A 69,363-nucleotide genomic window follows, 5' to 3' on the forward strand; every position below is an offset into this window, starting at 1 on the left:
TATTCAAGTTGAAAATAAGGACAAAATCCTTTAAGGATTTTAAGGATGTTATACATCTCAACTTCGGAGCTTATATCACCTACAGCCTGACCATGTTTCCGCTACTACGAGTTTGAAAATGTCGGTTTTTCAATCATTTATTGAAGGGAAGTTATTATCAATCAAAATACTTGGTGAAAACTTACTTGTATTCTGCGGGTCCCTGTACACCACCCACAAGAGTCAATAAAGCGCATATACCCATTAAAAAAATTAACGAGGCTTTGTTGTCGAGAACAATTTAAACGTTATGCTTTCTCGTAATATCAATAAAACTAACTCGCGTTGGAAAAGGGGTCTGGGGCTTTATTTTTAAGTACATAAATTGAGTATATGTAGATATAATAGCTGTATTTGAACATATCTGTGGATATTAAAATTATGTTAAACATACCGATGGGCATCAACAATAATTTTGTTTCACAAAGATAGGCTTAGTAGCCTATGTTCTAGAGCAGTAGTTCTCAAACTGTGGTAAGCGTACCCCTCGGGGGTACGCCACATTTTTTAGGGGCCGCGCGGTCGGCCAACAAAACAAAATAACTCTAGGACTAGCAATTTTATTTATATTTTAGCTATATTTTACTTAGTACCGGTAACTGAGAAAAGGTACCTAAAATGTTTTGCGGGTAAAAAGGGGTACAGTGTCTAAACAAGATTGAGAACCACTGTTCTAGAGGATCCCCTAATACAGGTATATCCAGGATTCGGGCACGAATCTTCCCCCTAAAACTTAAAATTATTAAGTTTCTGAATTAAATTTTTGAGATTTTAAGGTTTTTTAAATTAAGTTTTTAAGTTTAAGTTTATTAAATTAAGTTTTTTTTTCAACGGGGGAATTGTTGTGAAGTTGCTAGGGTGTGACTTTCTTCACAATGGTTGCAAATTTTGCAACATATGCGACTTCATATAACATGCAAATTTTTTTGAATATTCCGGATAGATAGAAAATATTTCAAACTACTAACAATATAATTCAACAAGTAAGATCACCAATCACCAAAATGGCTCTATGGCCTGTAGAGAGGGGAATCATGAAACAATATATTTAAACATTAAACTTCTAAACACATACTATTGAAAACATTCACTCATAAAAAAAGACAGTGGGAGTGGAAGAGAGAGAGAGAGAAAGAGAGTTTATTTAAAATTAACCAGCCTACAACTCTAATCAGGCGGCATGGAACTGAATAGATCCAGCATTTATATATATATATATATATATATATATATATATATATATATATATATATATATATATATATATATATATATATATGTATATATATATATATATATTCGTATATAACACCATCCTTTTTATAAGCGACTCGAAAAAAGAACTTAAATTCCCAGCGAAAACTCATCCGTCGACCCACTGACGTCTTCGTTAGTTCGCTGTAAGGGCCTGTGATATTGGCTCTTGGCTCCAAATTCTTCAGAATTGGTGGAAAGAAGCCGGTGGCGATATATTAGTGCATTCAAAGTATTGTGAGAGGTTTACATTTTCCTCTTTTTTTCAAGAGCCAATGAGGTGAATCATTGATTCGTTATAATAAAGTGTTCATCTCCTTCGTTCTCCTCTCCCTATTTGCTGTGAAGAGTATTTTTCACTCTACAGTTCAAGTTTGTCCGTCCAAAAACCGCTCAAATTCTGGGCTCTCCTAGCTTCCATGCATCTGATTTTTACGACTGGCGACCTGCTTTTGAACATTTTAAGTTCCTGGACAAATTTGTCCTTGACCTCTATAACCTAAAACAAAAACTTTTGACAGTTTCATTAGAAAGTATAGGTACGGTATCAAATTTGGGGTTTGGTAGGCCAGAGCCAGTCCCGAATGACAGTTGGGGCTTAATCTTCACATTAAAAGCTTACAGAGGTTCTACAAAACGCGAACATGTTTGTTTTATAATTTAGTGGAAGGGATCGCAATTTCTAGCCCCAGGGCACTTTAAAAGCGGACAACTTGACATCTATGAGTACAACCTTCATAAAAACCCCAGATCTGAGACGAATCTTAAAAGAGTTGATTCGGGTTATCCAAAAGACTATCAATTCAATGTTAGCGCCGATTTAGGGCTGCGCAGTGCTTTGACGAGAGACAGGCGGTTGCTTTTGAAGATATCACGTTGGCAAAATCTAATTGAAGTTTAAATCATTAGTAATAAATAATTTTCATAAACTCGAAATACTGGTCTATCCCTGAAAACTTTAAGTGTCAAAGACAGTGAAAAGGAATCATATTCTTTTTAATTGGTTGAGTGGAAATTTTGTACACATTTGTCTTTATCTTTAGAAATGACGAGAAAATTGGGAGACTAATTTTCAATGAAAAAGGGCTATGAATGCAGTCATGCATTCATGCAGTTTTGATTCTAAATGACACCAACCAAAAGAAAAAAACGCGGTAAAAGAAAAATCAGCAAAAAAACTGAAAACATATGGTACCAAACAAATTAAGAAGGACTAGCTGTCATTTGAAGATGTAGTTGTCTTTGTGAATCAACAGAATGTCAATTGTTTAATTTTTACCGACAAAACAATTTTCTTTTTAATTTAACTAATTAGTTTCTCTTATTGATTCTCACGATCTAACGTGTCAATACTAATGAAAATGTGGTACTGCTCTAAAAATGTAATCTGGAAGCAACCAACAGAAGAATCCTAGAAAATAACGATTTTTAGTTATGAACAGACCTAGGATGGGCCCAGAGGGGCAGAAAAGTTTATTTTTTAATGTCCTTGGTAATTTAGCAATATTGCAAAGTCAACTTGCAAAAAAATTCCAAATTCGAAAAAAAAAATCTTAACGTTCTAAACAATAATAATAATACTTCTACTAATAACAACTAGGTGTAGCACCAAGCCACCTTAGGCCAACACATCTGCGCACGCTCCTTATCCATCCCAATCTGTTCAAAACATCCATCTTTACACCCTCCCAAGAAGTTGCCATTTGCCTTAAATCTTTACGACATCCCCTCCTCCCCATTTGGGGGTGAACCAAATAATAATAATATATGCTAATATACTTTTTGAGGGTGAATGTTGAATATATACTTTTCCCGAGATCCCAAGCACAGAACTGAAATCCTACGAAATGATCAAATCCCAAAAGGTGAATCAAGCACAACTTTGCTAGTTCTAGATAATCTCTAGGTTGTAAAGCAGAGTAAATAAACCAAAACCTCTACGATTTTTAAGTCTTCTGGCAACTAAGACCTTGTATTACATAAAAAATGTCACTTTCCATTTGTGGTTAGCAACCTAAGCCAAAAACCACAGAGTATATCAGAATCAATCAAATTGCGTGAATAAATAACCCAACGAATGAATGAAACGCAATCCTGTTTAGCTATATCTATATAGAAATAATTTTGACCCGAACTTTTACCTGTACTACTTTTTTGGCCCCTCCCAAGGTGTGGTATTTCGTGAAAGTTGAAGACGCCTATAATTATGGGCTTATTGCTAAGGTTTGAAGAATGGTTGTAAGGTATACAGGGTTCTATTTGACCAACAAAACCCAGCAAAGTTTGGATTCTCAATTAATGGAGTAGAATGACTTTGCTGTTTTGACAAATTGCAAAACAAACTATATTACTATATTGTGAAAGTCGTTATCACTATGTGAAAGTTGCTAAAATGAGAAAATCATAATTTTTTACTTTATTCTCACTTTTCTAGAGAAGGAAGATTCCTCACGCCTTCTCTCTAATAGATTAGAACAAAAAATTATTTCTGATAATTTGTTGTTAATTCCTTTCTTACAATAAATAGCCCTACCCAGTATGCATTATATACGAGGCCATATCCAGGGGGTGGGTACTGGTTTTTTACCTCCCCCACCCGAAATTTTTGTCTGACTCGTAAAATAGCGACAAAAAATATTCACAAACAAATTTTTGATGCGTTTTGTAAAGTTTTTCCTCGTCCCAGAGCAAAAATACCACCCACCCCCCACACCTAACAAAGATCCTGGATAGGGCCTTGGTTATACAAGTAGTTACAAAAATCATATTTTCAGGGCGAGTTTTTCTGGATTGAGGAAGTTTTTCCTTAGCAAGTTTTGTGATATTTGTTTTACGTGACGATATGGTGTTTGTCTTGGCCATTATGTAATTATCATCTCTACGCGTAGTTAGTACATAAAACTGATAAGGATCCGGAGGTAGAATGGCAAGAAAGGCTAGTGGTGTTTAACCTATTATCAGCAAGGGAGATGATATACCTCAAACAGGTATATCATAACTAGAGCCTTGTAGCACCAACCACCTTTAAGCAGTAATTAAACGATTGACAACCCCCTTATATAGCTGATTGAGGCCTAACAAGGGTTCCAAATAGGGGGTTCCCTCTTCCTTGATTTTGAAAATAGGTTTTTTGTATATTATTTTACTTTAAAAAATTAATCATTGTCCCTCTATGTTTCTGGAGATGAGCACCCGTGAATAGAGGAGTGCCTACAAGTTTTTGCTAAAATTGTACGTTCTAATAGATCAATTTTGACTAGATTATAACTACAAACTATAAATATTGTGGATAATCATAAAGGAGTCATTGACAAGCGGGGGTACCCACTTTTAGAAATCACGCAAAAGAGGTGGCGCGCGCCAAGCATGGTGGAATTGAGCTAAATGTTTTGAAAGTGTGCGAAGCGTGGCGTAAGCTGTGTCAAGCGTGGCGGAACCTGTGCCAAGTGTGGCAGAACTGTGCGTTATACGTGACGTTCCGATATGTACACCATGTGGCGGAAAGTGGGTGCACCCTTACTCACTAATTTCGCGGGGGCACTAATTGATTTGGTAGTATAAAACCAAAGCGCATTCTATGAGCAGGGAAAAAGCGCACTCGCACTCGTATGCCGTATAATACCATAGCGTTACGGAGAAAAAGTATTGATTTTCGACGGCTGAGATGTACCCAGATCTGACCCTTTTGGTTGGGGGGGGGTTAAGAGATTCTAGGGGAGATGGGTCCTCTTAACAATCTAGGGAGAAAGTTCTTAAAGATATGGTTTTATTTAAATTTTCAGTTAACCTAATGAAAATGATAATGAAATGTTTAGAAAAATAGTGAGGTTATGATCAATAATATTCATAAATTAAAACTTCAGCAGAAAGTTTGGGATGGGGGTCAGGCCCCCTTATATACAGAATAATTTATGTTAATTTTGATTTGTAACACCGCTCATTAAGCTTGTTTGAAAAACACTTTTTTAAGTTTAATCTCTGTCCGTTTTTAAAAGCAGGTTTTAAAAACTTGAAAAATAGGATTGTGATTAAAAAAAGATGTAGCCTGTTTTTCATGCTGGTTTCAAATATATAATTTTCATGAAAATATATGTCAGACCATCAAACATTGTAAATTAGCGTATAAAACAGGAGGGCATCATTGTTAAGGGGTTTGATATTATTAAGAGATGTGCCGTGAAATTCAACATGATTGAGAATCTTGGAGTAGAAATTTCATTCTTCTATCTACATAATACAAAATTTTGTATCTTTGTCTAGAAAATTATTAGGTCACGGATACATGTTTTTTTTTTTTTTTTGTCTTCTTTTGTTTTTTTCTTATTTGCCAGGGGCAATTTTATAAACTCAGTAGTCGTAGTGTATCGATTGTAGGCTAATTAAAAAGCAATTGTCTGCTCTAATCCCATTTCTAAGTAACAAAGGAGATCCCAAGACATAAAATGGCTGATTTCTTCCATTTTGCGCTCAAAACAACAATTATGCACCATAATACAGTTACGCATAAGCCATTAGGGATTTTTATGGGACAGAAATATTCAAAAGTTGAGAAAGAATGCTTTAAAATTGGCCTGAGGAACTACCGGTGAAGGATTTGACAGGGGTTGGCGTGGCCGGGGTATCTCGCTACCAAAATATTTCTTTTAACTGTATCTGAGTCCCGTTTCGATTACACTTGCGAATACAAGTAAATTAAGCGCACCTTCGTCGTCAATAATGTATCTCATGCATAATTTGGAGAGACGAGCTATGTTCAATTTTCAAACGTAGTCTTTGTAATTGACCAATCAGTGTAAAGACGCGTGGCAGGTTTCTTTGAAATAAGAATTTATCGAGGTTCTGAACAGAATGTTTTATATCTGTACGATAAATCTAGCGGAAAGTACGAACATACACCATTAATAGACGATGCCTGCGAAGAAATTAGGGCTGATATTAGGTTTTCAAATTAATTTCTCGCCATTCTAATGTTCCGCATCTGTAGTACAAACGTGTTGATACAACTGTGGAATTACAAATATTAATCCCGGGCCCAGGGTTGCCACTGTCAATAGGATTTTACTAGATCTAGTTGTCACCCTGCCACCCGGGCAGGGTGGCAACCCTGCCCGGGTCCGTACTCGCTGAATGGTAGAAATTTATGCAAAACTAGATGCCGGAGGGAACTCTCCTCATAGGAAATTTCCTTGGCCGAAAGGTTTTTTTTGTGAATTCTAATTATATTTACAATACTAATTGATTTTCAGTTTCTCTGCTGATAAGAAAAGGGACAGTGACAGTCTCCCTACAAATTCTAGGTTGAGAGCCTGCCCTGGTCATCTTCAAAGATTTCCCTCTATTAAACCAAGCTTCCAATATAGTTGTGAAAGATTAAGTGATTGTGAGTGGTATGCATAGGTGGACAAAGCCACTTAGGGAGGTCATTTTAAGCAGAATTTATCCTTCTACTTAAAAAAAAATAAATAAATAAAATTCAGAACACCCATGTGTCTAAATTTTCGAAAGAAGACAAAGAAACCTAGCCTTTTTACGAGCAAAATCAGAATCATTCTCAATTAATGGTATGGCAGTTCAGGAATGTCTCTGGTAGACATCTGAGAAAAGAGAAGAGAAGAAATGTTCAGAATATCACTGGTAGATATCTAACAGACTTCTAAGAAATTTGCAACATACCATTTAATATTCTGCTTCACAAGGACGAGAGTCAGCTCCATCTCATTTTTTGTTGACTTTTTTCTTATTATTCTAGTTTTATCAACAATATTAGAGAAAGTCTCAAAAACTATTCACATTTTCTGAGCCTAAACGGGAACGGTTTAGTCCGTCATCGAAACATCCATTTTTGTTGCTTTAAGTATTTTTGTTGGCCTTATAAAACCCATTTTCTTTTCTTATCTTTTTTTTCTTAGAAGTCTGTAATAAGGGAAGTCTGTAATGGCGGAGAAAAAAAAAAAAAAATGGGACATCAGAGCTACCCTTGCAAAAAAGTAGTTTTACTTGTTGTTCAAAGCGAGGGACTGTAATTCTCCTGTATTGGGTTTTCAACTATGGCGATTTTAATGGTCGATTTTTTATTTCAATCTAACGCCATTTTGAGTTTTTTCAAAAGTCCCATTAACATGTTTTCACAATAAATTTTTACTGTTAAGATTAACCGAAATAGTAGTTACCATTCCTGAATCAGCTTCAAATTGTAGTTTTTTCCACTAGATATTTTTTTATTCAAAACATATTTTTAAACATTCCGTTTACTAAAGGTCGTGCTTCAGTCTTTACTAGGTTGTAGCTATCGCTGCAACCAGTGTGCTTCAATCTGGCCCACGGTTGGTATAGTCAACGAAATGACAAAAGAGAAACTTACCAGCATATTTTAAGCAGCTTGATATTTTTATTACCAATAAAATAGCATTAAAACAGCAAGAATGACATAATGCCATGGCTAGAATCCACTGATTACGAATAGTTTACCAAAAATGGCAGAGTGTGCTGAAAATAAAAACGGTTAGAAATTGAATAGATAAGTCTGTATTTCATATAGATACCTTGTTTAATTTTGTCTACTTTATTATCCTAAGATGCCTATATATTTGGAAATATTTTTGTTGATATTATGCCCCTGCGCAAGATTTCGTTTAAGGTGGGTGGTGCAGTAGCTAAGGGCAAGGGGTACACTTGTACCCGGGCTCACCATCTGTTGGGGTGGCACTTAGATAGACGTGTGTTCTGTTATTTAGTCCTCACACAAAAGTTGTATAGACTTTTCTTCAAGGAGAGAGGGGTGGAAAAACTGTTGTTGCCGCAGGCCACTTACCTATGCCTCTGAGCGTGGATGTGACATTTCGGGGGAGATCGCAACATTCAAAAGAAAAAAAAATCAATATGTGGATTATGTACAGTATATATTTATTTACTACCCTCTACACAGTGTGGCATAACAAAAGGGTACAAAAAAGAAAAGAAAAACAAAAGCATTGAACAAAATATTACCAAAATGTTGATAAAAACATTTCAAAAGAAGCATGGAAGGATAAAAATTACAGGACACTCAACTAAATACTACAAAATATGAAAGATTACGGGGAGAATTTTCGGACTCCAGGAAAATGTGGGCCTGAAAACACTCCCCGAATGAATCTAGGTTCCAAATGATTGCTTTCAAAAATGGTTAGAAAGCCGTAATAATGTTAGTAGGGTTATATATAATTCAATTCTGGCAAATCAAAAGACTAGGTTTTACATTCTATGTTTTAAAGGACATAGAAATTACGGAGTTTTTTAAAACGAAACAAAAAGTCCTACAAATAATTATTGTTGCACAAGAAATGAACATTTAAAAGCTTCTAAATCTCTCCGAACCCTTTCTTAAATGTGCACTCCGTCAAGATTTATAATATAATTTTGTAAAATTAACACACTTTTATACCAAAATGATCATTCTTTTCACAAAACTAACACATTGTCTGAAATATGTCACATTTTAGAGGTCTATAATGAAACACTCAGGGCCAGAGAGCTTGACACCCTATTCAGCAAGTACAAACCCAGGAATAACATTTTTTTTTTCCTCGAATTTATTATCACGTTTGGACTACAGATACGGAAAACTAGAATGGCAAGATATTAATTCGGAAACCTAATATCAGCACCATTTTTTTTCGCAGGTATCATCTACTAATACTAAATATCCGTATCTTCTGCCAGATTTATCATACAGATACAAAATATTCTGTTCAAAGCCTCTGTATTTTCTAATTTCGAATAATCATGTCATTGATCTTTACACTGATTGGTAAACTGCAAAGACTTTGCTTAAAAATTCAACATAGCTCATCTCTCCAAGTTACGCAGAAGATGGATTTTTGACGACGTTTTTCTCAAAACCGTCTGATCAAAATTTTGAGATAGTCTTTTGTTCAGCATAATTGAAAGACCGAATAACTGTACCTTTGGATGCTGCCCCCCCACAGCCCCTTGGGAAAAGATCTTTAAGTTATAACATTTGCCCATTATTTACGTGTAGTATTTTTTAATGGGAAGAATGCATACATTTTTCGGGTTGGGGGAGGGGTGAATTTCCTGCGGGGAGGATCTTCCACGGGCAGAATTTTCCATGGGGAGGAAGTTTCCAGGGAATGAATTTCAGGGGAAATTTGCCAGAATTTGCATACTAAATTTTTTTTATGTCCTGCTTTCTCTTTGTGGACTCAATTTTACGCGTGGAAATGTTAAGGGTAAATTCCCGGGATATATTCTAGAAAATAAATCCGTGGGGAGGAGGGATTTTTCCGTGGATGTGGAGCCAGATTTCTTGTCATAATTAAGAAAACGATCAGACATTAAATAAAAAAAAGTTTTTTCAACTGAAAGTAAGGAGTAACATTAAAACTTAAAACGAACTGAAATTATTACGTGTTTCATATGCGTAATAATTTCTGTTTGTATTCAGTTTTAATGTTGATCCTTACTTTCAGTTGAAAAAACTTTTTTTATTATTTAATATGAAAAAGAGCGTATACCTTAGATACTGCGAAATCATGCGCATAATAGTGTTTGCATTGGGAAAAATGCAAATAGTCAGATTCTGCACCTTAAAATTTTGTGGTAATTTTGATGGCCACAAAATTTCACGAAAAAAAGTTTAGATTGGCCACAAAAAAAAATATAACTAGTATATCGATTTATACTCTGGTTATTTGTCCCTAAATCCTTAAATCCTACTGAATTCATTTATAAATTAGAAAAAATACTGAATACGTCCAAAAATTCAATGAATTCGTGGAATCTCAGAAATCTGAAAAAAAAAACATTCCAGACAATGTCCCAAATCCCAAATATTAGAAAAAATCTGGCAAAATAGAAACACTGCGCAACATCCACGTAACCAGTCAACGGCAGGCAGAGTCGTGACAAATAATTGCAAATTTCAGATAAAAAGAAATATATAGTACCTTGACAATTAAAAAAGAAATCTGCGAGTGAAGTCTAAATCTCGGAAATACAAGACGCTAATACCGAGATCTTTTGCCGATGCACACAACTTTTTGTTGTTCAATCTTAACCTTATGTGCTCTACCTTAACTAAAATTATCATATTTATTTCTCAGGCTCAGATATTTGCTCCTTGAACCCTTGTCAGTCTGGAGGGGATTCAGGAAGTCAATGCTCTGTTGACGGAGATGGCTATTCTTGCAAGTGCTCCTCTGGATATGTTTTCACAGATGGAACCTGTACAAGTAAGGAGTCTTATCTTTTCGCATTTGATTTTTCCTTTCTTTGTTTTGAGGGATAGCTCTCATACCCCGATTTCACAGAATATTACGATTTTACTAAAAAAAATTGTATAAATTCCAGATAGTTAGTTATTTTATGACTGTTCTGGCTGGATTTGTCAGATGTAGTTTTTACTCTCTAAATTAGTACCCTCAGACTGAAAGAATTGAAAAGTTTAGTCTTGCAATTTTTCGGTTTCTTAGACCACTTCCGAGAAAAAGTTATCATAATCAATATTAAAAATAAATTGAAACTGTGTGCCTCGTGAAACATGTAAAGATTCCAGATGATCATTTATGACCCCCAGACAAAATCCTTGGTTTGCATAGTTTGTGAGGAAATCCCCCTTCTAAGTTCGAAAAATGTTTTAGTTAAAGACGAGTAAATTGTTGTCTTAAAAATTAACTCTTCTAAAAAAAAAACTTTAAAAAAAAACTTTAAAAAAAGTTCTTTAACTCTGTGTTAATAGCAGAGTAGAACGTCAACCTGCATAGAATTCTAAATTGAAAATCCACCTCTAAGTTGAACAAAAGATGGATTTTATCCATCTTTTGTTGTTTTCACGAGGTTTTAGTTGAACTCGAGTTCAAACCGAGTTTTGGTGAAAACAGCATCTAAGATTGAAACTTTTAAAAAAAGTTTGTTCTTCTCTTTAAAAAAAACTTCTTCTAAATGTTGACTCATTATAGCTATGGCTCTTGACTTAAACTCTATCAGTGCTGACTAGTTATTGCAAGCTCTTAAACTACTTAAGGCACCACGTACATTAAAATAAATACATTTTTTGCCCTCTGGCCCTTCTTAGATCCACCCATACCTCAAAAACACAATTTTCTAATATTTTTTTTTTCTGTTTCAAAACTATGAAGATTTTAAGGCGGCGTCGTAATTTTGTCATTGGTGCCACGTCGAACTGTGAGAATAAATTAACAGAACTAATTAGTTAAATTTGACAATACTTTTTGCCCGTAAAAACTCAATAATCAAAAATTCGTTGAATCCCAAATGCAACTATACATCCAAAAGAAAATTACACCTTCTTCAACAATTAGGTACTGTATGTTTGATTCTCCTTTGATTCCCCCCCCCCCATGTTTCTTTTCCTTAAATATTGCGCCTGCTACTACCATAAACTGCATAGCTGCGTACGAATATCTTCTTCGTTTGAAACTAAATTCACGATTTTTACTAATTAGAATCCCAAGAATCCCAAGAATCCTTATTCTTGGGAAAGCCCTATATTTGTGCCCTATATCACAAATTCAAATTGTCACAGTTAGTTTCTGTTTTTCTTCTTTGTTTTGTCATCAGCTTTTTTTCTTTTTATTTTTTCTTTAAGTGTGAGCGTCTGAAATGCACAAATCATTGCAAAGGATAGCGAATTTACATATTTTTTTTATTGTCCTCGCTTATGGGGGCTTATATAAAAATCCTAAAAAGGGTGAAGGGTTAACTCTGAGTGTCTGGAAAGCACCAATCATTGGAAAGGATAGCGAATGTGCATGCCTTTTTATATTATATATAAAAATCATAAAGAGGGCGAAGGGCTTGGCTAAAACATATAAAAAAACAATAAGAAAACGATTGAAATTAACAATCGAATAATCAAAGTTTAAGTATCTTCCGTTAGTTTTAAACTAACACCGAAATGTATATTTCATCTATCGGGTCTATACTGTTCAGTTAGAAGCAATTGAATTAAGAAAACATGGAAGTAAAAGGAGAACAAAAATATAAATTTTGAAACAGGAATATTCTGATTAGCCAAAACTACAATCGTTATAAGATTAATAATTTTACCTTTTTTGTGATGACTAATGTAGTTGTCATGTTTTTTATTTGGCTTATAAAATTGCAATATTTTCTTGTTTCTAGAATCTGAATGTTCTATTGTCGGTTCAATGGGAACCACAAAAAAAAAAATATTCCCAGAATTGCAAAAAAAAAAAAAAAAAAAAAATCTAAATACCAGAGCAATCTTCACTCATGCATGTGCTCAAGTGGTGTTGAGTGTCTTTTGGGCTGTCTCCCTCCACTTCCCAGCACTTTAATTTTTTTCTCCAAATGTTCAGTATTTTTCATGTAAAGCTCCTTTGTTGGCGTTTTTCCCATGTTTTCCATATTTCTCACAGAAACAGGAACCACTTACTAGCAAACTTATCCATACTTGCATGCCTCCACTGCTTGATGGTATCAAAAACGTATCAACAACGATGGTATCAACAACAACTAATAATTAGTTGTTGTTGTTATTCTTATTATTGTTAGAACTGATTAGAAGTAACCAAGTACTTCTCATCATGGTTGCAGCAACATATCCAACCAATTGAAGAACAAACCACAGACCATAGTAACCAAAAATCTAAAGTTTTTTTTTAACAACGTAAAATGAGAAATATTGCTATTGTAATCTGATCTAGGAATGGCAACTATAATTTCCATCAATGATAATGGTAAAAGTGTATTGCGAAAACAATTTTATGGGAATTTCCAGCCTGAAAATCCTCTGGCTCGTAATGTAAACCGCACGAAACATTGGAGTTGCCAGTTGCCATTACCAAAAACCCCACACAGGAAAGTTACAGCCTCCCAACTTTAACAACGAGGGAAATAATTGTTTTTTATGGATAGTACTGATGTCTCTTTTGTTAATCTTTTTATTCTTTCTTTCTTTTTTTCTTCATTGCTAGCAGAAAACTGAAAAATAATCAAGAGCTTTTTAAGGGCTCATTTGGAAGGGATTTTGTGCTCAAAAAGCACAAAATCTTGTGCTTTTTGTAGTTAACAAACTGTAATAAAATTCAGTTTTTACAAAAGAAACTACATCTTCGCATAAAAAATGATGTAACGCCCGTGTCTTTCGACAGGGATTTGATATCAGAATTGATTGATTCTGTTACCTGATTTCCTAAACTGCTGCCAATTATACTTATTAAATGACACCAACACCATATAAGGCCATAATTAACAGAGAAATAGAAATTGCGTTTCTATAATTATATGATAAAAAATCATATTAAAATTTCATTGGTTTCCATCGATGACGCATATTGGTGAGCTAATCGCATAATTCCTTATTTATTTGAGAGACAAAAACCACGTTTTAAGTTCCAGGCTGTTTTGAATATCTCGTTTATGAGCAACAGAATAAAAAAATTAATTCATTAATTGGTTTTCTGTTTGAAAATTTCAGCCAGAAAAAGAAAGAATACTTTTGAATTGCGAGATCCTTTAGAAGTAGTTCCTTTGTTCAAAGAGCATCAAATTAAAGAAACAGTAATGACATAATCTCCTTTAGAAAATTATTAGTTAAATTAATAAAATATTATTAAATAAAAAAATAATTACTAAATTAATTAAAAGAAACTATTTTCAAGAAAAATTAAAAAAAACGGTAAAAAAAACAGTGTATGGACTATAATGAGAGAAAGTGAGATGCGAAAGAGAGTTATTTATGCTTGTAATTGGAGATATGCAGCTTCTCCTTCTTGTATATTCTGCATTTCCAGAGAGACGTCGAGTGACAGCAGCGATTTCCAATGTTGGTACAACCATACGTCGCGTAGCAACTGCTCCATTGCGTTTAGTTGCCCGTGGGTTTGCTCAGATTGCGGCATTTGTGACATTTCCATACAGATATTATAGTACCCAAGGTATAACTCAGGTAGATGGTTCTTCCAGGAAGGCGGATGGATTCTTCCCTTTATTTATGGAGTTTATTCATCATTTGTCAAATGATATTGCAGAGGCATTGAAGGACGATTAATTCTTATTACATTTTTTTTAATTCTGAGAAAAAGATATTCTGGTAAAACCGTTCTCCATTTTGTTGATAATGTAATGTAAAAACAGGGTAATGTTAATTGCATAGTAGCTTTAGAGAGTAAAGAGTGGGAAAAACATTACTGGGAGTCCGTTGGTTGGGCTTTGAAGCACGCTATGTAATAAGTTATCTCAGGGTATTTATTGTATCCAGATAGTAGCTCAGCGGAATAGCACCTACCTTGAATTGAGGAGGCATAGAGCACAAGTCCCACTGGCGGAAGATTTTTTTCCATATTTCTATTATAACAACACATTTAAATATAAACCACCAAAAAAGATTGAAAGTAAAACACAGGTGTCCTGGCGAAGAAGTAACCATCCCAGAGTGTATCTTAGAGCCAAGATACTGCTTGAACCGTAGACGTCTAGTATGCCTATTATGTAGTACACTCAAGTTAGAACCCCAGCGACAGCACATTTTTTTAGAATTTCTATTATTTTGAAAAATACCTTCTTTGGGTGTTTTCATTGATAAATGCCTTTTCTTTTGTATTTTCGTCGAAGCAAATAAAAAAAAACGAAATCCCACCCCCTTCCCCTAGATTGCGGAAAGACGTGTTGCCCCCCCCCCCCTACGTTTTCAGGGGTTGACACCAGTATTAGTATCCCCTCCCCCTCCCTCCCAAAGAAACATTTTAAATTATACACATGAGTTGTAGTTCAAAAACAGGCAGTGTGGATTACATCTTAAAGTCAAAATACAGTTGACACCACGGACGCAAACTCCTAGGTACGGGTACTTTCAATTGGAATTTGTCTTGTTTATTTTGCGAAACTTTTTCTTCAAAAAAGAAACAGTCTAAACAAATGGTTCCCAACCGATTTTTCGCGATGCCTCACCTAGGTATTTCTAAAATCTCGATTCCCCCTCGTGATATTTAAATTTTGTTATTAAAAATTTTACAAGTGTTCGCCTGGAGGAAACTCAAAAGACAATTAACTGGATGTTGTTTTTTTCGGATCGTCCTCTGGGTTTATTTTAGACTAGTGAAAAATATTTTCTAAATGCAACACCTTTCATACAATCTATCACGTCATTGCAAAACCATCATGTATCTTTTTTGCTCTTTAAAGGAATATAAATGTGACGTCATTTACATGGAATTTGTTTTTCTTCAGAATTAAGGCTGTAAAGTATAGTCACCCAAAGGGTGCAATTTCTGCCCATGACTCACCAAAATATTTTTATGCCCCACTGAAGAAGCTTGTGCCCCATATTGGGAATCACGGGTTTAAACGAATGTAAAGAGTTTTTATTTATCTTTATTTTTTTTCTTCTAAAAAGAACCTGTGAGCTGGGTTGTTTCTCAAGGATTAGAAACTGTTTTCGCAGACTGAAAAATGGTTTTACCAATATGTCTAAATCCTGATGTTTATAGAAAGTGGCTTTAAATTTTATAGAAATTGACTTGTTTTAATTATTTATAGAAAAATCAAGAGTTGCTATATTTTTTCATTAACAGCTCATGCCTGTTACCAGTGTACTAATATAATATTGCTATTTATTTGTATTTATTTATTTTGAGAATAAAATCTTTCAACCAAAGTGTTTATCCGTATATTCTTTGAAGGCACGCTTGTGAAGTTCTTGAAATTTCTTTGAACGATCTCAAATGCGTTTCTATACCAAATAAGTAGTAATTTTTTCATAAATAGATAATTAGATTGACGATTCTAGAGGCAGAAAAACGAAAAAAAGCCAGAACCCCACTAGTTGGTGTCATTAATTCTATTCTTCCATTGCAAAAATTATATTCTAAGCAAACACTGTGGCACCGTGTTAAGAGCGAAAGTTGACCGCAAATTTTTTATCAGAATCTGGTGTCTATTCTGTTTTTTATCGGTATGTTGTCGATAAATAATTTCTGAGACCACACTGGCTAATCATTATAAACAAAAAATCTCGAAGAAAGGAAACGAGTACAATTAACAGCCAGTGAAAAAATTGAAAAATTATGCAAATATTTTGGTCAAGACCTCCGCTTGACCGTCATCAGTTCAGAATAAAACTTATAAAAATTTAAAAACCAAACCTTGAAATAAAAACACCAAACTAAAATTGGACGACCCTTTCCTAGTAACGGTGAAAGGGTAACAAGAGTTACCCTTTCACCGTTACTAGGAAAGGGTCGTCCAATTTTAGTTTGGTGTTTTTATTTTAAGGTTTGGTTTTTAAATTTTTATCAGTTTTATTCTGCACTGAGGACGGTCAAGCGGAGGTCTTGACCGAAATATTTGCATAATTTTTCAATTTTTTCACTGGCTGTTAATTGTCCTCGTTTCCTTTCTTCGCGATTTATTGTTTATGTTGTCGATGAACAAAAAAATCACACATCCATTTTTCCTGCCATCTTTGGACAAGCTGGCTGCAACTACGGATATAATTCATTGTCACTCAATAAAAATTTACAATATAAATTATTATTCAAACGTCCAGTTTAATAAAAACAAATGAGATGCTCTTGGAACTAGTTGTAAACCACAGAAGCAGAAAATTTTCCTAACGAACTCATAAGAGGCAACAGCTTTTAATAAGCCATTAAACAGAGCTTTAAGCCATTAATCCATTAACTCTGCAACCTTGCGGTAACCTACTATCTTGGCGGGAAAAAAAATATTAAAAATAATTAATTAAATTTATGCTAACCATGCAATAAAGTAAGTCCTTTTCTGAAATGGGAGGGGGGTCTCAAAACCTGCAGTTGAGGATTTTAGACTGTGATGAATCGATTGGTTATCTCAGAATTTGTATTCTTTGGTATTTTAACCCTCTTTGTGCAAAATCAGATGTTTTATGGCCTAAAGTGGCAGAAAACACCACTTTGCTGTAGTATCGTCTCCTTTGTTACTTAAAAAGTTCATCGTCTGATGATGATTGATAAGCAATCTAGGTATTCACCACAGCGCTCCTATCATCACCTCATGATTTACGAATAAAGGTAAAATCCACTGTGGCATTTACGCTATATTATAAGGCTTGATCTGCACAAAATAGAGCCATTTTTCAAGCTGAGGGGAAATCTGGAAACCTCTTATTTAGGGTTTAAACCATGAAAAACTGATTGGCTATCGTAGAATGTGCATTTCCTGGCATTTCGACCTTCTTTGGGAAAATATTGATGTTCAGTGGCACAAAGGGGCAAATAATACAACTTTTCTGTGCACGATTTCAGTTGTTATCTAAAAAGGTGAAGAATCTGTTGAACATTTATCAAAAACTTTATAATCACTGCATTATTCCCGCTATCATTTGCCGACGTTTATAAAGAAGCCCCCAACATCTTTTTCTAGGCTAACTGGAAAAGGCAGCGACTTTGTGTCTCGTGAAGTAACCACAATCACCACGATTCAGTTGATACAGACAAAATTTCCTCCTAAAATATAGTTACCCTGATACTAACGTTTCGAGCCTTGTAAACGAACAAAGTAATGAACAAGTGTACGAGAACAGAACAAGATTGAAGCCAATTGTAGAACAATTATTTTCTTTGGTTGGTAGAGCGTTGCTCTTCGTGTAAATATTAATGAGTGTAGAATTATTGACAGAAAATGACCCGTTGACAAACAACGTACATAGGCCAGCAGAACAAGGCCCGCTTCTTCCCATCCCAATTTGTTTAAAAACGAAGACAACTTTTAAGGTACAAAAAACTGAGAATAAATTAATTAAATGTTGTTCCTAAGAGATTCTGAAACAGATCCTTGCACAGGTTTATTCTGCCAATATCTAGAGTGTAGCTGTTGATAAAACTATGGACGTGCCAGACAAAAAGCGTAATTAGGTATTAATCTGAGTATTGAATATGCAGCAAACTGGTATGCATCAAACTCGCTGGATTGAAAACTAGGTCTCCTTAATGCAGTTCGCGGTAGACCTAAAATTGCATAAGCTCTTGAGATTGTCAGTGGCTGGACAAAATATAGAATTCGACTGAAAGAAAAACCCTTGTTCACCCTTCAAATCTCCCGATGTAATAGTAGTCATTTAATCTCTTAACAAAATATCTAAACTGACTCTACACTCAACCCCCTCCCCCAGGATTTTTGACAGAATTACACCCCTGGTGCTTGCATAAAAATAAACTGGCCCTATGAAGTTTTTCATCTGATTAACCAACCAGGAAGAAGAAATAAAACGCTCTTAGTTAATTTCTTGTATTTGAGAAATTATTCCCTGCTGAAGAAATCTATTGTACTGTTTAAAGTAAAGATTTCCCCCATAGATTTTCCCCCCTCCATAGATTTTGGAAAAATAATATTTTTGGCGTGTTCGTTGAAAAATGTTTTTTTTTTCACTCTTAAGGGCATTTTCGGTGTTATCATTTGTTTATTTCAAATGATTGGAAAATATTAATTACCTTCCTCCTACATTTATAAAAATATATTTCTAAAACAACCCCCCCCCCATCCCTACTTTCCGTGGATTGCCTACTAGCAAGTCTATTTTTCGATCTACATATTTTAATTACGTGCTCAGGACCCATTAATAATTTTCTCACGGTTTTTGACTATTTAAAGAATTTTGTAATGAATTCTGTGTCAGCTTTCAAAAACGTTGCCGTTGTTGAAAATGCTACTAATAAGTTTCTTATAGGAGGGAGAACATAAAACTACAAATTATATTCTGCCTACAAAGACGTGTGGACATGAATATAGCCTAAACAGTGCTGTTTGGCTTAACAGTTCTTATGTATTTTAAATTGACGTAGCTTTATTGTGTAATATACGACAATTTGCCTCTTCGATCATTTCCACCAACATTTCTTTTGATTATATTTTTTTTGAACTGGATCGCAATGCCCGTCAATAAGTCATTGTAGACGGGTAAGGATATTTATAACTTTCACGCTATCTATAAATAGTTTAATATTTAAAATTCAGTTGTTATTCATTGAAGAAACAAAACTTACTTTTTCACGTGTTGCAGTAAAAGAAATAAGGAATTTATTTCGAAGCACTCGCTATGCCTAAATCTAAGCGTTATAAGAAAAGTAAGTGGAATGTTGACATTTTATCCTAAAATCTCCTATCCACATGAAGACTTAAGCCCCTCCTCTGCTGCCAGAGGGATCCAAAAAGAGCTGCCAGTCATCAACCACATAGCCAATGCTGATGCTCTGATGTTGACCCTGTCTGAAAACTGTTTATGGTGTTTTTACTGACATGTATGAACACAGTGAGGGGCCAAAAGAGAGTTATCACAATAAAATTCCAGTTTAGTTACTATTTCCTGCCTTGATAAGAGGTTAGGTTAGGAATCCCTAACCTAACCCCTTTCAGTAGCCTAATGAATCCAGGGCTAAAAATAGGCTATATTCTGAGAACTATTCTGATTTCTAAGTCTTAGAAATTTGTCTACTTGACATGTCTATAGGCCTACCTATTGAAATTTTTATAAAGCAGCATTTTCCCTTAGTTTTCAATTATCAGTTTCTTTTTCTCTGGCTTTAGTTTTGAAAATGCAATTCCTGTCATTTGAGTAGAATTTTAAGCCATATTAATGGGTTACTTTTTAAATTTAGGAGACATATTTACAGATCTTTGAAACCTCATAAATTGGGATTAAACAGAGTTGTGAAGCTGAACACAGTTTTCTTTTACAGCAAAACAATATTTCATCTTAATTTTCTGTTATCAGTTTCCTTTTCTCTTGTTTTAGTCATGAAAGTGCAATTCCTGTTAGCCTACTAAGTAGAATTTTAGACCATATCAATGGGTAGGCCTAATTTCAAAATTTAGGAAATGTAGCCTATCTGCAGATTTTTGAAACCTCATAAATTGGGATTGAGCAAAGTTATTAAGCTGAAAACAATCTTGTTGTACTTTATTTTAGCTAAAGATCTGTTTAGCAAGGTTTCATTTTCATAACACATTTTTAAAGGTCATCAAAGGTCACTGCCCTCTAGAGAGGGAGAGAGTAGAGGTAGGTATTTATGGTAAATTTGTAGCTGGCCTTATAATTTAGCTAAGATGACAGTGAAAATGTCATTTGATGCCTTTTTTATGCTCTTACATAATTTGATAATTGCATCTTGAGCCCTTAAAGGGGCCCTGAAAGTGTTTTATATGAATAATGAAAGAGCATAAAAAAAGCATCAAATGATGTTTTCACTTTCATCCTAGCTAAATTATATGGCCCACTGCAAATTTACTATGGAATTTTCCAACCCCCTAATGTGCAAATATATACCCTGAATTGTTGACAGCAAAGTTTCAAATCACAAAATTCAGCACTATTTTTGTTAATGGCATTCAAAAAATTGAAATTGTAGGAAAAGGGACATGGGCGTAGACAGCATATTGTCTAGGAGGGGGGGTAGTTGATAGTGTGATAGAGGGCCTTTTATCAACTGCTTTTCCAATCTTCTGCTTTTTCAGCCATATCTAATGTAAATTTGAAGGTCTAGGGGGGGGCAGCTGCCCCCCCCTCCCTATGCCCATGAAAAAGGATACCACCAGATGGCAAATTTGACAGTATATATATATATATATATATATATATATATATATATTTGAATTAGCCAACAAACCAACCAGTATTTTAAGCCTAGGAGTCCAGCTGGACATAAGGAAACATATTAAGAAAACAATTCTTACTCTATAGTATTCAGAATAATCCTAGTTAACACATTTTGCAGGGGAAGAGCCTTTTATCTTCACTCCTTTCCTTGTTTTTCCAGTTTTTTTAAAGAATTCATGGATTTCTTAGAACGTATATATTCACAGAATATATACCCCCACCCCCCTAATGTGCAAAAATCTGTCTCTATTTTTCTAGAATTCCAAAGAAAAGTGGTGTTTCCCAAAAAGAGATCTTATACCTGCCCTACTCACCTTAGTTTAAGGTGAACATGCCACTTAATGCATTGCTCTTTCTAAATGTACTAGTAGCTTCCTTTGTAAATTGTATCTTCTCCCTTCCATGGACACTGACCTTTGATGACTTTAACAATCTTTTTGTTTTAAAAGTGAAATTGTACAAAATGGATCTTATGCTCAAATGGGGCACAAGAAAAGTGTTTTGAGCCTTGTATCTTTGCCTATTCCCATTTTCCAAGGTTTTAAAGATTACAAGCAGTATAAGTAGGCTAGGCAACAGCAACAACCCATGTTCTCTGTCAGGAAGGCCACAACCTAGTCAATGGCTTCATCATTTAATTGCTGACATTCTAGTTTAAGCTTCAGTCTATGATGAGGGATCTTCTCAAATGCCTAAGTCTGATCAAGGAGAAAAAGATTGACTAAGTTCCCTTTATCTATAAGCTGAGTAATGTCATCATAGACATTGATCAGTTTTGTGTGTATTGACCTGTTTTTCCTAAGACTGTGTTGGCAGTTGTCCAAGAGGTTGTTGGCCATCAGATGTTGTATGATGGCATCATTTACAATGCCTTCAATAATTTTTTGAGGGGACAGAGGTGAGACTGATAGATCTGCAGTTTTTGACATCCACATACTTCCCTTTTTTTGAATACAGGTGCACATTAGCAGTCCTCTAATATTTGGGGACTTTAGTGGTACTTAAAGATGTCTGAAAGATATTAGCTAATAGAGTGACTGTCTGGTTTGCCATTTCTTTGAGATGCCTCAGATTGATTCCATCCAGGCCTGTTCCTTTAGCTATATCAATCTTGGATAACTGTTTATGGTCTTCCATGGGTGCCCATAAGCTGAATTTTAGGGGAGGAGCTTACCTGGTCTAATTGGCACTTCCAATGCAGTATAATAGAAATCTCAAAACTAAAATATAAAAATATAAGGCAGCATGATTTAGCCAGGGAAGGGCTACCCCCTCCTCCCCTCTTACAGGTGCTCATGTTGACCTCTGCAGTTGTGAATGTTGTCTTAGGCATGGGAGTAGTGATATGCTTAGGCAGTAGGTTTGGAAGTTGCCCATAGGTGTCTTCCTTACAAAAGTTAGTTAAAGATTTGTTAAGTTCATTTGCTATTTAAGTTGGAAGTGTTGTTTTATCTTCACCTGGTAAGCTGGTATAAGGAATCTGGCTGGTTTGCTGGAAGACACTCATCTACAGAAGGCTTTTGGATTTTCTTTGGTACAATTGGGTTACAAGTTTCTCTCTGTACTCAGTGAAGGTAGATCTCACCAACCAACACTGTCACCCAATTTCTGGCTAGTTTATTCTTTGCAAAATCCTCTTCTGTTTGAGTTTTCTATATAGCCCATAGCATATTTCTTTTTATTTCTATCTCTTCTGAGTTTTGGGGGGTATATGGTGGAGTCTTAATCTTTTTTATGAAACTAACCTGGGAGCATTTCTTTTCTAGACCAATCATCAGGTATCTGAAATGTTGCCTTGACAATTCAACATTCAATCACTTCAAGTTCCCTCCTTATATTTTTGTTATCAATATATGTTCTTTTTATGTACTCTCAATTTCAGAGATTTAAGAGCAAAGTTGAGACTACATACATTTTGTTACTGGAAGCCAAGGGTGGGAGAAGCTCATTTCTTAACAGTTTTTAACTGGCATCAATGATAACTAAGTCTAGAAAACAATCATAAATAGGTACTTATCAAACCCCTAGAACTGTATTGCTTCACTTTAAACTCCCTCCCCAACCCCTGATAAGGACTTCTCTGTTAGGCTTCCTTCAAATGTACCCCTGTGGTTAACCTTTGCCATAGCATCCACTTTCATCACATTACTCTTACATAGATAAAAAGAAGCTCAAATAAGAAAAAACCCATCTACATTGTTCACATATTAAAAAAAAGATAGTACAACTAATAATTTACATACAAGCAAAAATAAGTTGCTAGAAAGATGCAATTTAAGCCCAGTTGGGAATGGTGGCCCATGAAGACAATTCCCAGAGGCTAATTACTGACACCACCACACAAGAGAAACTTCAGATAAAGCTTGCAAGATGGTTGGTTATTACAAGCAGCTACAGTGGATAGCTGAATGAGCTACAGTCCTACTCATCCCATTAATTGTCATTCCATTCATGTCATGTCAGGAAAGATGAAGTTGTGGGTGCACTTACTATTTTGACTTTGATGCTATTCTACTCATTGACAATAAGCTTAGGGAAAAAAATATTGCTGCATTTCTGTATTAACAGGATGTTTGACAACTTTTGTGAGTAGCCTCTTCTGTGGTGCTGACTTGAATGTTTGGTAAAGAGGGGGTTTATTTGGGTGTCTATGCTTGTAGGTCAATATCATATTTGCCAGGGCATTGTCTAAAAACAAGTGCTAGTATTTGGAAAAGTTCTAGTCTCTTGCTGTCTATGATATCTTCTAGGTTAGCTATGCACTTCACAGCCTACCTCTGAACTCCTTCAATGGGGCTAGTTTCATTCTTACATGAAAGGGTGTTGAGACATGTAGTGCTATATTGATGGCACTCCTTATGTACAGGAGGATTCAAGTTCAGCCTATTCTGTGGCAATGAATTTCACCATTTGAAATGTAATGCTTAGTTACTATGCTACAATGACTATTCAACTCTCCTCTCAAAAAACAGGATTAGAGTTTGAGTTGCTCTGTAGTAATGAAAAAGGAGGATTAGAGTTCAAGTCAGCAGCAAAGTTCATTTTATAGGAAGGGGAGGTGAGACATGTAGTACAATGTTCATGGCACTCTTTCTGTATTGGAGGAGTCAAGTTCAACCTATTTTTTGGCAACAAAGCTCAACATTTGAAATGAAATTTGTAGTTACTATGCTACAGCAGCTGTTTGACTCTCCTTCCAGAAAGAAGGATTATAATTGAAGTTACTCTGTAGAAACAAATAAGGTGGATTAGAGTTCAAAGTATTCCATTGAAACTCTTTGAATTCCATGTTGGGAGACAATGGAACTGTCCATTCCCAATCAAATGAGTCCCTAAAAAGCTTATATGACCTCCCTTCCCATAAAAAGTGAATTGGCATAAAGTTTGCTGTGCTTTTTTTCTGGATTAGGATCCCCTTAGCTCAAGGACTTAGGGATACAAGTTCCAAGCCAATTGGGAAAAAGGTTTTAGCAAACCATTTTTTGCATGTGGGGGAGTTCCAGAACTTTTTGGGGGTGCATCAGGGTCCTCTTAGCCCAGGAACTTTGGAAGTAAGTATCAAACTGACCAGAGGCAAAAAAGTTTTTGGCCCATTTCCAGGTCCTTTACCCCCCCCCCCCCCCAAAAAAAATGAAACTGAAAGCGTCAAGCTAGTTGCATAATCAGCATCAAACAAACCTCTTTTTCCATTATAAAACCCACATTTATAAACAATTAGCAGTTTGCATCATTTACAGCTCCTGGGACTGTGGGGATCATGCCATCACTGGGTGTATCTCTATCAGACCTTTTGAGTATTTTGAACAGAATCTGCATGTAAAAAACAGCATGGGTAGAGTTTTATTTTCCAATCAATGAGTCTCCTAAAAAAAAAAAAAATCAAAGACATATGGTTCTTTACTTAGGCAGCACTAAAAGGAATTATTATGTGTTCTGCAACTGACATGTCATGTTATGCACAAAATTACATGAAAAAAATTATGTTTGTCCGGAATAAGTAATTAAATTATTAAGGTTAGAAACAGGAAATTGTTGCCCAAGAATTTAGGATAATGATGCTTGTTCTGGTTTTCATTTTAATTTAGGTTGGTTATGATTGTGTGTATGATTATGTATATGATTGTATAGTTTCTGTTTTTTGTTTTGTTTTATATATATATATATATATATATATATATATAGAAATGGTGTCTAGTTCATTGCTTTGATTTAGATTAGACAGTACTTTATGCAAGAAAAGAAATTATTTGGTATTCTGAAATCAATACATCATTTTTCTTCTTATTATTATTTACATGAAATTAATCTTTTTGTCTTAAACTGTTAAAGCTATAAACATGAAATAGTTTTACCAATAACTTAGAATAACCATTGTTTTCCTATTTTCTTATAATTTAGCTATGTCACATGCTGAACTTAGTTTTCACCCTCTCCCTAATCTTGTTAAGTTTTCCTCATTTTTCAAGTTAACTCTTTTTTTTATTTCAGTTTCCCTCACTCAGACAAAGAAGAAGAACTTGGAATGGAAACAAGAAATGGTTGACAATATTAGATCATCTGTTGAATCTTATAAGAATATTTTCATTTTTTCTCTTAGGAATACAAGAAATTCTCAGCTGAAACAGCTTAGAAACAAATGGAAGGATAGTAGGTGGGATGATCTTATTTTCCAATTTTAATAAAGATTTTCTTTCTTGCCATAAATAGTATCTGCTGTAATTTTAATGGGTGTGAGGAGCAAAGAGAGATAGTTTTCTGCTTCTGCAACAGAGGTAGTTGTAGGGGGGGGGGGCGTGAAGGGGCACTTGCCCTGGGCATGTGAATTTTAGGAGGTACAAAATTTCAAATTAATAATCTAATGGTTATAATCATTTTATAGTTTTTGAAATTTTGTTTTATAAAAATAAAGTAGAGGATGTAGTTAACAAATAAAATTAATTAATAAGTTATTAATTAATAAAGAAAAAATATTGAAAATAATAATTATAATAGTTAAATAATTTCAATAATAAGTAAAAAATTAAATGACTAATTAACTAATAAATTGAAAATAATTTATTAATAAATGATTTTGTTTTTTTTAATTTGGCCTGAAAATTTTGTGGGCAAAAGGGGGGGGGGCTAATCAAGCATCACCCTGGGAACAAGAGAGGCCTTTACCACTACTGCTGTGCAGCAAACATTTCAGAATGGATTGCAAAGAACCTCACTTCTTACTGCCAAAGAACTCCAAAATAGAGTAATATACCCAGTATTTATGACACTTCTGTAAGAAAAATCTTCGTCTAACCACATTGAAAACTATGAGTTGATTAAGCATGTTGATACTTGTAAATGACAAATGAAAAGAAAAGGTCCAGGATTTGTTTTTATGTGCCAGGGTCTCTTATCAAAATCTGAAAGCAATAAAGAGAGAATAATCCATTACATTCAGTTATCCATCTAGATGCCCAAAGTTCTTGTTGGAAAAAATGTTAGGATAGTATAATGCTTATATTATCAGATGGATGTTATCATGTTAATCCATATTATCAGATGGATTATATTATCAGATATATTATAGATGGGTATATTTTAACCCAACACAGACACACAAAAACACCTTCTAAGACTTATCATACTATTTGTTCAACCTTATTTAAAATAAGCTTGCCCAGTCTGGTGTTACCCAGTCATCAAAGTACAACTAGAAAAATGAGGTAATACAAAAAAAGGGTTTTATGAATAATGTGCAGGCAAGGCAAGCTCCCTTACCTTCCTCATGTAGAAGTTCAAGTAAAACACATTGGCTGGGAGGAGTATCCTGTGGTGCTACCCATAACAATTTATCCTTGGGTTTCTGGTATTTTTCCCTCACTTTATATTCCCACATGCTCCCAAAATCACTGTAGATGCACAGAGAATAGTGCTATTCTTTATCCTGTGGTGCTACCCACAACAATTTATCCTTGGGTTTCTGGTATTTTCCCCTCATTTTATATTCCCACAAGCTCCCAAAATCACTGTAGATGCACAAAGAATAGTGCTATTCTTTATCCTGTGGTGCTACCCATAACAATTTATCCTTGGGTTTCTGGCATTTTTCCCTCACTTTATATTCCCACATGCTCCCAAAATCACTGTAGATGCTCAGAGAATAGTGCTATTCTTTATCCTGTGGTGCTACCCATAACAATTTATCCTTGGGTTTCTGGTATTTTTTGCTCACTTTATATTCCCACATGCTCCCAAAATCACTGTAGATGCACAGATAAGTGCTTCTCTTTATCCTGTGGTGCTACCCATAACAATTTAACCTTGGGTTTCTGGTATTTTTCCCGCCCTTTTTTATTCCCACATGCTCCCAAAATCACTGTAGATGCACAAAAAACAGTGCTATTCTTTATCCTGTGGTGCTACCAATAACAGATTTAGGAAATCTTTTATACCTATTTTTATTGAGTGGTACAGTACAAGTAGATAGTGAGAAATAACATTGTATCTCTTTATTTTTTTATTTTCTCTTATTTCTTCTAGTTTTACATGCAATAAGCATGTGTAGGTAAGTTATTTTGCCTGAGTATTAAGACTGTACAGTATCACAGTATTTTATGTAGCTATTAACCATGTTGTTTTTAATCTTTATTTGAAGAACAACCTGAGAACAATACATTGAATCCATAATCTTCAAAATAATGTAATTTCAGGGTTTGGTTTCAAAATAAATAATTTTTGGCTACTATTGCTTGAGGTTCGTCCTTTACTAGGTAACATCTACCACTGCAACTACGAATTATATTGATGCTAGTATATTGATACTTATTTTAGATCTAAGTATCTAATAATAAAATTCGAGTTTCATGTGGAGATAATTACGATAATGCACATGTGAAAAGAAAAACAAGGCAATAATTTCCTCTGACATATGTAGACATAGCATTATTGAATTTATATATTCCTGCAAAAGGTAATACACAAAGTTCATTGCAAAAATGCTTTTCTGAAGCATTCCAGCTATTATCACGTCAACTTTTAAAGGCATATTCTGTATTATATAAAGAGGGGTAAGGTGACTTACAAGATCTTTTGACCAAGACAAATGCCAACATTGTCAGCTATTAAAAATTCAGTTATTCAACTACAATCACTCTCAGATATTAAGTATTAACACTGTGTTAATTATTTGGCTCCCAACATATATATGTTTATTTATTTATATTTTAACATTTATTTTACATTTAATATTTTTTTATTTATTTTAACAACATTGTATATATTTATCCTTGGATTATAATTTTTCTTTCTTCCATGTATTATTATGCTTCAGTTTCAATTAGTTAACCTGCAACCCCTTTCCAATACTCTTAATATTTTGGCGCTTGTGCTAACAGTTAAAAATTGATTCAGTCAAATCTTGAAAAAACTTGATATTCACATTTAAAAATTTTTTTAATTGAAACATTAAATTTGAATCAATCAAAGGCTTTATTTATGTCTTGAAACATAGGAGGAGCCCAGATCTTCTTATCCAGAGCTTTTTTAACAAAAGAAGTAAGTAGTAAAGCAGCCTACTCACTTGAACAACCCTCTCTAAGAAGAACTAAAAAATTCTGTCTTCCAGAAACTTGGACAATTCTAATATTTATATGCTTTTCTAATATCCTGGAAATAACTGGTAAACGTGAAACAGGCGTGCAATCAGTCAAAAAGTTCTTGTAATTTCCTTGGAATCATATTTGGATATTTTAAACAAGAAACAGTAAATGCTTAAGAAGTAGTATGTCACAGGTATTTCCTGCCAGTCATCCAATGGAATAATATACAATACCAAAAACATCCAAGGAATTGTGCTCCAAAGAAATACTTTTTGGTTGTATGTGTGCAAAAACATATATAGCCTACTACTAGCGTTGGAACAGGGATTTATGTTCAATACTAAAGCCAACCAGAAACCAGCACATTATCCTATTGCAAAATCTTTTGTGCCATTACTGTTTTTTTATGTTCTATCCAATGAAACAGTGTACAATAAGAGAAAAACCAAAAAAATGACCTTCCCATCATGTTTTTTATTGAACTCAATAAGAAAACTCTCTCTCTCTCTCTCTCTCTCTCTCTCTCTCTCTCTCTATATCTCTCTATCACTCTCTCTCTCTCTCTCTCTCTCTCTCTCTCTCTCTCTCTCTCTCTCTCTCTCTATCTCTCTTTCTCTCTCTATTTTATGCTCAAGGTAGCATAACCAGGTTTGTGAGGTAGTAGAAAAACATAAGCTAATCTGTCTTTGATTTCTTGTGAAAACAAATTCTGTTAAAATTTTTTTTATTTCTAGGTTCTTTCTTGGAAAAAACCGAGTAATGGCTTTAGCTCTAGGCAGACATTCTGAGGATGAAGCGCAAGAAAATCTACATAAAGTGTCCAAATTATTAAAAGGACAGTGTGGATTGCTTTTCACAAATAAAAGTAAAGAAGAAGTATCGAAGTATGTTAACTCTTCTTGATTGGGAAGTTTGTAGTCAGTTCACAGTGAAATTGAAAATATTGATCTTAAAATATCAGTTTGAGATAATCAGTGTAGATTCTATTTGGTACAACTGAAAATCCTGATTGTCAGAGGATCGGTTAGAGCAATCAGCAAAGGTTCATTTCGCTAAATTTTGAATCTTACTTTTGAAAATTAGTTTCAGTATATTTAGTTAAAGATCAATTTGCAGGTAATAAGTGAGGCTTATTTCAGTAAAATGATAATTCTCAATTTTCACAAAATCAATCAGTTTGAGGGTAATAGGGGGAGCTTATTTTTGTGTAAGATTGAAAGTCTTGATCTTCAGAAAATTAGTTAGGGGGTAATTAATAGAAAATTATTGGGAGAGCAGTTAGTCAAGCTTCTTTTTAGTAAACCTGTAAGTTATAATGTTAAAAAAATCAGCTGAAAATGAGTAGAAATTAGTTCCATTTTTTCAGTTTTTTTTTCTGTAAAATTGAATGTCTTGATTTAAATCAGTTTGAGCATAACAAGTGAAGTTTTTTGTCATTAAAATGAAAAGTCTTAATTTTTAGAAAAGTGGTTTGAGAATAATTGGGAAGCTTCTTTTAAGTAGCTTTGGTATATATAGTGAACCTAAAAACAGCAAAAAAAAAAAAAAACAACAACAAATGTCTGAAGGTAGTTTCTCTTGGAGTCGAATTTTGCTTCGTCAAATAGATTTCTCCTTTCTCGATTATCAAAAATTTTCATATGGGTGAACATTCTATTTGCTTCCGTTTTGAATCATACTTGGAAAGGTCGGTTTTCTGGCCAGTCAATTTCTGTTTTAAAACCCCTTCTTTTCTAGGGAAGGGGTTTTCTTCTTTTCTGACATAGTCTTTTCAGGGAAGAAGAAAATAATACTTTAAATCTTTTTGCTTTTTAAGACTTTATAGTTTGGTCTGCTATTTGTATGCTGGAGTAAATTATTTAGCAATCTTTAGCAATATACACCCTTTTAAAAATCTGAACACAAATAGAAGTGTTTAATTTCGTTTCATACCTCCTATAGACGACCTGAAATAGAAATCTTAACATAATTCTGGAAAAAATCTTAGAACTGTCTTTGATGGCTTAGATACAGTAACACTCTTTCGACTTGGTTAAATCTCAAGAGCAGGACTAGCCCCGAAAGTTTGAACATAATACCCTCAGTCGTTCTTGGGATACTGCTGAGATGCCTTATTGGGAATTAGCATTAACACAGTGCATTTCTATTTTCAATCAAATGAGCCCTTTTCGAAGTTCCTACGACAACTCCTTCGATACGAAGTGCCCTGGTCTAAACAACAACAAAAAAAATCATACATTATACCCACATCCATCTTTAAAATAAAAATTTCAAGCCTTCCAATCACTTTCGACTATTAAAAAGGGCAGTAGGCCTTTCGATTTCCAATCGAAAGAGCCCTTTTTGAGTTTCTACGACAACGCTTTCTATAAAAAAAAACCTTATATGCCCCCAGGGCATAAATTACAACCCTTACCCTAAGGGCTGTGCGGGTGGTTGTCATCCTCTAAGACATAATTCCCGGAACTTTCAACTACGTTAAACAAAATGACTATCTCAAAATTTTGATTGGATTGGTTTGGGGAAATGGTGGGCGTGGAAGGGATGTTAGTTGCCTTTCAATTACTTTCGACTATTAAAAAGGGCACTAGCCATTTCAATTTACAATCGAATGAGCCCTTTTTTTAAGTTTCTACGACAACGCGTTCTATAAAAACCTTATATTCCCCCAGGGCATAACTTACAACCCTTGCCCTGAAGTCTGTGGGGGGTTGTCATCCTCAAAGACCTAATATCCAGAGATTAAAACTACGTTGAATAAAATGGCTATTTCAAAATTTTGATTGGATGTTTTTGAGGAAAGGGTGGGCGTAAGAGGGGGGTTTGTTGCCCTCCAATCACTTTCGACTATTAAAAAGGGCACTAGTCCTTTGAATTTCCAATCGAATGAGCTTTTTTTGAAGTTTCTACGACAACGCCTTCTATAAAAAATCTTATATGCACCCAGGGCATAACTTACAACCCTTGCCCTGAAGGCTGCGAGGGAGTGTCCTCCTCAAAAACATAATTTCTATCTGGAAATCAAAAGGGCACACCCTTTTCGAAGAGTCTATGACAACTTCTTCGATACGAAGTGCCCTGCTCTAAAGGAAAAAAATAATAAATAATAAATTGTGCCAACATCGTTCTTATATGCCCTCAGGGCATAACTTAAAACCCTTGCCCTGAGGGTTGTGGGGAGGTGTCCTCCTCAAAAACATATTTTCTATCTGGAAATCGATTACGTTGAACAAAATGGCTATCTCAAAATTTTTAATGGATGTGTTTAGGGGAATTATGGACCTGGGGGGGCCTAGATGCCCTCCAATCACTTTGGACGATTAAAAAGGGCACTAACCACTCCAATTTCCAATCAAATGAGCCCTTTTCGAAGTTTCTACGACAACTCCTTCGACACGAAGTGCCCTGGTATGGAAAAAAAATAATAATACATTGTGCCAACATCGTTCTTTACTTAGGCAGCGCGATTGCGCTGCCTATGGTTTAATAATGGAAAGAATTTTGCTTTCAGTGACAAATTTCAACTAGAGTTCATATGGCAACGTCTCTTGACCGTTTTGCTGAACAATTATTTTCCATTTCTTTTAGAATTTAGCTGACCGTCCTACTGGAAAATATCTTTTTTTACTCCACTCCCCCCACAAAAAACCATTGGCACTGTGCATGAATTAACAATCAAAACCTTGTAGTGTGAGGATATTTTAGCTGTACTAATTTCGTCCCGTGAAATTTCCCTGTTTTTATGGATTAATATACAAAAAGATTACGTTTTGGCATTGTATGTTTTTCTCTTATTCTCTTAGTTGCTTCCAAGTGAAACATATTTATTTTGTGCTTTTGCTATTCTACTTTTTACGTTTTCCCTTTTTAATTATATCACTTTCCAAGTAAACTAATTCATTACATAACTGCCAACTGTATTCTGGGTATCCTTTAAAATATTTAAAGCTTGCCCAGCCCTCCAGGTGCGCCAATGTTGGCAGATCGTTCTTGTGATACTCGTTCATCTTCGTTGTAGCAGTCAGTTGGAAAAGCTGTAATAGGATATTATATGGGGGGTAATAGGACGAAGATTTTAAAATAGTATGGATCCACATAAACCTTTTTTGTTCAATGACCGTTTTTGTTCATATTGAAAGATAGAATATTCGCAACATTGTTGGCTAAAATAAGGGTTTTAGTGACAATATAGTCGGACTTATTTGTGTTCAAATTTCTTTTTTTTTGGGGGGGGGGGATTACTGTTATTGAATTCTGTTCCTCGTGAACGTGAAACATGTTAGAGAAAAAATTATTGATTCTTGTTTGTTTTTTATTTAACAACATAAGGAATATCTTGTTTTTGTTAGATTTTTAATTTGTTTGGGTACTAGCTTTGACTCGCACGATCTTAGAGTAATGGAATCAAGCCATGAGTCATAATAAAATCTATCATACATAGCTATGGGTAATAGATTGCTTCACGTTATGCAATCAAATTGAATTTACATGTATAGTTCGTGATAGAATATATAGTAAGGGAGTTTTATTTTTTCGTCCTTTTTTTCAGATTTTTTGAAGATTACGTGGAGTCAGACTATGCCCGTTCTGGCACCGTAGCACCAATCACAGTACAGTTATCAGAAGGCCCTTTAGAACAGTTTCCATTCAATTTGGAACCACAGCTGCGACAATTAGGACTTCCAACCTCATTAAAGAGAGGTAACTGTATTACTATTTAGCTTTGATAGTTTTGAACATGATAAAAGTTTTCTATACCCCTCCACTCCGCTCTTTTTTCTCTTTGATCAAGCAGACTCTTCTTTAAAATTTTTCCTTGCTCGAACAACAATCCCTGGAAGTTTCGACTTGATCCCTCTAACCATTCCTGAAATATATCAGTTACGGTATTTTGATAGCTTGGTAACACTTAATAACTTTTGAATTGTCTCGCTACTTAACCGTGAATAGATTCCAAGTTGCATAGGGGCTTATTTTACAAAAGTTATTAGGTTGGTTGGAGACAGAAAATATTTAGACCCTCCTCCTCCCCCCTACAGAAAGTCTTACGATTCTTTTCCTAACACAGACTCAAGGCCATATAAGAGCTAAATTCTAGTGAACATATTGACTGATGAATGATTATTCATTTTGATTTTTCTTTTCTCGTTGTCGTTTTGGTATTTCTTGCCATTTTTCGTTTTTCTTTTTTTTTTACTCAAAAATTCGAATTCGGCCCTTCGGGGCTAGTGATACTCCAGATTCAGGTCTGAATCAGTGATTTTCACAAACAGTGATAAAATTTCACAAAAATACTAGATATTTCGGTCACATATGCAGTGACCGTCATCAGCAGTAAATCTGATGATTTTTACCACTGATGACGGTCACTGCATATGTGACCAAAATATCTAGTATTTTATTGAAATTTTATCACTGTTTGTGAAAATCACAAACAGTGATCAAATCCAAATAAATGGATTTGATCCCTATTTGAACTTTTATTTATTTATATCTGGACGCAGATGGATTACCTTCCTGAGGTCGGTTCAAAGCCCCTCACCCACCCAGCCAGGGGGAAACCCCCCGAAAAAAAAATCGAGAAATGATGTTGCAAAATACTCTTCTGAATGTTTTATCCCCCTCCTTTAAAGGAAAAGCTCTGATGATCCCTCCTCGTCACTGACACCATCTTGCAAATGTCGAGAAGATCAAATACAACAGTGTGGGCGTATTAAGTAATGTAAGAGGTAACGTTTATTTGACATTGATTTAATTCAGTGTCTCTTACTTAAAATAAATCATATAACAATTAAGTGTTGTGTTACAAAACACTTTTTTTATATACATATCTAGCTTACTCGTCACGCATTGCTGTGATTTTAAAAGAAAGGAAAGTCTCCCTGGAAAACCTCCCTCCTCGTGGAAAATTCCCCCCCCCCCCCGCGAACAATTCCTTCTTGAAATTTTTTCCCCTGTAAGATAACGGTAGTATTTTTAGATTTAAAAGTATTTGAAAAATTAGATGAGGATAATCAACTTACCCGTTGGGCGTTGTTAGATAATTAATATCCAGAAAATGCAAATAATGCGGACGAAAGCAACTGTTAAGTATTTATATTCAGGGGGTTTCTACTTTCAGTCGACAGGAAATGTATTCGAAAGACTGAGAGGTCCTTGAGGGGTGTGGAATTTCATACCTAGGTGGGACCCAGGATTTTTTGGAATGCAAGACGGGCTCCAAATAATTGCATTTATTTGGTACATACAGTAGTATTTAAGTAAGATCTTGTAGTTTATGCTAAAGGAGGTGCGAGATCTTATCAGATCTATAGGCGTAAAATGGCTGGGAACTTCATTAAAGAGATGGTGTTGTAGTATTCATAGGCTAAATTTTGTCTTGATGAATTGTCTGGGGATAGTTTTAGGCAGTATTTTCACTGATAGTATGGGAACCCATATGATCAAGATATGGATCCCATATTATACTATAATAACATTGAATATAATAATAGATCCTATACTAATATTAATCATAATTGGCCCTATAGTAATAAAGATCCTATAATATAATAATAATAAATGAGCTCAACAATAAGCTCTACAAAAATGTGGTTAGTGGTTATGTTTTATTTAAAAAAAAAAAAAAAAAAAAAAAAAAAAAAAAAAAAAAAAAAAAAAAAAAAAAAGAAAAAATCAATCAGCAGCACACAAAGCGTTGCTTGGCAGGGTGTGCTATTAACAAGAAAATAATAGTAACAACCAATATAAGGTACAAGTAGGTTGGGGGTGAAACCATCTACCGAGAAATAAGAACATGGATAAAACAAACATGAAGAAATTATGTAATATCATGATCCCGAAGCAACAATACCCCCCCCCCCCAAAAAAAAAAATAATAAAGAAGAAATTAATAATAAAAACAAACAACTCAATATATTTTTTTCAGTATATTATTGCAGATTTTGTTCCTAGTCAGTTTCAGTCTGTTTCGAAGAACAGTCCCATCCGCAGCTCAGGTTTAAATTGGTTAACGTGTAATTCCTTAACACCAGGGCTAAGCTTATTCAAAAGCTTAGCCCCACTATATATAACTGAAAAAAATAGTCCTACTTGAAATTAGGTTCGATTCTCAATGTTTGGGGTTACAGTGAAAGAAAGGTTAAAATGACTCGTACTTTTTGGCCAACCATCCTGGGCCAGGCAAATCAGGTCACTCCTGCAGTGCCATCCCAATGGATTGCGAAGAGGTGATAAGGAAGGATTTAAAGGAAATTGGGAGTGCATGGGAAAGAGCAAAGCTTTGAACATGCTTGGGTTGAGGAGGAGCATGCGATGCTGGGTTGACCTCAGGCAGCTTGGTGCTGCAATGAATTGTTAGTAGTATTGTTGTGGTGGTATTTGCAATTGAAATTGTTACAATCACTAAATTTGTCGGTTGTTCATGATCAAAACACATTCCCTGTAAAGAACAAGTTTTGAGCGATTAGACTTCAATTTACTAGATTGCAAGGAAAAGGATAATAATTGTTATTTTGAACCTGGATAAAAAGCAGGGAAATCTAGTGATTTCACTGACAAACAAATCAATAAAGTGGAATAACATTTTCAATGTCGAATATTTTTAACAGTAAAAACATACGATCAGCTTATGGCCTCAACATGATGAATTTCTCATTTACTTATCAAATATATTCAACATTTATTGTTAAATTTTTTATTTTACTTTTAAATCAAAACCATATTTTAATATGTCAAAATTGTATTTAGTATAGTATAGCAATAATAATATTATAAATTACATCTTTTAAATTATATTAATTACATTTAAATTTATGCTTAAAATCTTGTTTAATGATATTTCAAAAGCAGGATGTCTTCAATAGTAAAGAAATGCATAGAAACGAACGCTCGTGTGCGAACCTAGAAATGCAAACCCAGCTCGTAGCCTCAAAACGGTAAATCTTTCATTTAGCTGATTCTGTAGACGTCACCAATCGATACAACTGGGCTGAAAACCATATTCACCGGATCTAACTCGTAAAATATTATATGTTTATTGGGCATAATTTCTGGTTAGAGAGGTGCATTCTGCGACGGCTTTGTGCTTGAACTGTACTGGTGTAATGGGCTATTCCATAAAGTCTCATGTTTTTCTGAAACATAAAGTTTTTCAGAAGGAGGTGTTTTCAGCGCTTTCTTTTAGCATTGAGTAGTTCCAGAAGAAAGGAATATTCCTCCAACAATATAAGACCTCTAAGCTTTCCAACTTTAAACATACCTCCCTGCCCTCATCCCCTTCTCCGAGATCAATTTTATGTATTTGGAATCATCGTAAAAAGCCGATTCTTTTGATGTAGGGCTATTAATTGTGATCAAAATTTCATTTTTTTTTAAGTTTTGGTTACTGTTGGCATCAGGCGCTCCTTACTTACAGTCCGTTACGAGGAAATGTTTGATTTCTGTGAATAAAGCCTAACTCTTCCCCCTCCGGTGTTTTCGGAAATAGGAATAATATTAGAACGCAGATTCCAATGAAATTTCACAAAAAAAAACAAGCATACAATTTCTGTTTATAATTTTTGCACAAGTTTTGTTGAACATAAGAATGCCCTTTAGCATATTTTTCCATCTTGTATTATGGTCCTCACGTAGACACCTTGCGTGAAAAAAACACTGACTTATCGTAAGAAGAAAAGAACTAATTTCAATTGCTAATTTCATGGATGTGTTTTATATTTTGTTTGCTAGTTAATTTATGAACGTTAAATGAAGAAGAAGAAGGTGGCAAACATCTGGAAGATTTGATACTTTAATCCTCAAAATATGATCATTATACTTAGTAACTAACGGTCAGCTTTTCGAAATCAAATTAAAGAAATAAAGAAGAAAACAATAAAAATAGCATGAATCTTCACGAGATTTTGGAGGAATCGTATATCCCAGCCTTAAAACGACTCTGTTCAAGCATACTAGCTCTATTCCGTTGTTCATTGGTAATTGTAGTTTGTTTATTAAATAAATAGATAAAAAATCCAACTGAAAGTAGGAGCAACATTAAAACTTAAAACGGACAGAAATTATTCCGTATATGAGGGGACCGTCCGTTCCTCAACCCTTTTAGGTTGGCGCGCTGAGTTGGGAATCCTTTGTCCGAGGGGCACGGGTTTAATTCCTGGCGTGGCCGGTTATTTGGTTTGGGACGAAGGTCAATGGCGTGACTCTGTGAGCTCAGCCAGAATCAACCCAGCTCGGGTACCTGGATAAATCTGGGGAAGGTAAGCAGGAAGGGTGTGCGAAAGCCCAGGATGACTGGCGCCCAGCTTCCAATTGCACTTCCTGGCTGAAGGGCCACAAAACGGAAATCAACACCGCCGGTTTGGACCATTTGGGTCTAGTGCCGTCATACTTACTTACTTACTTTGCTTATTCAAATTCAAGGGCCCCTGTGTGCGAGCAGTCGTTCTTAAAGAATTGTGACAAGAAGTCAAACTTCAGTTTAAAGAGTGAGGGTTGAGGAAGGGGTAGCTCCCCTCATACGGAATAATTTCTGTTCGTTTAAAATTTTAGTGTGCTTCTTACTTTCAGCTAAGCAAACTTGTTTTATTTTATTTAATTTCTGACCATTTTTCAAATCATGCTATGAAATCCCCTCCCCCTGTGTAAAATTTTCCCTGGAAAATCTCCCCCCCCCCAAAAAAAAATCGTTTATTTTCCAATAACAAATACTATATGTAAATAATTTATAAATTGTGTAACTTACAGCCCTTTCCTCTTGGACTATGGATGTCTTGTCATCCCCAAAAGCATAATTATTGGACCTTTCAACAATGCTGAATTAAATGGATATCTAATTGATCAGATGTTGTTTTTTTGGGGGGGGGGGGAAGGGGCTGGCGATGGGGGTTAGTTGCCCTCCACTCTTTTTCGTCACTTAAAAAGGGCATTAGAGCTTTTGATTGGCGGTCGAATACGCCCCTTTCCAATCTTCTAGTACCATTGGTCGGTTACGATCACCACTGGGAAAAGCAAAAAAAAAAAGAAATAAGAGGCATCCGTCTTGATAACAAGAAATTTGTTGATCCATACCCCACAATTGTCACATTGGGTGCGGATTCATAAAATGTATAAAGAGTAGCTTTAGCTTCCGACAAAGTTTAGTTGAGGTCCAACCATATTTTTTGACTGTTTCCGACCATGTATTGTGTACATGTCCTAATAAGATGAATTTCAGGACCTTCTTCAAATTGTAGTGGATGCACTGTGTCTAGAAACACAAAAAGTGCAACTAGGGCATTTATTCTTACTATCCACCAAGTATGGTCGGAACTCAACATCTTCTCCTGCTAAATGTTTTCCTGACAAAATTTGGGACCCACCGCTCCCCTTCAGCCCCCTAAAGGATTCGGGTTGGCCAGGATCCCCCAAAAGCTTGAAATAGGACATTTCTTAATTCCCACCAAGTTTGATCAAGATCTGACTGTCGCCTCTAGTTAATGTATTGAAGGTAAGAATTTGGGGATTTCTTATAGTTTGTAGCTGGAAAGTTCCTTTGGGGGATTCTTGGGTATCCACGGTGTGATGGTGCAATTTTGATCAAGATCGTATCACTTTCAGGATGCGTTTCTTGCCTTTTTCTGAAATTATACAGATATACTTATGCTAATAACTATTGATGTGTACCTATAAACTGAATAAAAGCTACAAATTCACGTAACTCCACCTATGAATTGAATCACAGCTAGACGTGCTTCAGTATGCTTCTTAATTTGTCCCTTGTATCAATACACAATTTCAGGAAATTCAATAAAAATGGAAAATTTCATTTAAGAATGAAAATTGCAATTTTGGATTTCATATTGCATTTTCTTTAATTATTTTCCTAGAATGCAGAATTTTGCATATCATCGTTGGATGAAATATGCTGTACACGACCGTGCTGTGGGATGGTGTCTAAGGATTTTACTTTCGGAGTTATGACTCTTTGGTTCTGTTTCTTCCGTAGGCTGGAAAAAGAATCATTTCTTTTTTCTGGAAAATGACTAGATATTTTGCAAACTCTAACGGAATTTTTCTTCTCCGTCTTAAAGAGCCCCTGAATTATATTTCGTCAAAAATTGTCACATACGAGTTATATATGCCGGCACCGCGATATCAAATTTCGGTATTAAAATAGTTTCATCATATTTTGCTTCTTCTTGAAGGTTAACGTCTTTTCCAGTTACAGAAAATAATTTGGGAATATCTGTTCGACTTAAAAATTGCTACTTACTCTAGTCACAAAGCCGTAACCAGGGGAGGGGTTATGGGGTTTGAACCCCCCTCCCCCAAAATTTTGGTCCGACCTAAAAAAGGTAAAGAAATACATTAAAACAAATTTTGATGTGTTTAAAATTTTGTCTTGTATCCGCCATCCCGACAAAAAATGCCCCCCCCCCCCCGAACAAAAATCCGGGATACGCCCTTGTCTAGTCATGACAAAATTTATTAATATTAGTAAAGGGATTTATAATAAATAATTATTAATGCTCTCTAAGTAATTTGATATTTTCAAAAAACTATAATCAACACATCAAAAGCATAGTTCAAAAGGATTATGCTGCTAAATAGAATCAACAAACTACTAATACTAACAACTCACAGCAGCACCAAGTCATCTGAGGCCAACACAGCTGTGCATGCTCCTTCTCCATCGCAATTTTCACAGCCCTAGATGGATGGCCAAAGGGTACAATTGGTGGGTCACGTAAAACAAAAGACTTTTTAAAGGGGCTTTGAGTGTTTTTTTTTTCCGAAAACAAAAACATTTGCAGCAACTAAAGCGCAAAGACGGTTGAATTAAAAATGGATTTTCGGGAATGAATCCTACTGTTGCGGGAACTACGCCCAAGCCAGCTCATAATGACATTTATCGGTCAAAAGTTGGGATTTATAAACAGTATGTTTCTTTACTTTAATGCTACGTTTGGGCTACGGAAGTGGAAAGCTGAAATGGCCCCGTAGTCGTGCAAAATTTTGTTTTTATCCATATGCGTAACCAAAGCATGACTTGGGCATTAGTTTCATTTTCTTTCAGAAATCTCCATAATAATTGAGCTATCTTCGATTAATGTAAAATCCAAGGCCATATGCAGGGGGGTTAAATGTTTTGACCCCCCCCCCCCCTAAATGTTTGTTCGGTAAATATCTACCAAATCATATTATTGAGTTAGGAATAAAGTGGATACACCATTCGATGCCTTTTTTTAATGTTGATTACGAATATAGTAATCATTTCTATCAGAAATGAATTTCAGTCCCGCCTCCTCCCCCCCCCCCATATATATACCTAACCTAACCCTGAATTGGCATATGTAGGGGGGGGCTGAAATTCATTTCCGATAGAAATGCTTAATTATATTCGTAATCAGCATAAAAAAGGCATCGAATGGTGTATTCACTTTATTCCTAACTCAATAATATGATTTGGTAGATATTTACCGTTTGTTCAACTCGTAAAAATGTAACAAAATGCACAGTAACAATTTTTTGATGTTTTTTAATCTTTTTTTTTAAGTTTTTTTTTATGTCAACTCTGCGTCCACCGGATTCCTTTTTGCATCTTGTAATGCCATACTTTAAATTTAATACTACATGACAAATTTATTTTGTTTTTGTAGCAAGATAAAGCTTTGTTTTTCTTTTTATTTGTATTTCTTTTTACATTTTTACAAAGAGTATTGTAGGATTTACTGCACTTAAAAAGATTTATGCTTAGATATTTAGGTTGTAACGGTAGAAACATGGCGGCTATGAAGGATTTTACAAAAAAAGATGGCACCAAACAAGGCAAGCCTTAGGGTCCTCTTCTTTTGCGTTGATACCTAACCTGATAACTAACCTGACAAGTATGTGTCCAATAAGAGAGTCATTCATACTCCTGCCATTTACCCGTGCCCCAGCCATTTAAACATTTGCCTCTCAATTACTTGGACTATCTGTCTTGGCTTTTATCTGTCTACAATTACACAGCCCAGTCTTGATGCAACCTATTGCCCAAAATACTTGATAAATTCAATTCAAAATCAACGGATGGCACCAATCAATATAACTTCGGTAACTAGACAGGGTTGTCAACTATACGCATTTTATGTCATAAGGACACATTTACATGTACCGGGAGGCAATGACATAAAAGGGCAAAAAGTGACGTATTGAAGTGAATTGAATTTATCAAGTATTTTGGGCAATCGGTTGCATCAAGACTGGGCTGGGTAATTGTAGACAGAGAAAAGCCAAGACATATAGTCCAAGTAATTGAGAGGCAAATGTTTAAATGGCTGGGGCACGGGTAAATGGCAGGAGTATGAATGACTCTCTTATTGGACACATACTTGTCAGGTTAGTTTTTGGAAAGGCACGCCTGCCTAGAGCCTTGAGCCTAGAAGACCCTGTTGAGGGGGGAACATGTTCGGCACGCTAGGTTGACGTGACATATCTCTAAATTAGAGATTTGTGTCTAAGTTAGAGATTTGTCACGAAATTAGAGATTTGTCTCTAATGTAAAAAAGCGTTAGCTAAGGTGTAGGTACATGCTTGGAACACCTTTATAAGCACTATATCTTTGTTTGAAAAAAAGCACTTTTCACGAAAGTAATTATTATTATTATTATTTATTTATAACCCGTCGTTACAAAAACACAAGACAGAGTACAATAAAGATAAAGAAAAAGTAAAAAAGAAAAAAAAGGGACAAATAATACATCAACGGATACAAACGAGAAAAACACTAAACTGACAAGAAATAAGAAACATTTCTACACTTGACTACTGCTTGAGTAAACTATGTCAGGGGTGGTTACCAATTTTACTGTTAAAACTGGAAATCTGATTTTCAATTATGAGAGTGGGATCTGCCAGTTTATACATATTAATGAGGTATGTGTTACATGTCCAGGGGGGGAGTCTTAAAAGGTACTTAGCATATTTAAAAAATATTGCTCGAAGTTTCTGTTTAGCGGTGCATGGAAATGTTCGCCAAAAAGGGCTCAGGTATAAAAAATGGGGCAATGCTAGTGCAGTATACAGCCGAGCAAGGATAAACCGGTTGAAGCTGAACTTCGTTGCAACCAATCTGCTGTATGCAAAACCAGTACGCTTTTCGAGATGTTGAATTAATAGCTGTCGTGTGTGTCTCAGCGTTTTACCAATCGGTAGTCCAAGATAAATGATGTGATCTGCTGGCTTAATACTTGTCTGTCCAAGGTCTATGGTAGGCGGGACTTGGTTTTCGGGCCAATTAAACAGTAATACCTCTGATTTTGCTGCGTTAAATTCTAGGCCTATCGCAGCATATTGCTTTTGAAAAATAGCAAAATTGCATTCAATACCACCAATATTCCGGCTCGTATTTAAAATATTGTCAGCATAACAAAGAAGAGAAAGGTCAATACCATCCAGAACACACGTTATTTGGTAATTTTCCTGTGCTGGAAGAACACTGTTATTAAAAGCCGGGGCAGAAGTAGGAGCACCTTGCCGGTTGCCTTTTCGTACTGGGACGGTTGGGTAAATTTCCCTTATATTCTTCTCGGGCGAAACAACTTTTATTTGTGCCTGGAGGTTTTCATACATGTCCTTTAATAGCATTATGACATCTCGTTGGACGCCTCTCTTTCCCATTTCTAGAATAATTTGGTCGTGGATAAGGGAATCAAACGCACGCTTGACATCATGAATACCAATCGCGACCGACTCGCCTGAGCTTTCAGCGTCAATAAGGACAGAAGCCACGACGCTTAGCGCATGGCCACAACCAAGACCAGGTTGAAAGCCAAATTGGGAGGGTGGTGCATAACATTTCTCATTTATTTCTTTAATTATAAGTAGCTCAAAAATTTTGCAAAAAGTTGATTTTCCTTGGTATTTTTTTTTTATTTTTGAGCCTCCAGGTTTTGCCAGAGACGTCGTAAGTAAAGGATTTTCTCCAAAGTAAAGAGATTTACATTTTTATATGAGTGTCGTGCTTTCACACTAAGTCATTTTGTATGAAAGTTTTATAGTTTTTTTTTTCATTATATCTGATGTTAATTAGCCGCTTTGGAAGAGCGTCTTTTGGTCAGTAATGCACTTGGTAAAGAAATAACCTCTAGTTTTTGAGGTTTCAATATGGACACATTTTTGGACGCTCAGGGGACATACTCTTGGATTAAAGGTTGGCAACCCTGTAACTGGAGCCTTGCCTCTTCTAAACTTCAGCTCAGTTTTTGTGAAATCCCGCCAAGATTTGAGTTACTGAGGGCAGCTACATATGCAGGGAAGGGTAGAACAAGTAACCCATCCAAATCTAATGAATTTATTATTTTTTCGTATCTCCCTACATGCATATATATCTCACCTGCTTTGGCAAATTTAGGCCCCCCCCCAAAAAAAAAATAAAATCTGCGTGCCTACCTGCGTATCAAATATTTGCAGTTCTTTCTGAATATGTGCAAAGAGCTTCGAATTATTTATTGCATACAAATATTTTTGTTTAAGTATTTTAGTGTGTTTTATCTTGTTGAGGATTTATTGCTTAAAGGTCAGCTGACGATGTTTGTCTATGTATAGTGGGAAACTATAAGTGGTAAAAGTTCTTCTCTGACACACACCTGGAAGTTTCGCTCAATATTACCTTCGATATTCCCACTAGAATGTTCCTTTTGGGATCACTAGCGGCTATGAAATCTGGTTCTATGTGTATATGTAAATTTATTTACGTACTATGGAATTTTCGGAGGTAGTTATTAGTGATTAAAAGAATACTGAGAATTTATAATTTAAGTTTTTTATCGAGTTTGTAATGTTATGTTTTATGACCTGAAACTGTTTATAATTTGAAATCATCCGCATTTTGTTGAGTTTTAAGTGGTACTTTAAGTGACTTTTAAGTGGTACTCTAAAAATGACGCTATCTATGGAGAGACAATTTTCGTTCCAAAATTTATTAACTTCGCCATTTTTGATCTGCCAAAAGTTTAAGAGGAATATTCACAAATGTGGCAACAAATAACTTCTTGCTGTGAATACTTTGGCTTCGCATCAATATATCGTACGTAAAGGGGCCAAAGAGGCCGGAGGGGTTGACACGTTAAATCAGAGAAATCTAGCAGCTTATACGTAGCAACAAGCCACTTGCGGCTAAAACAGCTGTGTGTACTCCTTCTGAAAGTCACTCTGTTCAATAGTTTTGAAACGGCGCTGCCTGTGGAGAAATAATTTTTGCTCAAAGGCTTAATAGCTCTGTAATTTTTGAGTTGTCAAAAGCATATGAGATATACATTTAAATGATAAATTTGATCAGCGGTGTTAATTTATGGAAATTTAGAAAACAATTTTGCCATTTCAATTTTTTTCTCAATGAAAATACCAAAAGAAGTCATTTTTTAGTTTTTGGGAGGGATGTAAAAAAATGGAGGGTGGAATATCCCCCTTCCCACTGGACGCCACTGCTCGGAATAACAGTTATTATGATTAAACTTGGATTACCTTCAGTCTGCTTTTAAATAGATTATTCTTTTGTAATTGGACATTGGAATTGAAATTACAGCTCAAATATGGCTAATGGATATGGCTTAACCGCCTCTGTAAATCCGTGCAACACACACATTTTGTAATGCTCATTTTAAGCGGGCTTACAGTAATATAACGAAGGATTAATTATTAGCTAATAACGGAACAGACCGGATAATTTAAGACAACGCGAAACTTGCGAAATTCCTTCATCCTGAAAATGCGACCCTCACCTCCATAAGAGGCAGAGAACACAGTATTTGAATGAGCTTATGCAAGTGCATATCACATACATATGTACTTGCCCCTCATATACAGAATAATTTCTGTTCGTTTTAAATTTTAATGGTTTTCCTTACTTTTAATTGAATTCGAATTGATGGTCTTGCATCACAACCAGATTATCAAGTATATTTTCAAATAAAACGGAAAAAAATTATTGCTTCACAGCCTATCTAATATGTATCAATAAAACTAGTACAAACAAACCAACTAATTATGTTTCCCTGTGTTTCTAGGATTATAGAAAACTACCGATTTACTGAAAACACAAAAATCAAGTATTAAAAACAAGAATATTGGTTTGGGGGTGAAAAGTGAGTATGAAGCCTGACAACAATAAACTAATCTATAAAGCTTTTCATAGTCTTACACCAGTTGTGACATTAGTAACTTTCCATATACAATCAAAATTATCTTAAAAACATAAGCGTAAAATTAAATTTTTTTTAATAATCGCAAAGTCATTGAACAGCATACAGATTATTGGATTGATTTATCAGGTAGCATTTTGGTATAATATTCAATAGTGCTTTAAGCTATAATATCAATAGTGATTAATAAACAATCTTAAAATGAAAGAAATATTCTTTAGTAATACTTGAAATGAATATCAAATAAGACATAATATGAACTCTGAAAATGCGGTTATTTGTCTCTTATACAACAGTGAATTTCAAGCTATGATACAAATTCTAAACCTAGTCTATAGTCCTAATCCTATCAAGATGGCTTTACTTCGAACTTGTCTACAAAGCAATCATGACATGTCCTTTTAAAACCAAAACGATAGCCAGGCATTGAAATGAGCCATCGTGCAGAAATGATACCAAATTAAACGAGAAAAAAAACAACAACAATGGAAATAATGTTTTATTGGAAGTCCTACAATCGTATTCTATTTTCGTTTTTCAAATTGATGGTCTTGCATCACAACCATATTATCAAATAAATTTTCAGAATGTGTTCTAAAAATCATAAAAAGTTGTCTGAAAGAATAATTCAACGCCAAGACCGGTTCAGGACCCCAGATGCTGCCTCCATATTAAGAACAAACTAAGCTTTTAAAAATTCAATCATACAGCAAATATACAATACAAAATATTTCAAGAAATGAAGAAAAAAATCAAGAGTACTATCTCTAACTAGTAAAACTCACTTTGACTCTTAGCATTTTGATATTCGAATTTCATTGAAATAAATTCTTAACTGAAAAGAAAGAATCATGACCAAATTTTGTTTCCAGCAGGATTTATTCATTTCAGTTACTGTATATATTGGATAAACACTCGGATGTTTAGATATTCCAAATTCTGCGAAAATTTAAATTTTGCGGAAATGGATCAATGAATGCCAAAGGAAATTCATTGGAATCCCAAATGGTGCCGCTATTTCATAAACAAACTAAGCTTTTTAAAATCCGATCACACAAACAATATACAGTGCAAAATGGGGCGAAAATATACAAAAAACTTGTTTTTTCATAGATTGAGAATTTGAAGCAAGCAACTTATTACGACTCAGAAAATTTGAACTTTTAAATTTGAATTCCATTGCAAGAAATCTTTAACTGAAAAGAATGAATTCCGACGAAATTTTATTTCCAAGAGGATTTTCGTTCATTTCATCCTCATTTCCGATTTATATTGGATAAATTCTCAAACGTTTAGATATCCCAACTTCGTTGAAATTGCAAATGGTTTCATTATTTCAACGACGAAGTGAACTTTTTCGAGATCCATCCCACAAGCAATATGCACTAGAAAATGGAGGTGGAAACTAAATTTGCTATCCTTTTTTGTTTCTTTAGAGGTTATATATTTTATGGCATTCGAAGTAGGAAATTCGGGCGAAAGTAACAACAACAAGCCTAATTTTCATTTGTATTTTCACATATATACTGTACACACACACCCACACATTTATATATATATATATATATATATATATATATATATATATATATATATATATATATATATATATATATATATATATATATATATATATATATATATATATATATATTATATATATATATATATATATACATATATATATATATATATATATATATATATATATATATATATATATATATATGGTACTTACGCATTATATGGGCCCTTCTAAAAAGTAAAGTTTGGTTAATGCTAATGAAATAAAATAAAAAAGGATGAATATATAATAGTTTATAAACAAATTTGGGATATATATTTGCCTATTAGGGGGATGGGGGTAAAGCACAGCATACATTAAATACGTAACCTAACCTAGGTACTTTCCCCTCTTAAACCCCCCCAAAAAAACAGTTTAAATATCGTAAACGTAATGAATTAACCCGTCTGGCGGGTTTTTCGTGACTGGTTTCTATATATGATGTCATGGTGAAAGACCGAAATCTGATTCATGTCGACATCCACCGGTAAAAATCCGAAATAGGGATATTTAACAAATATTTCGGACATACACTAAGTGACTAAGTGTTGGTTGAAATTCACCATGCACTATTGTGAATGTTGAGCATTTCTGAGATTTATAACCTAACCTGTCATCATGAAACCTTGCACAGGACTGACAAAGCTGACTGCTCAACAAACACATAGTCGCTTGGTGTATGTCCCAAATTTATTAAATATCCTTATTTTGGACTTAAACCGGTGAATGTCGACATTCACCAGATTTCGACCTTTTAGCGTAACATATACATATATCGTACTTATTTTCGCGCAAAAAATGCTTTAAATAAGCGTTAATTTAGAGCCAGAAAACTAACATAGAATACGCCCATATTGAATAAATCTGCTTTTTTAGCTTCAAAACACCATTACTGTCAAATTATCAAGTGAAAAAATCATTTGGAATACTCAGTGTGCTTTAGATTGATCATGAGGCTTTAATGTTGTTGTTTTTTCAAATTGCTACTCTTCGGGTATGTACTTTGTCTTGTAGGAACGCCAGTCTTAGCCTTGTGGTTCTTAATCGTTTATATTTTTCAGTATCGGTTTGCGATTCCTGTCTGTATCTTTCACCAAGTTAATTCGTCATTGGCTATGCCACAATTTCCCTTGGATGAGCTCCTTAACAACTGCAATGTTTTCTTGAGTTCTGCTGTTCGTTTGAGTGTCAGAACTAGCTTAACACTGCAGAATTCTGCTAGAATTTGCTAGAATCCGCATAATTTTGCTAGAAGAGGGCTAGAATTTTGCTTCAGCATATATTTTAGATTTGTTTAATATTTCGGAATTTCCGGATTTGGAACTTATTTATATTAAACACAGGCGTATCCACAGGCGTCAAAGTGTGGGCGATGAGCGGGTCAGGACAGGAGGCTATGGGGTGTGAACAAAAATATATACTAAGTATTATTGATTCCTTCACGTACCTTAACATCCTTTTCTGAGAATTGGAAACAAGGCTAGTTAAAATTTGAACCATCCTCGTATGTGTGTTTCGTATTGAATAAAAGCTTTGGTGTCCGGCAGATTCCCTTCCCATCGGAAAGTTTCCCCCAGCAGACAATCTCCCCCCCCCCCAGTTTTTTATCCCTAGAGAATTACCCTACATGAAAAACTAGGCATTAAAAGGGAAAGTAAGACAAAGAATAAAGAAAAGAAGGGATTCTGGAACATTCTACCTATATTCCAAAATACAGGTAGAACATATGGCGTAGAGTATCCTATAGTATAGTAAGTTCTATATGTTTATTTCTTTCGGTTCTCTGTTTTCATATGCTGGATGAACGGGGGGGGGGTGATTAATCTTAGCAAAGTATATTAAAGGTGAAAGAAAATAATTTACTTGTTTTTTGTTAATACGGAGTTCTGTTCATGAAATTTGTCTGGTTCTGACTTGGGGTTTGACCACTGGTATCGTGTGCTATAGATATTGCTGCCAGACCAAGTCCACGTAAAGTAATTGCTAGTACTTCTTAGTGCCAGTCTGTTTCTCTGTGCACTTCCATCGTAGGGTGACCCTTCCATAGTTGTCACTACTTCCAAAGATCTCCAAATTGTTTTCTTTGGCCTTTATCTTACCCTGATATGATAACTCAACCCCTCAAAACAGGATAAAAAATAAAATAAATAGATTATAAAAACAGATACTAATGGATATTTTGCACTATATATTCTATCAGTATTTTGGAATGTAAGTAGAAAATTTCAAAATTTCTTCAATCTTTTTATTTGTCATGCCCAATTTTGATTGGTTTGTGCTTTCTTCAATGAGTAAAGGGTTCGATATAATTAAAAAAGAGCAGAGACTTTGCTGGATTTACGATCAGGTGGACAACTTCACTTACTTTGGTAGCATTATTAGAAGACGGTGGTTGCAGTGAAGATATTAAAAGTAGAATAGCCAAGGTCCAGGGTTGTTTTTTGCATTGCTGAAACAAAAATTGGAAAGAAAGGAAGATAAGTCCGGGAACCAAGATTAGAATATTGGAAGCTACGGAGGTCAAGTATGGATCTGAAACGTGGGTGCTTCGAAAGGCGGAGGAGGATTTACGAGTTGGGTTACAGGTTTTGGTTTGTGTCTTATAGCCACCCCACTCAGGTTCTTGGTCTGACAGAACTGGTTTCTTTCTGTATGTACTCGGTGATGATCAGCGTAGTGCGAGAGACTGTATATAGGCCTACACTACAATGTAGGTATATTTTAATTAAATATTTTAGTCTGTATTTTGGTTAGGTTGGGTTAGAAACCATTTAATGTAAGGCGTTAGGGGGTTGATTTCCATAATTCTCTATTGTAGTTTCCATAATTTTGTTACTAAAGTATTTTATTTTGTTCATACTAAGGTATATTTCATTAGGATAAACCTAACTTCACTCAGATGAAGAACTTACGTGGGGTGGCTATAAGACATAAGTACCCAGTTTTCGTTGTGGTCATGTAAATCTAGATTGGAGCAGTAGATGTTTTCTAGCATTTCACAGGAGGAGTTGGAGAAAATGGTATCCATCCAAAAAAGAGGCCTTCAGATAAATTTTGAAATACCATGGACATCAGAATAAAAATATTATTCCCCCCCCCCCCCCTGGATCCATCTTAGGTCTATTCATGCCTGAGAGCTGTGATTTTCTAAGATTTATCTTTTGGTTGTTTCAAACTTTCAGTTTTAGGACATTACCATATTGTCGTCAGTATTGCCACATAAATACGTGAAAATAAGTAGGCACAACTATTTCGTTAAATCTGGCAACGCTTTTATGTCCGTAAAAATTCAAACATTAATAATCTGTTGGTTCCCAAAGACAACTACACCATCAAAGGAAAGCTTTAACTTTCTAAGCTGTTTGGTGACCTATATTTATAACTGATTTTTGACTTATTTATACCTGTTTCTTTTTTTTATAATTTGGCTCCTACATATATCAAAACCTGCGTAACTACATGTGAAAGTCTTGTTTATAAAGGTTTAGAATTCCCAATTTCTTCTAGTTTTTTTTTGTTTTTTTTAATATATATAGTTGTGTAAGTTTCCCTATTCCACTTAACTAATCTAATCGATCAGATTTGAGGTTTACCGTCTTGGTCACTTTGTAGAAGGTGAAGTCCCATACTCTGCTCCAGAAAAAAGTCGGTTAGAAAAACTTCAGTGCAGGAGAATTTAGTGTTTCGGTTTTTCAAAAAATACACTGCTTAACCTTTGCACGGAAACATTTTCCCCAAAAGACACTCCCCATCCAGATTCTGCCCAACCCATGCTATCTCTCGGCGTGCACTTATTTTGCCCCTCCCCCTCCACTCCTGCCTTACTTCAAAATATGAAAAAAAAACTTGTCCCTTACAATAGTGGAGAAATTAGCAAACCATCCTAATAGTTTCTCTCTTCTTTCTTATCTATGCCACTTCCCTTCTTTATCTCATCTTCGTGTTTTTATTAGCGTTTTTAATTTAATTTCTTTTTTGTAAATTCTACAAGTTTTGCTTGTTTTTAATCTTGTTTACGATTTAAGTTTTCTCTCTTTGTGATGCTTCATATAAAACAATGATTTTATCTAATATTCAATGAATGATTATTCATTCTGTTATTATGTGATAATGTGTTCCTTAGCAAAATTTAAAAGAATATTTACTTGTTGTTGTAAACTATTTTATGTTTTTGGTCTAAGAAATCGTTTTGCCGGCCGGAGAAGCGAATGTGGCGAGTAAAAGAAGCGAACCAAATAGTCGCTCATATGAAGATATATTTCTTCTTCGGGCAAAATAATAACCCTAGAGAAAATTTTCAGCAAAGAAAAACACCGAAAACAAAAATACGACTTTTTTTTTAATAAAAATAGGTAACATAGGAAATAATAGCAAGTGCTATTGCATATCTTCCTTTCTTATACCATCTCATTTTTTCTCTAGTATCTCGCTTATTGTATCTTAACCTTCTCTCTTTCTATTCCTTGCTTTCATACTTTCTAATGCAGCCTCTCTTTTTTTTACAGGGATAATACATTTAATCAAGGATTTTGTCGTCTGTAAAAAAGGAAAGGTCATAAATTGTGAACAAGCTAGAATATTGGTAAGTTTTATATTTTCTACCCTAATTGTATCATGTGTTTATATTTTTCTATAGCTTTTTTCATCTGGTGTCTTCTTTCTTTTCTTTCTTGATGTATTATGCCCTCTTCCCCCTTTTTTCATATTCCATTCTCGTTTCATGACTGGTATTTGGTAATCACTAAAATATTTGGAGATTTTATTTCTGCCTTGATAGAACATAAATCAAGATGTTGATAGAGTCTCTCTTAAGGCTTGTTGAAGCAAAGAATTAAAAGAAATAAAAATAAACACTAATTTATGATATTTAATCCTTTCAATTTTTTGGAGCGTTCTATTTCATCACCTTTTTCCCTTTTTTTTTCTCAATCTTCTCATTTTTTTTAGCCTTATTGTTAATATCATTATTGTCAATTTAACAGTTGCACTATTAAATGCTCAGATGTTTTAAATAATTTATATGATTTACATATCCCAGGGGGGGGGGGGGTATATGCCTTGGGCTTACTCGGACAAGTGTAAGCACGTGACATGTTTTGTTTTTGTTGTTGCATTTCGATGGGAAATAAAATTTTAAAAATCGACGATTGTTCCCAGTTTTCGAAATAGTCCAAGTTATTTCTCTTTCCCTGTTGTGTGAAACCTACGCAGCACACACCCAAAATAAACCTTGATTTTTTTTTTCTTTTACTTATATTTGTCTCAAAATACAAGTTTATACTTCTTTAATTTTCAAAATGCAAAAAAGCCTGGCTTTCCAGCATTGTTTTAAGGAAGAATGGGTGGTATTCTTTGGCAAGAATACCTCTCACTTAAGATTAATTCATTAATAAGCCATGTGTTATGTCCCTTTTTCCATCACTGAAACATGCCCTAGACACGGTACATATCTGTGGCTGGGAAATAAACAGTCAACATTTGGCATGCAAAGTACTCCTTTTCTACTTCGTGGAAACCCTTCAAGTTTTCCACTCAGACCCTTCAAGGGGTGGAGCTGAGATATTCTGTTCCTTCTCCCTATATGAAACGTACTTTGAACATGTACTACTGTGTCAAAACTGTCAGTATTTGATGTATGAAGTACTCACTCTTTACTCATGAAGATCCTTTCCACTCAGCACCGTCAAAGGGTGGAATACCCCCTTTCCTTTTCTGAAACATAATTTAAATGGAGTACTTATCCACATACTGCTGTGAAATAAACTGTTAGCATTTTGTATATAAAACATTCCTTCTCTACTCTTAGAAATCCTTCGTGCTTTTCACTCAGGGCCGTCAAGAGGTGGAGCAGAGGTATTCTACTCCCTCTTCCTGTCTGAAACATTCTTCAGATAGAGCACTTAACCATGTACTGCTGTGACAAAACTATCAGTATTTGACACATAAAACACTTTCTGTTTACTCATGAAACTACTTTCCACTCAGGGCCGTCAAGAGGCGGAGCAGCTCCCTCTCCTTGCCTGAAATATAATTTAGGTAGGGTACCTATCCACGCATTGCTGCCGTATGACCCAAGTTGCCGCCCGGTGAAAAAAAAAATCAGTAGATTTTAGTGATTTTTTCTTTGATTTAGTGATTTTCTTCAATAATCTAGTGATTTATGTGCTCATTTAGGGATTTTTTTTTCTTTAGGCAATATAAAAAACCACTAGGGGTGGCAAGTCTGGGAATAACTGTCAGTTGAAAATTCTTCATACTTCCCATTCACGGCTGTCGAGAAGTAGGACTTGGCCATTCTGTTCCCTCTTCCTGTTTAAAACATACTCCCTGTGGTAACTATCCACGTACCGCTGCGAAGTTAAAATCAGTTCCTGTATACAAAACAAACTTATGAAGCTTAGTTTTGTCTTTACTTTATTGAAAAGCCTTCATACTTGCCCCTAGGGCCGACAAGACTTGACCCATGATTGGCCCCTGGGCCATTCTGCCTCTTTTCCTGTCTAAAGTATTCGATCTACAAAATATTCGTCTTTTCTTGATGAAAGCCTTTAACACTCTCCCCAGGGCCGTTCAGATATGGCGTAGAACTGGTCTGCTCCCTCGCAGTGTCTGGAACTTGCTATAGAGACGGTAATTATTTACGTGCTTTTCTGAAATAAATAATCAGTCTGTCCAAATTGATTTACTATAGTTGGGAGAAAAATTAGGGAGATTTTTCAACGGCTGTCTTTCTTGATTACCTTTCCGTGTCTGAAAATGCTTATAATATATTCTCATTTTGAATAAAGCTGAATGTTCAAATAAAAAAAAAGCTTCCGTGCGAAAATTTCGAAGTAAATTCATCATTTTTGACTGGTAAAAAGAGAATTTATTTTTTACATTTTGTGCTTATTTGTCTAAGTCGTTATTTCTCTACCTGTTTAGTATCATGGTCAAAGATAAAGTCGACCACCTCATAACTCCTTATAGTAAACATAATTTAGGCTTAATTATAATTTTTATCAGTAGATCCTAATACAGCGTTGAGGTTGATAAATCATTATTCGTTTTTCAAGTTTTAATTGTGCATTTGTAGGAATATCTATAGCCTATGCATGTTTGACCTAAATCATGTCATAACTATATGAGCTGTTTAATGCGAGTTTGTAAATAGCAGATTCTCTTGTACCGGTTTATTTGTTCGGATTATCTAAAGGCTCCATTTTTTCTGACCGACATCAAACCCTTATCTGTAGGATCGCAATCCCGCTGGAGCTTATGACCTCACAAATTGAGAAACGAGGATCTAAGGGAGGCCCAAGTGGGTGGGGGATCAACCAGGTGTCCCCCTCTTTGATATGACTGGACGTCAGACATGTGCCTAGATTACAAAATGTTATATGTAACTGAAGGAAAAAATTAAAAATATTTGCAGAAGTTTATTCTTGATGGAAAAAATAATTTTTGTACTAAATAGTTTTTACCAGTTTCTTCACTCAGGTACGTATCCAGGAATTTTGGGGGAGAGGGGTACCAAAAGAATATGTTCCTTAGTCTAACGGTCTCGAGCTAGATTAGGACTGTTGTTTCTAGTTTGAGACTGGGAGGAAGGCTTCAAACCAGGGTGCTCTCTTCTCCATCTTTTCACTGTAATTTTCTTTTTTCCTCTGCTGCGATACCCAGCTGGGCCTAGTAAAGAGATGGCCCTAGTTATTTTTAGAATTTTGCCTTTTCTTTTCCATCTTAGTAAATAAAATCTTTGGTAATAACTTATGAGCATTGCAATATATGGAGGTTTTTTTAGCAGCCTATGCAGGGAATTTGACTTTTCTTATATTTCAATAATACAGCAATAACACCTCAACATCTAAAAAAGACTTGATAAATAAGAACTAAAAAACCTATAAACGTCTTAATTTTTTTTGCGACTCTCTTGTGCTTTTTCTTTCATGCCACCCGGCAAAATGTAATTTATCACTTTGACCGAACCTGTCTCGGTCCGGTTAAAGCCTTTCACAGAGACAAGCTGTTTTAGCTGTACTCTAATTAGGCTTGCAAGTCTTTTCTGATTTTTTAGCCTAGTCTTGGCTTATTTAGCTTGTTCAAGCAACAAAATGTTCAGGGGTTTTCCAAATTATAAAAAAAAATAATTGATAACTGGTCCTAAAACAAACAAGGTGGAACCTGACAAAATGTAATTTATCACTTTGACCGGATCAGTCTCGATCTTGTGATCGAGCCTTTCACAGAGACAAGCTGTTTTAGCTGTACTTTAATTAGGCTTGCAAGTCTTTTCTGATTTTTTAGCCTAGTCTTGGCTTATTTAGCTTGTTCAAGCGACAAAATGTTCAGGGGTTTTCCAAATTATAAAAAAATTAATTGATAACTGGTCCTAAAACAAGCAAGGTGGAACCTGACAAAATGTAATTTATCACTTTGGCCAGATCGGTCTCGATCTTGTGATTCTTGCGCTTTTTCTTTCATGTCACTAGCAAAGGTTTGCTAATTTCGATACAGGTTGATCCAATATCCAAACGTTTTTATTACGTCCGATTATCTAAACTGATTGATTCCATCATTCTTCTTAGAAATGGCTGTTCACCTTTTAGTGCATACTATCTGGCATGTATTTTCATAATAAATTTGTACAAAAACCAACAGAATTTAAGAAAGAAGAAAAATGGATAGGATTAAGTAAAATAAAATTTTAAGAAGTCGTTCTTATTTTTGTCCTTATTTTTTAGAAACATCTTGGACAAAAGCTTGCTGAATTTCGGGTCGTACTCGAGGCTCGATGGTCAAAAGGTGGTGAGTTTGAAGACTATTTTGAAGGAAGTCGCGATGATGGTGTAAATAAACCAATAGAAGATATAATGGAACAAGGTGATAGCGGAAGCGATTTTGAAGAAAATCGCGATGATGAAGACGAAAATGTTCATAAACCAACAGATGAGGTGATGGAAAAAGCTGATAGTGGAAACGATTTTGAAGAATAAACTTTTGTTGATTCAGTCATTTGTTTTTTATATCACTGATATCTAGAAATCTATAAATCTGGTTCACACGCAGCGTTTCCTCGTGAGAACGGACCTTTGTGAGACCCCCTTATATATAGTCCGACATTTGCAGCCCAGGGCTGGGAACTTTTAATTGAACTCTTAAAAACGTGTCCATTTAAAAATTCAAAAAAATGCAATAGGCTGATTCAAAATGGAAGTTTTTGAATGATATATTTTTATCTTTTAGAGTCAATTTTCCTTCCTAACACTAAAAGGTCATATCTAGTATTTGATGTGTAGTGATATAGAAAACTTTTTTCTTTTTTTTTTTGTCTATGTTACAGCTTTTGTCGTTTAGACAAGAAATTTCCTGAATTCTGAGACAAACTTGCTTTTAGCAGGTACCTTGATTAGGTGCAACTGACCGACACGATAAAAACAGTTAGGCATTTTCCCAGTATCGGTTGTGCGGTAAATGTTTTGTGTCAGAAAGAAAATACAGATTTGTAAACCCAGTTTCAATGGTTTCACACTACCACGGTTACTAATAACTCCACGCAGCAATACCAAACCCTCCAAGGCCTCCCCCCATACACCTACCCTCCTCTTCTACTCCAATTTTTTATATCTTCATTCTTTGCTATCCCTGATGACTCGACTTAGAACTTTTGACATCTTCCTGCCCCATTTCGGAAATGTATTTGACAACTTAACCCAGCACCAAGTTTCTTGAAGCTAACATAGCTATGCAGGTTCCTCTTTCGCCCCACTCTATTCAGAGGTTTACTCTGTCTTCCCTATCACCAAGCTCCTCCCACTCCCTGTAGATCTTTGGCATCTTCCTATCCTGTCTCAGGGCGAACTTCTTTTTGTTTGGGCTCAGCCTAGATTGCCAAAAAGCTGGTCTGAAATGGTTAAACAGATCAGGGAAACCTGCTGAAATATAACCTAGACTTAGGGATATCAGTTCTGTCTTCAAGGATTCAAGGACAATTTTGAATGGCTTGACACAGTGAAAAGGCTCCAGTTGTATGTAATGACTTTGTTACCGTGAATGTCCAAAATCTGGTTAATGTTGGCATTCACCGATGAATGTCCGAAATTTTCTTTTTTTCTGCTTGGATTCAATTAGCTTTGCGAGTCAGCCTTTTCAGTCTTATTCAAGCTATGATAGCAAAAGTTAAGGTTAGGTTAAATTTGGTTATAAATAACAGAAATGGGTTTAAAACCTGAGCTACCCTAAAATCTAACCTGACCTGTCATCATCAAACCTTGTATTAAAATAAAAAAACTAACTGGTAACCCTGACTAAATCGAAGGAGAAGAAAATTATTTTGGACATATCTCGGTGAATGTCGACATTCACCAATTTTGGACGTTCACGGTAACAACTACACAAAAACAACATAATTAAAAAAAAGAGTGTGTTAGCACCTTGTTTACAAAATTGAATGGTGTTTTTTCGTCAGATCCTGGTGAATTCAACCTTAAGAATTGCAGTGCATTGTTTAATAATAGCCTTGGAGACCGTTTGAATTGCTTTGGGGTGAGGGGAATTTTTTACTATCCGCTAGTGTTCTGGAATGAGTGATAACTTAAAATAAACTTTTCTTTCAGTGGTCATTTCTCCTGACCTAGCTGCATCTTTGAAATATTACATTTTTATATTTATGTTTTTGTTGTTTTTATCCAATTTGAAACCCACTTTATCCTTCAAAGTGAACATAAAAACGCCTAAATATTCTCCAGAGGTTTTAGATTCGTTTTTCGAAGGATTGAAGAACAATATTGCATTGCCTGGCTCTGTGAAGAAGCTTGCGCTATAAATAAGAATAAACGAGAAGCACTCTGGTTAGTTTATTTAGACAGAGTTGATCAATTAATTGGAAGACATTCTGCAAATTCGAATTTTCTAACCTATCTATGTTACTCCATCTAAAATCAAAGCGTATAATTCCACATTTCTACGATTAATTCTGTAAATATGCACAAATAGCAGTTTGAAGTTGGATCTTTGACGTCTCTTGGAGTTATCCGATAATGGAAGGATATCTTGTGATATTTTATTCATTTTAGAGCGGATCTAAACAGTGAAGAAATTAAGTGGTGTATGGAGGGGTGATTGTCTAGCACTTGGAGGAAGAGGGAAATATTTAGGGAGGGTGAAAATGATGATAGGTCTTACTCATGTTCCGTGTGTGGAGAAACTGGCCAGGATCTGCTTCACCTTGTGGCCCTTTATCCCGAATTGCAGGATTTAAAGAAAAGATTTTCTTTAGCAATGTTTGGTCAAATGAGTGGTTCGTTGGTTCGTTTCAGCACTGGAATCAAAAGATTATTGGACAATAAAGGGCTGGGCACACGTAGCTGATTTCGGGAACTGATTTCCAAATCAGAGCCGATTTTAAAAGGAATCGGCGTCGATTTGACCTTGAAAAATTTTCTAGTTTTCGGCGCCAATTTACAAAATCAGCGCTGATTTTCATCATGATCATCACCAAAAATAGCGATAAAAATAAATAGTAAGCCAGAGGTATCTGTGGTGAAATACCCCACTACTGAGCTGAGAACTAATCTGAGATCAATCAAGCAACTGTTAATAAACTCCAGTTGACTATTTGTGTCCATGATCTTTTGTTTTAAAAATTTTGTGCAATAGATTTTTCTTTCAACAAATTTTTCTTACCGCTATCGTTTGTCCACTGATGCTGAAATCGGTTCTCGAAATCAGCTACGTGTGCCTAGTCCTTAAAAGGGCTTAAACCCCCGGAACAGGATTTCAACATCAGTAGTAGCCTCTTATAATAGATTGAAGTTTCATCTAACGCAGGCCTTCCTAAACTATGGGTCGCGACCTCAAATGGGGTCGCATAACAAAATCATGGGGTCGCGAGAGATTTTAAAGTCAAATATTTATAAAATACTACACGAAAAGATATATATTGTAAAGTTGATGAATTTTTAAAGACTGAAGGTTTAGAATGGAAAAATTGTTGTGAAATATGCACAGATGGTGCAAGAGTGATGACAGCCAAAACATTGGTTTTAAATCATTTTTTCAAGCTACTCATTATGACCATATAACTTTTACTCTCTACTTTATTTACCGAGAGGCCCTTGCAGCAAAAAAAAAATTAGCACCATAATTGAACGATGTGCTTCAGAATGCTGGTAAGATCATAAATTTTATTCCCTTAAGTGGGCATTCAGACGCTGGATTCTGTCTCAGACTCTGTCCAAGTTTTTCGCTCAGAATGGTTGTAAGCTGAAAATAGGAACTATCGAGCAACATTTTCAGAACTGAAAACACCTATTTAGGTGACAATTATGATTGTGAATTTCCTATTTCTGAAAATACCTTGGACTTTCAACCATTCTGAGCAGGAAACCTGGACAGAGTCTGAGACAGAATCCAGCGTCTGAACGCCCACTAACAGTCACTTATTTTCAAATCTTTGTAAGGATATGGATGCCGTATATACAACTTTATTATTACATCCAGAAGTAAGATGGCTGTCAAGAGGTCAAAGTTTAAGAAGATTATAATTATTAAAAGATGGAATTGAAATATTCTTAACCGAACGAAAATGTGAACTTGCTGCTTTTCTTCAAAAGGACTTATGGCTATCCAAGCTGTGTTGTTTGTCGGATGTCATTACGAAATTAAACGATATCAACTTGTTTCTTCAAGGAAAAAAGCAAGATACATTTACTTCTAATGATAAAATTCAAAGTTTTATTAAAAAGATTAAAATTAGGAAAGGGGATAGCAAAAAAATCGTTCGAAATATTTTCCAGTGTCGACAATTTTATAATCGAGAGAAATCATTCTAAAATTTTTATTGTAAAAATTGTTATAGATCACTTAAAAGCGCTAGAAACCTAGTTCTGTACATATTTTATATGAAACTTCACAGGTTTTTTTATGGTCACAGGTTAACAGGTTTTTGACGCCGAATTGTAGAAAGACACAGGTTTTTGTGCTAAAAATTCCTAACATGACCTAATTTTCTGCTAAAAGTTAAATTTTGTTGCGCTCACATTTTTCGATTATTTTTAGTGATTTTGAAACGGCATCTATTAATCATAAATCTAAAGCTTCATTGCATTTTTCAGGCTCATTTTGTGAAATTTGGAATATTTGTTCTCGCGACAAAGAAAATGTTATGCTAAATCTGAAAAGTCGCCATTCTTGAATCAGTGTAATTTGAATATTTTTTCGCACCAAATTTTTTTATAAAGCATGTTATTCAACTTTTGGTAACTATGGGCCGAGGTTCGCTCTTTACTAGGTTCCAGCTACATAGTAACAATTGTATATGCTTGTGTAGAAACAAAAATCAAAAGAAAGGGATTGATTGAACTCATCATTATTACAATGAGCATCAAACTGAACCTATTTTGAAAATATATCGGGCTTGAGAATTTGACTTCACTGGTCTATGCCATAGATAATTCCGTTAGAAGGTAATATTACACTCCCATTGTTATACTGGTAGGTTACAATGCCACCAGTATTGGTGTGATAAGGAACGGGTGTCACCACTTATTGGTGCAAAAATGGTGCTATACCATTTACTGGAGGGAAAAGCCCCTGGCAGTGCCAAATATTATAGAATGCCCGCGTCTTCCACGCCGGTTCTGTAAATATCGGGTTTGGTAATACCCAATTTACAGTATACCCTGTCCCAGGGTATGATAACGTGATCGAGCGGCCAAATGGCTACTTTAAGGCCAAGTGTATACCCAACCCGGGTCACCACTAAAAATCTTTAACTCTCTCCTTGGAGCTAACAAACCCCTCTGTCAATAAAATAATGACTGTATCTCGTAACTCTGTTCCTACCCTGCCTTGGTTCCGGGAAAACTATTACACATTTTGTAGAAAATATCTTACTTGTAATCTTCCAAACGGTCACAACAACACATCTATAAACTCTCATTACAGACTGCCTATGCGGGGTCTCAAAGTAGACTAACTGAAAAATAATATTCATTCTGTACACAAACTTTGCATAGGGGTGGACTTTCGCTTGGCCCTGGCCAATCCTCTAAATCCCCATTCAAAATACATTCTACTTTTTCCTACTTTTACCTTTCAATGACTCAAACCAGGAAGTCCAAAATAGAGTTTAGTTCAAAGCTTACTTATTGCGAAAGAATCTAGCTTAGCAACCAGATTTCAACTTAGGATTAAAAATTATCTGGTAGGCAAATATAATTACAGAAAAGAAAATAGTTCATCTGTCTGAAAAGAAAAGAAACAGGGGTGGAACCCCAAAAACTCCCCCCGTAAGATAAGTGACCACCGATGCGCCATGCTGGTCCACTCTTACAAATATAACACTTAACTTCAACTTTACAAAATCCCCTTGTCTTCGTTCATTCACTACTGCTTTTACTTCCACCGCTTGGCTCAGTATCTGTCGTTATCCACACGTCTCTACCGTAGAGCCACCATGGTCTCAATCGTATAGCATCTGCATTAAGTTTCGAAATTTGAAGTCCCCAAGATTCGTAGAAAATGATCGTACGCAGCACAATCAAAAACAGAAATTTTCTCGCTCTCACGAATTTACATTTGAGAGGAGCAGAAAATCAATTTCTGGCACATTCGATTATGCCAGCCATCATGAAAAATTGGCTTCACTAGCCTCTTAATTTCCATCTGTGGAAAAAACCACACATCTCAAAAAAGTAAATTGCCACTTGGCATAATTTCAAATAATCCAAGGCCGAAAATGCAAAGGCCTGTGAAAACGATAGGGGAACAGGGAATGAATTAAAATTTTGAGCGAACCATGAATCGCTTTTTTTCTGGGTTTCCTTCCTTGGGATAATCAAATGTAGAATATGCGTTGATGCTAATTGAAGATGAAACTTAGATACTGAATATGGTTTGCCGTAAACAATTGTCGATTCCCATGAAGAATAAAAACTTTGGATAGGGTTACTGGACAAAGGTTTGGGTGAAATGTGAAGTGACTGGGGGAGAGTATCCCCCAAGGACTCCAGATCAGAGAGGCAAAACCTCGGTAAAGGGATCGCAACTTCTCCGCCTGTTGTGCATTGAGGAAAAGGGCTATCTTTCGCAACTTCCCGCAGGGGATCTTCCCCAAGGGTCGACATATCTTTTGAGTTGATAATACTAATCTCAGATTCCTTTCCAAGTTTTTCCAATCCCACTCGACATTCAATATCTCCCAACTTTCCCCCATCCCGTTGTAGGTCATTCATCTCTATTTTTTAATCATCTTGTTTTATTCCCCATGGGTCTTGGGCCTCTTCCCCCCCCCCCTATTATTTATGTTATCAAGGCCCAGCCCATCCAACTTTTTATTTTTTCTCCCTATTATTTATGCTATCAAAGCACAGCCCATCCAACATTTTTCTATTTTTCCCCACTGCAGGCTGAATCTCCAAATTTTGTCTCCTTTTTTACATTTATTTGTTCTTTTTCACCTCTACTTTTCTCAGTTTTGTCATTCGTGCAAAATAATAAATCATCTTTAGATCTGATTTGGACTCCAGTGTCCACCATCTTTGACTGCATAACTTCATTGTAGCTCCGTTTAATATCTCTTTTCTCCCTCTTAGTTTTCTTTTCTTTTGTAGTAGTATTAAATAAATCGTCAGTAAATCTGAATTGGACTCCAAAGTCCATCATCATTGACTGCCTTTCTTTATTGTAGTTTCACTTCGCATCTTTTTTTCTCTCTTTTAGTTTTCTTTACTTTTACTGTAGAAATAAATATTTCGTCATCAAATGGGAACTGAATTCCGACATTTGGTTTTTCATATTGTACTAAAATTTCTCGAACTTTCCGAGGAAAAGCGCGTACAATAAAATTCGTCTCCTTTTTCTCTGGTACAATCAGTGCTTCATTTTGGCAAACATTTTTCGGCCTCTCACACTCGTTAAAAGTGTTCTCAAGTTTTCCATTTTCTGGAAATTTCCCAGAAAAATCATTTTCGCGCGTCTCATTTTCACTATTATGTTGTCTTTTTACTTCTGCATCCCATTCTTGTGGATTATCAACATTTTCAACACGAGTATCAAGTATTTCGTTTTTCCAATAGGGCGGCACAGCCTCCCAATTTGTTTCATGGGTTGGTCCACCTCCCCCCGTAGTCAACGAAGTTGTATATTTTTCTGTTACAGCATTTACTGTCTGATAATTCTCTGATACTCTCTCACTCCTTGACCTTGCCTTACGGGCTTCACAAGCTTTAGTAAGGGTTTCCATACGAGCCTGATGACATATTTTGTTGGCTTGTCTGTCTTTTTCAATTTTGTCCATACGGGCCTGATGAAGCATTTCATGGGCTTGACTATCTTTTTCGATTTTGTCCATACGGGCCTGATGAAGTATTTCATGGGCTTGACTATCTTTTTCAATTTTATCTATCTCATCCAGTAATTTTTTCATATACTCTAGGTACTTTCTCTTAAAGGCCTCCATATTAGCCTTTCTTCCTATTTTTCTACTTTTTCTATGGGCTTCACTCGCCCTTCACGGTCTTCAGTTAATCTTATCTCTGTCCGACATTATTTCAAAATACCGTTATCTTCAAAATACCTCTTCAGTCTAAATGAAAATTCTTTTATCAATGTAACTTCCGGTTTCTCGCGAAAAATTGCTGCGTTTCAATTAGCCTTATATTTTTGTACACTAATTAGTTGCGTGATATATTGACTCGTAAATTTTTTTCTATTATTATCTAACAAGGCAGAACCCATTATAGAACTTCATAATTCTATTAATTGATTCCGTGTTTTTTTTCTCTATATGTAATCACAATAGGCTACTCTGTAGGCTGAATTAACTTGTCTCTTCGAGAACGCGGAATTCTTTTACTATCAGTGCTGTTGATAGCTCCTTTTCTTGCTGCCACCAATGTTATACTGGTAGGTTACAATGCCACCAGTATTGATGTGGTAAGGTACGGGTGTCACCACTCATTGGTGAAAAAATGGTGCTATACCATTTACTAGAGGGAATAGCCCCTATTGGCGCCCAATATTATAGGATGCCCGCGTCTACCACACCGGTTCTGTAAATATCGGGTTTGGTAATACCCAATTTACAGTATACCCTGCCCCAGGGTATGATAACGTGATCAAGCGGTCAAATGGCCACTTTCTAAGGCCAAGTGTATACCCAACCCGGGTCACCACTAAAAATCTCTAACTCTCTCCTTGGAGGTAACGAACCCCCCTGTCAATATAATAATGACGGTATCTCGTAACTCTGTTCCTACCCTGTCTGGGTTCCGGGAAAATTAGTACACAGTTTGTAGAAAATATCTTACTTGTATTCTTCCAAAAGGTCACAACAAACACATCTATAAACTCTCATTACAGACTGCCTATGCGGGGTCTCAAAGTAGACTAACTGAAAAATAATATTCATTCTGTACACAAACTTTGCATAGGGGTGGACTTTCGCTTGGCCCTGGCCAATCCTCTAAATCCCCATTCAATGTCCATTTTACTTTTTCTTACTTTTACCTTTCAATGACTCAAACCGGGAAGTCCAAAATATAATTTAGTTCAAAGCTTACTTATTGCGAAAGAATCTAACTTAGCAACTAGAATTCAACTTAGGATTAAAAATTATCTTATAGGCAAATGTAATTACAGAAAAGAAAATGGGTCATTTATCTGAATAGAAAAGAAACAGGGATGGAACCCCAACACCCATATAATCCATTGGCACACAAAATTGCAGCCATTTCTGGCTGGGATTTATCACTTACTACGAATCGTTCAAACTTTCCATAATTTATCTATAAAGTTTGGATAAAGAGAACGGTCATCTGTTATTGAAATCTTCTTCACTTACTACGATTTGGTCGTACTTCCCATAGTTCAGCCACCGAACAAGCCATAGATCAATGGTTTGCTACACCATCTATTGATTGATATTTTGAGTTCTTGACGCTTTCTGGAGCCATCCAAAATGGTCAGTGCAATATCTTCCCGTTAAATTATCTTTGATCTATGCTACTCATCCGTAACTAGGCCGTGTTTAGACGGACTGATTATTCGTCGATAATTGACTATTTGGCGATAAAAAAGCCGTTTTTACAAAAATTCGGCCGACTTTCTTCTAAAGAAAGTTCCTAGTCGCTCGTCGATTTTGAAGAAATTGGCCAATTGGAGTGTAAAAATTTTTAAATGTCAGATTACGCAAACAAGATTACTGACTTGATCACCCTTGTTCAAGGGTACAAGTTTCTCTATAACCCAGCAGATATTCATTACGAAAAGAAAAAAAGAAGGATAAAATTTTGAAACATTTTGCTGTGAATTTCTCACTGCCACTTCCGGATATTTCTTGTTCTCTGACAAAAATCGGCCGATTTCTTATGGTTACGTTCGAAAGCGATGGCGATGGAAAACGGTCGATTTTTCAGGCGAAATCGGTCCGTCTAAACATGACATTACTTCTGTTGACTCCCTGTTTTTTCTCAATATATCTCTGACTTGCAAGCTATGATCACGGCACTTTGAAAGCAGAATAAATTGGCAATGGAATACGTTATCCTTCGCGTGACACATAAATGTTATTTCGGCCTTCCCTTAAACAGATACTAAAACGGTAATATTAGCGTTTGTGCGAAGCACATATGGGGACCCCCAATCTTACTACGTTGATAACTTTGTTCAGGCGTGGCTAGACCTTTGGGTACTCGTGCACCCCACAACCGTTTTTAGTCCCTGTTCCTTTTAAGGTTCAATCTTGAGACTTAGCCTCTCTAACTATTAAAGAAAACTATTTAACATTTAAAGTTTTTTACTGATATTGACAAAAATCCATCACAATCGCTAACCGTCACTTCATCGACAAAACCGTCACTTCATCGAAAAAAACCGTCATTTCATCGACTAAAAGCGTCATTTCATTGACAAACTCTGTCACAATCGCTAACCGTCACTTTATCGACAAAAAAGCGTCATTTCATCGACAAAATCTGTCATTTCATTGACACAAATCAGTCACAACGTCAATAGTCATAACATTGACAAGTCAACTCATCGACAGTCACAAACAATACCCGTAACAACGTCGACAGCCATAACATCGACACTTCATTTCATCTAAAAAAAAAACTGTCGATGAAATGACGTGTCGATATTATGGTTGTCGACGTTGAGACGGGTAGCGTTTGTGACTGCCGATGAACTGAGGTGTCGATGTTATGGCTGTCGAAGAGTTGACGTGTCGACGAAATAACCGATTTTCCTTGTCGACGAAATGACGTTTAGTGCTTGTGACTGTTATACGAAATGGTAACACCCCCATTGGAATCAGGGAAAAAAACAGAGCTAAATACGATAATTTTAATTTTGATTCGATGTGACCCGAAATCGCCCGTAAAAAATTGGAATTAAAATTAATCCACAGTTAGGTTTCAAAAACCCAGAAAAAAGTTTTACCGCCAAAAACTTCGACATGAAGACGAAGAATCAACCCATATTTAACATGGCCTCCAGTCATTTCTAAGGCCCCTTTTTTCCACATGGTCTTTGGACCTTGTCGTACCAAAAAAATCCTTAATAGCTACCGAAGATCAACGACTCCCATCTTTTTCGCATAACTAATGCGATTGTCGAAGTGAAAATGACTCGATGATTGGTTCTTTACTTTTCAACTAAGATAGGTAGCACCATCGACATAAAATTTCACTCTGTTGACATTCTCGATGACGATATCTTTCTTCCATCTATTGAAATTGAACAAGCACTACATTTAATTTATATGTAGTGTTAATGTCAAAGCTGGAAATACCTGCAGAAGTCATGCAGGGAACAGACCACTAGGTAGAATGCCTCTCGATTTTCCATGACGTGTTTTCGGGACAGAGGCAGATCTTCCCAGGTTTAAATATCTTTGCTAGTAACGTTCTAGCGTTGCTACTTCGGAGTACCCAAAGTAAACTGTAGTAAGAAGGCCTGAGCACGCTCTGAAAGTGGTCAAAGGTTTTTTGACAAATTTCCCAGGTTTTTAGGCACTTTTTTCACAGGTTTTGCAAATTCGTAGTGGCAACAGTGATTCAAAATCTATTTTGTATTGATTTAGTTGAGATTGATCACATGCAACTTAAAGCTCAAGATAAATTTGCTGAGCTTTCAAGTGATTGAAACTTAAAACTGCAATTTCCCAAAAAGAAAGCCCTTGACTTAATTCTGGATCAGAACTAGAACTGAATTTCCTGCAATCGCAAACGCAGATATGGCATTATGTGTTCTTCTGCCATTCAACAGCACATATTTATGTGAAGTTACTTTCTGAGCTTTAAATCATATCAAACCCCAATATCGTTCATCGCAAAAAAATGTTGAAGAGGTCTTACGCCTAGCAGTGTCAAACATTCCACCAAGATTTAATTTATTATGCACTGAAAAACAGGCACATCCATCTCACTAAACTTTTTCATTTCATTTTAATTTAATATTTACCACCCAACGACTGCGTTCGAATATATTCGATTGAACTAAGACGGTCAGAATTCTCTTTGATCTATGTTATTGCAAAAAATGCAATTTTGATGAAAAATAGGGCATATTATTTTTTTAAGTATAATAAAGACAACTTTTCAATTTTTGTGGAATTTTTAATTTTATATTTTTGTATGTTTCTAAACGAATTCTAAAACTCAATTCTTTCATGTGTATATGAATATTGTTACCTAATAAATGAATCATCAACAAATATTTATTTGTCTTACAATTATATTTATATGGGGTTGCCAGGAAAGTTGCAATCATAAATGGGGTCGTGAATGAAAAAGTTTAGGAAGCCCTGATCTAACGTGTTTGAACTATATAGAGTAGTTTATTATAACGACATGGGCAACAGTCTGACTAGGCCGCCCCTAGTACTCATGTTCCGCGTGTCGAGAAACTGGTAAGGATCTGCTTTACTTTATGGCCTTTGCCCTGAATTGCAGGATTTAAGGAAAATTATTGTTTTAGTAATGCGTGGTTCTTTTCAGTAGTTGGATCAAAAAATTATGGGTCAATGTAGCAATTTACTAACTTGGGAATCACATATAGAGAAAGATGTTTGTAGGAGAGGGGAACGTAGGGAATGAGTTCTGGAAATAATGGAGAATGTGCGTGAGTGGTTTCCTAATTTTTTTTTTCTAGTAATGGCCATTGTGGCTTTAAAGCGTTAAATATCTATCCGTTGGAAATGAATTGAACAACCCAATGCAGTACCAACACAACTGAGACCAACACAGCTGCAACCATTCCTCAATGGCTTCCTAAAGATGAAGGCGGAAAATCCGTTGGTCTCGACGTGTAGCAGCAAACTTTTGGACAGTGTACAAACAGGAAAGGGTATGCTATGCTATCCAGCTTTCTGAGCGCTTCAGCTTATTGCTCAGAAGACATTTGTGAGGGGGGGGGGTCCACTGATTTGATGGAAGATGGCTCATACTATCATGCATGAATGAGTGATAACTTTAGGGAAAAAAATGTTTTCTCTCAGCAGATTGTCCGTCCTCTTAGCTTAGCTTCATCAAACATTGCACTTTTTTACCGATATGAGTTTTTTTTTTGTTATTCAATTTAAAATCTGTTTTGTTTTTAAGGAAAATCTTAAGGGAGTCGTCCTCGCATCATAAGGATTTCTCCGTTTTCCTTGTTCTGTTTCCTCTGAATGAACTATAAGCACTTGAGATTCTTCCTTGATCCTAGACGAAGTCAGTATCCTATGCTTCAATATACTTTCACTGTTGAGAAACATTGCCAAGATGAGTGGAATAGCGAAATAATGTTTGTCGATAACCAATGGGTGCTGAGGTAATAAACGTCTGTAAATGGATATAAAAGAACCACGTAGAGTGAAAAATTATAATTCTTCTACAACAAAGGCCAGTGTTACCTCAGTAACTCGATTCTGAAGGGGGTTAAAAAAAACTTTGGGATAATAAAAAAATATGAAAATAATAAGGTTCGTTCTGTAATAGTGGTAACAACTAAAATTAAAGAGTAGAGGTTTTGCCCCGGGCGCAAGAGAATCCAGAACCGCCACTGACAGTAATAAAAGCGAAGGAAAAAGGAAAATAAAATTGTCACTAGTTGGCCTACCAATTTAAATTGATGTTTTATTCTGTTTGGCAACGATCTCTATTTTATTGGCAAAAATCACATGCTTTTATG

The 69,363-nt window shown here is 35.3% G+C and overlaps 2 protein-coding genes across 2 annotated transcripts; both read left to right on the forward strand.

The window, feature by feature from the left end:
- Nucleotides 1-5,735: 5,735 nt before the first annotated feature.
- Nucleotides 5,736-15,934, forward strand: LOC148948363 (uncharacterized). Its single transcript, XM_089094903.1, has 4 exons — nt 5,736-5,878; nt 6,540-6,673; nt 10,398-10,526; nt 14,073-15,934. The coding sequence occupies exons 1-4, from the start codon at nt 5,736-5,738 to the stop codon at nt 14,327-14,329; spliced, it is 663 nt and encodes a 220-aa protein (XP_088951029.1). The 3' UTR covers nt 14,330-15,934.
- A 3,354-nt stretch (nt 15,935-19,288) lies between these two features.
- Nucleotides 19,289-56,255, forward strand: RpLP0-like (ribosomal protein LP0-like). Its single transcript, XM_089093900.1, has 6 exons — nt 19,289-19,379; nt 25,397-25,559; nt 29,217-29,366; nt 33,032-33,183; nt 51,714-51,790; nt 55,932-56,255. Exons 1-6 carry the CDS (start codon nt 19,352-19,354, stop codon nt 56,181-56,183), a joined length of 822 nt encoding a protein of 273 aa, XP_088950026.1. The 5' UTR covers nt 19,289-19,351; the 3' UTR covers nt 56,184-56,255.
- Nucleotides 56,256-69,363: the final 13,108 nt, after the last annotated feature.

The sequence above is a fragment of the Artemia sp. Qi Xiang Cuo genome, chromosome 9, assembly GCF_049724085.1.
Source record: "Artemia sp. Qi Xiang Cuo chromosome 9, ASM4972408v1, whole genome shotgun sequence".
NCBI classification, from domain to species: Eukaryota; Metazoa; Arthropoda; class Branchiopoda; order Anostraca; family Artemiidae; genus Artemia; species Artemia sp. Qi Xiang Cuo.

Bases quoted from the DNA above. Each gene is read 5' to 3' on its own strand.
- LOC148948363 (XM_089094903.1), top strand. From the start codon at position 5,736: ATGGCTGATTTCTTCCATTTTGCGCTCAAAACAACAATTATGCACCAT. The intron at 5,879-6,539 runs GTGAAGGATTTG...ATTGATTTTCAG, and splicing joins ATTGGCCTGAGGAACTACCG to TTTCTCTGCTGATAAGAAAA. The intron at 10,527-14,072 runs GTAAGGAGTCTT...CTGCATTTCCAG, and splicing joins CACAGATGGAACCTGTACAA to AGAGACGTCGAGTGACAGCA.
- RpLP0-like (XM_089093900.1), top strand. From the start codon at position 19,352: ATGCCTAAATCTAAGCGTTATAAGAAAA. The intron at 25,560-29,216 runs GTGGGATGATCT...TTTTATTTCTAG, and splicing joins AACAAATGGAAGGATAGTAG to GTTCTTTCTTGGAAAAAACC. The intron at 51,791-55,931 runs GTAAGTTTTATA...CTTATTTTTTAG, and splicing joins GTGAACAAGCTAGAATATTG to AAACATCTTGGACAAAAGCT.